Source organism: Euprymna scolopes, chromosome 19 (genome assembly GCF_053919585.1).
Source record: "Euprymna scolopes isolate OS-2025 chromosome 19, ASM5391958v1, whole genome shotgun sequence".
In the NCBI taxonomy this organism is placed as follows: domain Eukaryota; kingdom Metazoa; phylum Mollusca; class Cephalopoda; order Sepiida; family Sepiolidae; genus Euprymna; species Euprymna scolopes.
In genome coordinates, this window is record NC_136500.1 from 143,697,118 (window position 1) to 143,757,117 (window position 60,000).

A 60,000-nucleotide genomic window follows, 5' to 3' on the forward strand; every position below is an offset into this window, starting at 1 on the left:
GTCTGTAATTTAGGTCGCTACATGTACACTAAATATACTATAGTAGTTGCTGTAGCCACGTTCGTGGAAAATGTTGGTATGCCACATTTCCGTTTAAAATAAATGTTCAGATGACTCCATTTCTATACGCTGTTCTGTCAGTTGGTTGGTTCATCGGTCTGTCAATTTGAAATAACATCTTAGCGCTAAAAAAAGGTCAGTGAATAAACGAACGTGAAATTTATCGCGTATGTTGAAATAGTCATTTGCATGATTTACTATTCAAAATGAGTGTGGAAGCCGCTTTTTCATGAAATGCTTCCTCCTCGCATGTTAGAGAAGGAGGTGGAGGAGGAGGTGGTGTCAGCTCATTTTGTTCGTTCGTGTGTCTGTCACATATAATTTGGAAATGACGCTGTCATTTTTAATCATGCATATTGAAAATTTTGTTTAATCATTTACAAATATAATAAGGCTATGACGAGCATGCGCGGAAGCGCACAAGAATTGTGTACCAGTGTATGAGTCTACGTGTATGAGTGTACGAACCCTAGACCTTTCGATTGCAAATCAAAGGTCTACCAATAACCTACATCTATCCTACCCAGAGCTATTATTGGGTTTCACCGTGGCCTTCGTTATAAAGATGGCCGGCCAGCTGAAAAAATGACGTCATCGCCGAGGTCCCAACAAGCAAGATATGTGGAACTCTTAGACTGTCAATAATGAACAGTAATTTTTACAGACAGCGTTACAAAACTTCAAAATTAGATTAAAATAAAGAAAGAAAGAACACAATGATTTATACTGAAACTCATCTAATATTAATAATAAAAAAATAATAATAAACACAAGTTGTTTGTTTAAGTATTATAAGCAATTGAATATTTCGTTGTATTATAGATTTTAAAGATTAGAATGCGTTCTTTAATTACTTATAAATTACATTTTAAAAAAGTGAAGGAACACGATTTGATTTGAAATAAACTTGAAGTTTATTTAATATAATTAAATGAAAATTATTCATGTAAGATTATGAATATTTGAAGCAGAACACAAGCAAAACATTTGATATGAGTTAAGACAATAAACAAATATTAAAATTAAACTATTTTTTAAATCAAAATGAACAATATTTTTAAATCAAAATGAACAATATTTTTTTAAATCAAAATGAACAATATTTTTAAATCAAAATGGACAATATTTTTTAAATCAAAATGAACAATATTTTTTACATCAAAATGAATTTTTTTTAATCAAAATGATTTTTTTTTAAATCAAAATCAAAATGAACAATATTTTTTTTTAATCAAAATGAATATTTTTTAATCAAAATCAACCACAATATTTTTAAATGCAAATGAACCGCAATATTTTTTCAAAATCAAAAACAATATTTTTAATAAATTCATGAAATATTGCGCAGTAAAAAAATAATTAACCTGAAGAAAAAATCATGTTTCTTATTTAAGATTATTTAACCACATAACAAAAATAACATGCAAAATCATTTTTTTATATCCATATTTTCAGTTTGTTAAAATACGTGGGTTTGTATTACTGTACACATAGATTCGAAAAAGTTGTCAAAAAACAAATATATAACAAATAAATGTTATCAAAAGCAAGATAAGTTACTTTTCTACCAAACTGGATATATTTTTCGTGTTTTTATTCAATGTAACATGTTTATTCAGCTCGAAAGCCATACAGTGTTTACCGATGTATTCGAAAATTCTAGATGGCGTCTGATTCTCTCTTTAACACGGTAAGTTTGGGAAAAGGTGTTATAAATACAAAACCGGATAAAATACTGTTAAAAACTCGCTCAATATATGTTACCGTGACATAGGTTGACATATATTCGGCGGGTTTTTAATAGTATTTTGTATAGTTTTTTATTTATAACACCTTATCCCAAACTTACCGTGTTAAAGAGAGAATCAGACGCCATCTTGAATTTTCGAATACATCGGTAAACACTGTATGTTTTTCGAGCTGAATAAACATGTTACATTGAATAAAAACACGAAAAATATTTGGTAGAAAAGTAACTTATCTTGCCTTTGATAACATTTATTTATATATTTGTTTTTTGACAACTTTTTCGAATCTATGTGTACAGTAATACAAACCTAATTACGTTAATGAAATGAAATGTAAGACCACGAGTGAACGCGCGTTTTTTTTAGTTTAGTTTCATATATATATACATATATATATATATATATATATATATATATATATATATATATATATATATATATATATATATATATATATATAAGTATTTTTAAATTTTATCTTTCTAGCTTTAAAAAAAAGTTTAAAAATTTTATCAGCCGGCATAATTTATTTTTAAATATTAAAAAATTTTAGGAGAATTAATTTTTGCTAGATTTTTAAAACATGTGTGTCAACAGCTTTAAAAAATCGTCTCTTCAAAAGAACGTGTTTTGAAGAGTCGATGTTGTCTAGCATTTTCATTAGTTTTGTATGCTGTAAAAAAATTTTTTTTAATATTAGAAATTTATTTAAAGCTTCTTCCTTTGAATGGTAAAAAACTTAGGATGATAATATCGAATTAAATTATAGTTATATCGTGTTAAATACAGGGGGGCACGTTAAAACTTACTTTGCTGAAGGAGATGGAGTAAAATCTTTTTTTTTACTGCATTATAATTCTTTATCTTTCGGAAATGAAAATACTGTCACTTTTTGGTCCTTTACGATAATTTCCTCGGCAATTTGGAACGATGCACCGTGAAGGCATTTTAATAAAAAAAGAAATATTACACTGACTTCAAGACGTTACGAGTTACGAGTGACTACCGGTGACTACCGGTGTCAAGCAACTAAGGGACTATTCGTGATGACGTCAGCAGATTAAATTATTTTTGCCCACCGGCCATCTTGTCTTTTAAGACGGTCTTGGTTTCACCCAACGGCTGTAAAAAAAGAAACCGATAAGTCATTCGGGAGCAGATTACAAAGTTTGCTCTCATAATGTATGCCATGTTTCTGTGATCGTGTTGTGTCGATGCGACGGTGTTGTTCGGGATCGTGCCGTGTCAATTCAGTGATGTTGTTTGGGATCGTGTCGTATCGAGTCAACAGTATTGTTCGGGATCGTGTCGTGCCGAATTGTCGGAGGTGTTCAGAATTGCCTGGACGAATTTGTTCAGGACCGTGCAGCCACTTATGATATATATATATATATATATATATATATATATATATATATATATATATATATATATATATATATATATATGCATGTTTATATTTCTTTCTTGCGTCCTCTTTTCCCTCATGAAGCAACAGAGACAAGCTTGCATTCTTCACTAATTATTGTTATCAGTTGTTCAATTAGATTATATTTTAACAACATTTAATCTAAATGAATAAATGTAAAAGTTTTGCCGATTTCCTGCGATCAACGGGCAAATCAAAACGCCTTCTTTTAAATATTTTCAATTTTATTTAATACATGCTCCATTTTTTTTAATATACTGATTTCGTATATGAGATGTTAGTTGCAAAGTTAAGTAATTTGGATATAATTTTGTGTAATTTGTGTAATTTGTAATTTGTGTAATTTGTAATTTGTGTACTTCATAATTTGTGTAATTTGTAATTTGTGTAATTTGTAATTTGTGTACTTTATAATTTGTGTAATTTGTAATTTGTGTAATTTGTAATTTGTGTACTTTATAATTTGTGTAATTTGTAATTTGTGTAATTTGTAATTTGTGTACTTTATAATTTGTGTAATTTGTAATTTGTGTAATTTGTAATTTGTGTAATTTGTAATTTGTGTAATTTGTAATTTGTGTACTTGATAATTTGTGTAATTTGTAATTTGTGTAATTTGTAATTTGTGTACTTTATAATTTGTGTACTTTATAATTTGTGTAATTTGTAATTAGTGTACTTTATAATTTGTGTAATTTGTAATTTGTGTAATTTGTAATTTGTGTACTTTATAATTTGTGTAATTTATAATTTGTGCAATTTGTAATTTGTGTACTTTATAATTTTTGTAATTTGTAATATTTGTAATTTGTAATTTGTGTACTTTATAATTTGTGTAATTTGTAATTTGTGTAATTTGTAATTTGTGTACTTTATAATTTGTGTAATTTGTAATTTGTGTAATTTGTCATTTGTGTACTTTATAATTTGTGTAATTTGTAATTTGTGTAATTTGTAATTTGTGTACTTTATAATTTGTGTAATTTGTAATTTGTGTAATTTGTAATTTGTGTAATTTGGATATCATTTTGAAAAAAGATATTTTATTATTTGTAATTTGTAATTTGTGTAATTTGTAATTTGTGTACTTTATAATTTGTGTAATTTGTAATTTGTGTAATTTGTAATTTGTGTAATTTGTAATTTGTGTAATTTGTAATTTGTGTACTTTATAATTTGTGTAATTTGTAATTTGTGTAATTTGTAATTTGTGTACTTTATAATTTGTGTAATTTGTAATTTGTGTAATTTGTAATTTGTGTACTTTATAATTTGTGTACTTTATAATTTGTGTAATTTGTAATTTGTGTACTTTATAATTTGTGTAATTTGTGTAATTTGTAATTTGTGTACTTTATAATTTGTGTAATTTGTAATTTGTGTAATTTGTAATTTGTGTACTTTATAATTTGTGTAATTTGTAATTTGTGTAATTTGTAATTTGTGTAATTTGGATATCATTTTGAAAAAAGATATTTTATTATTTGTTATTGTTTTTTTTTTATTCTGCTTTGTTTTGATTTTTGTATAACAAATAGTTGTTTCGCAAAATTGTTTTATGCCTTCAGAAATCGTTTACGGAAACTTAAGCCATTTTTGCAAGGTTAGGAAAATTAGAAATAATGGAATAAATATTGCTTAAAAATATTTTAGAACTATTATTATGAGAGATATTCTCTTCCCTGAAAAAAAAAATTATATTAATTTTTTTAACATTTATTGTTTTTTAAAACCAAATAAAATTGATTTTTCTAAATATTCTTACACGTTCTTCTCTTATTTTTATCGATAATTATATTAATCAAAAGTAGAAAAATAACATTTTATTATGAAATTAAATCCATCAGAATGCATTTTCATTTAGTCGCAAGGAATAAGATAAATAGTAACATAGTTACTTATTTGAAAGAAAGAAAGCCGTTTTTGTACAATTCGTCATTGGTCGGAGGGAGATTGTTTGGTAAAATCGAGTTATCTCCCTTAAACCTTGTGCAAAAGGGTCATATAAAAATGACAATTTCAATTTTTCTGCAATTATTGTTTCAATATCTTCTATTTTTTAATGTTAAAGATTACGTTTTTAAAAACCTTAACATAATGTATACATAAAGTAGTCGAAAAAAGTCGATAATGTTTTAAAAAATATGTAGTCGCATCTTTGTTTTCGTACAATTTCTCGAAGTTGCGTTTTCTTAAGACAATATTTTAAAAAATCAAAAAAAGTAGCCAAAAATGTAAATCATTAAAGTTGCATTGATTTCAGCGTACAAAATTTTTGTGTGAAAAAAATGTACGAATCTCCGCATAAAATGGAGGAATTTCCCTTAGATAAACGTGATACGGGAAGAAGACTAATCGCATTTAGATCTTCTGTATTTGGGGAGCTGGATTTCCCAACATTAAAAACTGACCTTGGGTCTTATCTTTTCCTTATAGCAAGTAAATAAGTACTAAAATGCAGATCTGCTAGAAAGTCAATGGAACGAACGCACAGACACAAAATGCAAATGTTTTGGAAAGGTAACAGAACGAACACGCAGACACAAAATGCAAGTGTTTTGAAAAATTAGTGGAGCGAACACACAGACACAATTTTTTGAGAATGTATATCAAATGCCACTTGTCTCTCACTCCTAGACAAGGTTCAAAAGAGAGTCGCCAACCTAATAGGTCGTGAACTGTCATCCAAGCTTCAGCCTCTGTCCCATTGACACAATGTAGCATCTCTCTGCCTGTTCTACAAGTACTTTAACGGTGAATGTTCCGACGAACTGCAAGCACTTGCACACCCTCTACGTAAACACCCTCGACAAACCGACAAGCAGTACAATCCCACCCCTTCACAGTAGAGATCCCTAGATGTAAGAGAGCCTTCTCCTCCAGTAGTTTCCTCCCCAGAACCGCTAGACTTTGGAACTCCCTGCCAGGTTCCTGCTTCCCTAATTGTACTGACATGCAGAAGGTCAAGTGTAACGTGAACCGACATCTTGCTGCCCAACTCCCCAGCTAGTACCCCTGTAGCCTGTGTCCCTAATAGTAGCCCCCTACATCAAAGTGGCAATGTGCCTTGTTTGGGGTGAAAATGTAATAATAAAAAAGAAAAAAAAGAAACTAAACAAGGTGCTTAAACCGCATTTGTAGAAAATGTCGATCCGTCACGTATATTTTTGAACAACATTGAACGTGTTTAATGTTCAAATAACTGTACGCATGTCTGTATGTTATTTTGTCAGTTAGTTCATTGTTCCATTGATCTATCGGTTTAAAGTTTGAAATAAAATTGTTAGCCCTAAACGCGCAGATCTTGTCACGGTGCGCTTCATAATGGTTCATATTCTGTGCATGCCGGTCATTATTTCCATTGTAAACAATCACACATACACCGGCTAGCAGCCTATGACGTCATTTCCGCTGAATGCTAAAATAGTAACAACTCGTTTTCTCGTTTTGATCAGATGAGAAAAAACTTAAATTAAACCTTTTCTACACTAAACAAAATTGAAGATACTTATGAAACGAATCAAAATTAAACAATAAATTCACTTTTGAGGCTCGATTTGTTGTGATTAATTTACTGAGGAATTAATGCTACTAATTTGTTTCCTTATTGAGAGCGGCGACTGTTGTAACAACCTCATCGCATGAATACAGCATATCCGTCGCCACTCAATTCTGAGGAAGCAGTAGAGATCGGTCCAAGGCGTTCAATAGGGTCGGCCATTGTTTCGTGGCATCTGTCTTAGAGGTCGCCGAAAACCGGACTTCTGCAAGTGGATTGTCTTGATATATCGACAGCCCACGGCTGTTGTGCAAGTCAACGGAAAGCGCTCGAACCCCGTTGTTATCTCTCAGTCGGTTCGGCAGGGTTGTCCGCTGTCAAATATCCGGTCCCCCTGCCAGAACCACCGACATCCACCTTAGCAGCCCCCTGAAGCACTCCCTGCCAAATATCACCGACGTTCAGCTCCTGATCCTGACAATCTACCTTTCTCTTTTCCCTTCTTTTTTTTTGTCAATCGTTCCTTTTGGGTTATCAATAAACAAGGGCAATTCCTACTGTCCTTTTAAACTAAACACTTTGCGTTGTGTCATTCTTTTTTTCTTTGCCGTTCCCTTCCTTCGTTTATCTCTAATTTTGTTTTACGGTCAAGCTGGTTTTTAAACTCTCTAGAACAATGGAATGAGGTCAGTGAAGTAAACGGGTGTGAAACTATTTGTTCATGAAATGCCTCCTCCTCGGAGGAGGAGGAAAAGGGGGAGGAGGAGGAGGATGGTGATGATGATGATGAGGAGGAGGACGAGAAGAAGAAGAAGAAGAATTTTTCTTACAATTACTCGAATATTTTTGTTTAATAAAAAATGTAATTAATTATTAATTTAATAAAAACTAGTTCTTCAATATTTAAAATTTTTGTTATCAATGCTATAAAATGTGTTCCGTTAAATAAAGTATTTGAATGTTTTGTTTAATGAAAAAAAAGTATGATATTGTCGTATTTTCAATTTTTTTATTATTAATTTTATAAAACTTTTTTTGCATATAATAAAAAAATCATTTTTCGTACAATTACTCGAATATTTTTGTTTAATAAACAATTAGTTCTTCATAGTTTACATTTGGCTTATTAATGCTATAAAATTTATTCCATTAAATAAAGTATTTGAATGTTTTGTTTAATAAAAAAAGTACAATATCGTCGCATTTTTTATTTTTGTTAATTATGTTATAAAACTATGTTGCATAAAATAAAAAGGTAAAAAATCATTTTTTTCTTACAATTATTCTAATGTTTTTGTTTAATAGACAACAAATTCTTCATATTTTACATTTTTGTTGGCTGGTATCGATACTCGCCTTGCCGAGCCGCCTGGTGTTCGTGTTGTGTTATATCATAAAGGAGACGAATCATAAAGGATTAGAAGAAATGACGTATATTATATATTTGTTGTATCATAAAGGGGATCGTGTGTGATATATCTAAGCAGGGTTAACGTCATGTAATCGTCTAGTGGTCCAGTCTATTAAATGATATGTTCATATGCCGTTGTGTGTGTGTGTATGGTACATGTATTTTTAACATACCTTCTGCGTCTTGGATATTGGTCCATCTGGAATCATCTCGTCTTGGAGGGGAGACTAGTACTTGTTTAAGACGAATATTCATTCACACCAATACGATGAATTTGTTTTATAGTTTTTATTTCATTTTCCAGATGTCTCGCAGAATGATGGAAAGTGAATCTGGCTTGTGTGGTTTCTCTTGGTCTCGTTTCTATACACGTCAGCGTCCCCCCCCAGTGAAGGGGAGGAGAAAATGGTGAAGCCGTCCGTCCTCTTCTTAGTCTAAACCAAATCTCCACGATTCAGCTAACCTGATCACATGACTCACACACAATCCGATCAGCTGATCCTGACTTCCGGTGAACGTGTCTCAATATTATTTACACAACTCCCTCTCTCTCGATCCATTCTCTAACATTCCGTCTATCCTTATTTTCCAAAAATGTACGCACTTTAAAATTCTAGTACATTTTTTACTATATCTACACAACCGCTTGGCTAAGAAAGATCAGACACCATAAAACAAAAAACGAAACATTTTTTTCAAGTCAGCTCTTTTCCAACTGACTTCATAATTTTATTTTTAGACCAGAATCTCTATCTGATCTCCCTTGGCATATTCCTTTTGGGTGTAGGGTAATACCTCCTATAACTCACGTCAGCTGCTTCATCCAGCCACCCTTACGCCGTAAACTGAGGTCTCATTTTACCTCTTTACAAAATTGACGACTCTTCATCCAAATGTGTCCTTTATCCTTTCTTCCGCATGGTTGTTCTATTAATTAGAACTTTGTTTTCGTTTTGTAACTAACTTATCTTTTTCCTGGACATCTTAAAGCTCATAATTAATCTTCGTGGTTGGCTTTCAAATATACCTTTCATCCACTGATTCGCTCGGATTTCCTTGCTTGGACCCTTAGAATTGATGAAGACTTAGAAAATATCATCCTTAACTAACTGACTCCTTTGCACCAAAATACCTATTTGCGCACTAAATTCTATCTAATGGTCCGATTTTTTGTGATGTTTCTTTTCTCTCATCAGAGCTTCCAAGATCCAGCAGAGATATCCCACATTCATGCGTATTTAAAAAAAATACAAGGTTATATCTTCTTACGAACCTATGGCATATTTTACTTTTCTCTCACCTCATTAAGCTATATGTGATTTGCCTACGGTACTACCTCATATAGGTACCTGGTACCCTTAAGGATTCCCGTATCCTCTCCACGCCTGTCTCTAATTAATTGAGCCAAGTCTTACCTCCTGCTTGGAATCGTCACATGCGACCCGCTTTTTTTCAAGCCCTCAATTTCCACAGGATCGATCTTATTCTTCGAATGGGGCATCTCTAATGCTTTCCCGGCAAGTTACTCTTCTTGCGAAAAAAATATTTTTGGACTTTAAAAAAAAGCACAAAAATTACAGGGATGTTCCTCCTGGCGTTTCTCGCTCCCCTGGACGCTTACCGGCACCCCTTGGTTTTGGTCGTCCTGAAGACTTGCCTTCCATATAATGAAGATAGAGATTTCAACTATTCGAACCCCAGAAATGGTGGGTGTAGGCGTCCAAAACGCATTTCTGCGCCGAAACAAAGACCACAAAAAAAAAACTGCGATTATATGACACAACATTTCTGGTCGCTAATTTTCGTACTTTATGCCTACCAACACGTATAGGTGTTGACAGGCGTTAGAAAGTGGCTCGTCGACGCTTGGCACACTGGTTCTATATGGGAGTCTGCCTACTGGCGTTTTCACGCATTCTGAACGCGCACACCCTTCTCTTAATCTCTCTGTGACACGCACACCCTTCGCTTCATATCTCTGTGAAACCACAGTTGATAGGGGGAAGTGCTCCGTCGACGTCTAGGCACACCAGGACTTAGTTGGTGGCACTAGGCGTCCACGAAACGTCTCTCAGTCCCGATAAAACAGATAAATAGATAACACAAAAACTAGAGTTGTAGTTTTAAAAGGTTTATTGAAAGAAAAAATATTTTAATAGCTTATGTTTGTTTTGCTTTTTTTCAGTCAGTTTTTATTTAACCCATAGTTGGGACTCTAGCAGGTACTACTACTCCGGGTTAGAGTGGACCTGGAAGCAATGGCAATGAAAGGGTGGCTGCACACTTCCCAAAGCCCGCAAACTGGGGCCTCACCATCGGATATAGTTTAAGGTCATATCCAGGACCGTTACCAGAAGTTCTTGTATAAGTGTCGGCTGGGAGCTGAAAAAAAAGAAAGAAAAAGAGATTAGTTGTAATCAAACGGAAATGGAATCATGTCGTTTTATTGAGGGGGCGACGACTATAAGGACTAATTTGCACACGTGTAAATTTCTTTTTCGTTTTTTATTGCTTTTTCGATGTATTAATGTAGAAAATATATCTAAGACCACTGCTAGACATATAAATCTCGTCTTTCGACATTTCTAACATGTATAAAATAGTGGTGACAGAATTGCAAAAGACAGTCATTATGCTAGGTTTGAACTTTGCCGTCTCTAGCAAACCATTCAGTCAATTTTGGGTATAAACATTTGAAAATTTACGTAAAGGGTATTTATACATGCAGCAATATTTTTTATTGATTCTGGGCGTGAATTTTGCTGCCATGAGGTTAAAGGTCAAGCTCTAAATACTTGTAATTTTACAAGGTGAGCGCAACTAATAGTAATTTATGGTAAACAACATCATTAATCTAATAATTGCTATTTTTTAATATGCCATTATTAGTATCATTTTCTATGTTGGATCAGCAATATAACTTTACTAATAATAAGGTTATTTTTGTAACGATTTATCACTTATTCTCTAGTAGAGTTATATTTATTAAGAACATAAAAGTCATACTGCTTAGTACCCATATTATTTTAGTATTATCACTGTTTTTATAGTGTTTATTCTCTCATTATTTATACAATGTAACATATTTAATTTTTTTATTTTTAGTGTTTATTATTGGATTATTTATAATTTAGTTATTACTAATTTTTAACTTTACATTTATTTTTTAGTATTTATTCATTAGATTAATTTTTAAGAGCTATTTTTTTTATTATGATTTAATCATTATATTTACTATTTTTTACAATTACAACAAAATTATAATACTCATCCAAAATGAAAATGATGATGATAGTATGCTAAATATTTTTATATAATTACGATGCATATTCTTTGTATCGAATTCAACTTCAATCGTCACCAACGCTCGCAATAGTAACACAATAACCTCGTGACTGTAACGACACTGTCCCTTCCTCTCACTCAAGCTTGCTTTTTGTGCAGTTTTTCACCCTGTCTCATTTGCATGTGTGCCCTCTGTTTTCGCGTGATCTCGCGAGACCACAGTTTATAAAACACCAGGCGCCATCTTTTTTCTCTTTTCCCACCCAACACTTTCCTGCGGCAAGTCCACCCCTCCTCCGTCAAACCACCGCTCGCACGCACATCCACAAATACACGGACGCTTGCTATTCTGGTGAGTATTACACTCCCCCCCCCCTGATCTGATGATCACACAGAGTGCACTCCACTGCAGGGTTACTCTCTTAGTCCGCTTACTTCTGCGCAGGGGCACATTCATAGGTTCTGGTTCTGGCTCTGGCTCTGGCTCTGGTTCAGATTCAGGTTCAGGTTCTGATTCAGATTCTGGTTCTGGTTTCGGGTCTGGTTCTGATTCTGTTTCCGCCGCGTCAGATGAACTATAATCATCACTCTGTAATCTGTTGATTTCGTTCATCAGTAGTTCATCACTTGAGGATTCATTGCTCTCCTCTGTAATTGTATGATGCACCTCAGAAGCCAGGCGAAGATCGCGCACATGGCGCGGGGTTCCGTCAACTAGGACCGACTGCTGGCTGATCACTCCAGAGATTCGTCCTCGCTTGAATTTGGTGGTACACCGGTTTCCAGGTGGTCTCACCCAAAATGGACCCCCTACTTCATATTTGGTATGTCTTTTCTGGTTGACTGGCTGTGCAGCATCAACCTCCCCCCCCAAAAAAAAAACGAAAAACAAAAGTATATTTGGGGATATATTTTCAGATTAGGTCTGCCTCCACAATTTCTTTTAAATGACAACTCAAATAGGTTTTCGCCTATGCTGAATACGGAAATCGCATTAAAATTTTGCAGAAATAAGTAGTTATCGAGATATAAAAAAATTATTTTATGCATTGTATTCTTTGGCGGCCATCTTTGTTATACGCGTAGATTTGTTTATGGCGTGCGCACCTGCGTAAAAAAGATGGCTGCCAAAGAATACAATGCATAATACAACTTTTTATATCTCGATAACTACTTATTTCTGCAAAATTTCAATGCCATTTCCGTATTCAGCATAGTCAAAAGCCTCTAAAAGTCGTCATTTAAAAGAAAATTGTGGAGGTGGACCTAATGTAAAAAATTATCTATTTTTGTAAACCGCTCGTGTAAGGGTACTTGTGCATTTAACGAACCAGACGTAACTCAGCATTTGCTCGGCTTTGTCCGGCGCATCATGACGTCAACAGCTGGATAAAACCGAGCGTTGGCGATAAAATAAAAACAACGCTACAACAAAATAACTGTGCAATGAAATTGTAAAATGTAGAAACAAAAAAATTAAATAAATAAAAAGCAAAAACCTACCGTTCATTTGTCTTTTTTATTATTGTTTTTTTTTTTAAATTATTGTTTGGAATTGTTTTCTGTTTTCAAAATAAATACATATAAGACAAGTTTTTTTTGTTAACTTTTTTTTGTCTGAACTGTTTTTTTTTTTTTGGTTTTTTTTTTCAATTTTTAACGTAAAAAGGGGGGGGGGGCAGGAACAAGGATTATTTGTACATTTTTTTCGCCAGAAACAAGGATTTGTAGAAAAGTTTGATAGAAAAGTAACTTATCTTGCCTTTGATAATATTTGTTATATATTTGTTTTTTGACAACTTTTTCGAATCTGTGTGCAGTAATACAAACCCCTTTTTATTTATTAGTGGAAGGTGGGTTTCGGCCTTCCTATTTGGTACAGTGACCAAGAAACCCTCCTTTTCGGCGGGGTCGTATCCACCGAAGACCCAGACCGGTGTCACAAGTCTGCCGGCGGTTAAAACGAGCTCGTCGATTTCTACCGTATGGCCTGGGCCTCCAATCTGCCGGGGATTCCTAAGAAAATAGTCCCTGCATCACGCAGCAAATTTTCCAATCCACGATTGTGTGGCGAGAACGTAACCCACATTCGCGATGGAGATTTTTTGTAGATGCCATCTCGAACGCCCATAAGTATATTATTTTTATGATACACGCGATGATTAGTCGGGATTTTGAGAAGAAGGTCCCAATCCTAATGGAGGTCCATCGACGACATGTTACACTTCTACACCTCCAACCGTAACCGTCGGAAAGGCTTGTTCTCTTTGCAAGTACACAATCCTGGCCAAAATGTAAATTAACACCTTTTCTCTTCTGCCAACAATTTCCGTTGCTGGCAAAAGTTTAGTGCAGCCTCTGGGGTCTGGAGCTGGTCCGCAAGGTTTGTAATATTCATTATTATTTCGTCAGTTATCTTTTTAAAACAATTTTTTTTAAACTCTCTTCAAATAAGCGTTTCTTGAGTTGTGACACTCTTCCAATTGATAGCGAGATTCTCGTCTGCTTAATCGGCAACGCTCGGTTATATCCGGCTGTTGACGTCATGCGCCGGACAAAGCCGAGCAAATGCTGAGTTACGTCTGGTTCGTTAAATGCACAAGTACCCATGTAAGCTTGCTGACAGCATAATTAGCGTCCTAAATTATGAAAAAAAAAAATGAACGAATCTCTTGCGTCAGTTTTCGGGGGTGCTGAAAACGAATATCACAGTTAAGTTTGTTGGTGCTAATGCACTTACTGATCCGCACTATTTTTTAAATATTTATTTAAGAAGAAAAATCACAAATTTTACAGAATTTTAGGGTTAAAATTATATAAAACAGGCAACTAATTCTTTTTAAATGTGGCATGAGGCCAGAAAGGGTGTGGGGGGGGGGAGATGGGTGTCGGGGGTCGTCCACTTGTCTATTCCCTATCACTAGTTGCAATCACCACAATACCGCATTCACTCTAGGAGTTGGATCTACTTAAAGCCCCAGATGACAATATGTACATTTTTTTTTTAAACAATAAAATTATATACAATGGCTTTTCCTTTTTTTTTTTTTAAAATTAAAATATATAATGCCTTTATATTTACAATGAAATAATGACAAAATGCAAGCGCACGTAACACTTTTTTTTATTTACTGACGTTGTCGTAGTAACTAAACGATTATTTGTCACATTATTTATTTTGAAAAAAAAGTTTTACTCTTTATGAATATTAAAAGAAAATTACTAAATATTTGTTAATAATGCCTCACTTTTACAGACATTTGTTTTTAAATTTCTTTTTAAATGACGACTTTTATCGACTTTTTTTTAATAACATTTTGCGGATGGGTAAAAAACGAAAAAAAATAACGAAGCTATTTACTGACAATTTCTCGGTATCTTGACTTTGATAAAATTTATTTGTTAAAAATATTTGTAAAAGTGAGAAATTATCAGTAAATGGTTTAGTTATTTTTTTTTTTTTTACCCATCCGCAAATGCTATTAAAAAAAAAAAAAGAAAGCCGATAAAACGTCATTTAAAAAGAAATTAAAACAAATGTCAGCATACCCATCCGCAAATGCTATTAAAAAAAAAGAAAAAGTCGATAAAAGTCGTCATTAAAGAAATTTAAAAACAAATGTCTGTAAAAGTGAGGCATTATTAATAAATGTTTAGTAATTTTTCTTTTAATATTCATAAAGAGTAAAACCTTTTTTTTTCAAAATAATGTGACAGATAATCGTTTAGTTACTACGACAACGTCAGTAAATAAAAAAAGGTGTTACGTGCGCTTGCGTCAGGAAGGGAGCGACGCGTGTTTTTTTTATGCTGGTCGCCATGGAACTCAACGCTCCAGGAGTACCGAGTTTTGTACGGTATCCTTTGTTTACTAAATTGTTAGATGAAAGTACAGAATTGGTTGAACCCCCCCCCCAATTATTTGTTTGTGTGTCTAACATTTTTTATTTGATGTTTGTTTTGTTTTAGTTTATTATTAATGTATGCGTATATACATGGGTTAGTTTATTATTTATCGTGTGTGTGTGTGTGTGTGTGTGTGTGTGTGTGTGTGTGTGTGTGTGTGTGTGTCTGTTAGATTTCAAACATTTTTGGAGAAAAGAAATCAAAAAAGTCAATAATTATGAATTTTATCGCTAAACACGTAAATAAACACATTTTATTATTGTGCGTATGAAATAACAAAAGGTTTTAAGAGTGGGGGGGGTGGGGGGATCACTTTTCTATATTAATTTAACGTAAAATTGGTACTCACTTTATGGCCAACCTTTATGTGGGGTTCAACGTAAAATGAACACAATTCAATATAAAATTATTTAACTTTTCCGCAAATAAGTTTTCCGCATATGAAGCAATGTAATTCTTTATGTTATAAGTGGCGGCCATTGTTGTATGCACAAGCGTGCACATATATGCGGAAAAGTATCTTTTCAGTCTCGTGAAAACTAATGCCGGTCCTAATTTTAAATGTGATATTCGTTTTCAGCACACCCGAAAACTCACAGAAAACAAGTTTTTAAAGGTAATTTTTGTGTTTGCCTACCAGGCCACAATATGTTGATCCCCATAAAAGGTGGTCATAAAGTAGGTGCTTATTTTATGTTAAATTAATATAGAAAAGTGATCCCCCACTTTTTATAACTATTTGTATCATATCTTAGAAATCAGTTGTTTCCTGAAACTAGTTGTTTCGTTAAACATTATAATAATTGTATTTTTAAAACGACAATATTAGACATAACGCTGCCACCTTTGGAGTCTCGATAATCGTTCAAAACTCGAAAATGAATAAAAAATTATGGTAAAAATCCACCAAATAAATATCACCGTAATTGGATGGCTTTTTTTATCATTTTTGTTTTTGTTTTTTGTTTCTCTATTTTTGAGCGATTACTGAGACTTCAAAGACCTGACCCGTAAATGTTGGCTAAAATTTACTTGTTTTTTCAAGCTGAATAAACACTTCGAAATGAGTTGAAATTATGTAATAAATCTTTAAAACTATAGATTCATTAAGAAAAATCAATAATCTTAATGCAGAATTATGTAATAAATCTTTAAAACTATAGAATCCTTCAGAAAAATTAAGAACCTTTATACAGAATTATGTAATAAATCTTTAAAATTATGGATTCATTAAGAAAAATCAAGAATCTTTATGCATAATTATGCAATAAATCTTTAAAATAATAGAATCATTAAGAAAATTTAAGAATCTTTATGCAGAACTATGTAAAAAATCTTTAAAACTATAGAATCCTTCAGAAAAATTAAGAATCTTTATGCAGAATTATGTAATAAATCTTTAAAACTATAGAATCATTAAGAAAAATTAAACATAATTATGCAGAATTATGTAATTAATGGAATTTTTATGCCCAACTATGTAATACATCTTTAAAATCAATCAAGCAAAATTCCAAATCTTTCAGGCAAAAATCTTTCTGCTTACTATCAGAATCTTTCTGTTGAAATCAATAATCTCTCTGTTCGAAATGAAAATCTTTCTGGTGAAATTGCGTTACTGGTACCACTTAATAGTCGGAGAAATACTCGTCCCTGTCCAATTTAAATTAAATATTCAGTTTCAGCATACCCGAAAACCTACAAAGACCCTCATTGTAAAGTGTTGAGGGGGAAAAAAGTAAACACTTACCAAAAGTTTTCTCTGATCGATGACGCAACAGAAGGAAAGAGAGAGTGTATGTGTGTTCGTGTATATATATATATATATATATATATATATATATATATATATATATATATAAAGCTGAACGTCTCTCTCTCTGTGTGTGTGTGTGTGTGTGTGTGTGTGTGTGTGTGTGTGTGTGTGTGTGTGTGTGGTCATGAATTGGCTCCTATATGGTTGACTATTATAGAAAACTGATCACATATAATGATAGAAGATGTATCGAGACATAGGAATGGGTAAGTTTGATCTGGCATAATGATGATTCATTAAAATTGTGGGGTCTGCGTACGCACCTAGTCCACAAAGTATGGAAATAAAAAATTTAAGAATTAAAAAAAAAGTTTACAAGTGTTTTTGATATAGATGTACATAATAATACTTTGATAAATATGTTTTAACTTAAATAGGGATAATATAATAAAATTGTGGGGTCTGTGTTCGCGCCTGGCCTCCATAGAATAGAAATAGGCACAAACTTTAATAAAGACTTTTCATATCTATCTGCGTAAGTATACTTTGATAATTATGTTTCAGTTTGAAGAAATATGGTATAATAAAATTATGGGGTATTCGTTCGCGGCTGACCTCCATAGAATGGAAATATGTCACAAAGTTTAACAAGGTTTTTAATATAGATCTACAGAATATTGTGATAAGTGTTTCAGTGTGAACAGGTATGGTATAATAACTTATGGGGTTTATCTATTTTATTTTTACGTTAATCATATTTTGCTTTGGTTTTGATACCCCAAAAGTCAAAGCTATCTCTTTACAACCCTTCTTTTCATAGCCTATCATACGTTCATAAATCAGAGTCCATTTTCTGTAGGCTTTTTTGAAACAAGTCAACGACGGGTACTTTTGCTAGTATATATATATATATATATATATATATATATATATATATATATATATATATATATATATATATATATATATATATATATATATACACACACATATATATATATAATATATGTAGGTGTATGTATATTGTTAGATGGTTTCATAAAGGTAGATAACTAACTTTTTGAATTATCTTCCCTGAAGAATATATAGTAAGTTATCTCCCTTGTCTTTTATCAGCGAAGAAGTATATATATATATATATATATATATATATATATATATATATATATATATATATATATATATAGATAGATAGATAGATAGATAGATAGATATACATATATATATACACGCACACACAGTTATATATGTATATATTTATAAATATATTTCTTCCCTGATAAAAGACGGGAGATAACTTTCTTTTGGGAATTATCTCCCTTGTCTATCATCAGTGAAGAACGTATATAAAATATATATGGCTATTAAGCTACACTGAATATTCCGCGTTTCATCCACTCTAGGACTCTTCAGGCTGAAGAGTCCTAGAGTGGATGAAACGCAGAATATTCTCTCTACCTACGTATTGAGCACTTTTGAAGTAAATACTTAAAGTTTACACATAAATCTATACTTTCGTATATTAATTTTATGTGAGTAAATTAAGTAGTTATATATATATATATATATATATATATATATATATATATATATATATATATATATGTGTGTGTGTGTGTATGTGTGTGTGTGTGTGTGTGTGTGTGTGTGGTCATCGACATACAGTCTTGTTTTGTTGTATCACAACTCATCAGTGCCGCTAGACTAGGTGTATCAGAATTTTTGTAGGAATTTTTGACACTCCTAACACGAAACTGCGAATACAATATAAAAAGCTTGTAATTTCTCTTTTAAAAGTGGGTTGTTTATTTTTTTATGGGTTATACTTCCAAAATAAACTATTAAAGTTGTTTTAAAAGTAATAGAAATATTTTTTTATTTAAAAAAAACAGTAGTGAAATTAATTGAATTTTACGAGTTCATTATTTTTCAATTTTTAAACTTTAAAAATCTATCAACATTTTTCTATTGATTCTATTTTTACGATATTATCAGAGTCAATGTGAAATGTTATGCTCTTTCCAATAAACCGAATATAATATTTTAGACAAAGGTTTTTTTTATTCACGCCCCCCCCCCCGAATTTTGAAAGGTCTATTAAAAAGTAAATAATTAATTTACTCACCAAAGTTTTATATATCACAAATTGAAGATAAAAGATAAATAAATAATATATTCAAATTTAAAACAACCAAATAAGAAAAGAACAGTTTTTTGGAAATTTACCTGTGAAGTCCGAAGTTTAAACCCCTATTTTTTTTAAACAAACACGTTGTTTGTTTTTTGTTTTTTTGTTTGTTTGTTTGTTTTATTTTAAACGAAACCTTGATCCTTGCTCCTTTAATTGAAAAAAAATTTAAGGTTTGAATTACATTTTTCGATGAGTTATAAGCTTGGAATAATTAATTTACTCACCAAAGTTTTATATATAACAGATTGAAGATAAAAGATCAATAAATAATATATTAAAATTTAAAACAAAAAAAGAAGTCTTTTTTAGAAATTTACCTGTAAATCCAAAGTTAAAAACTTTTCTTTTTTTTTAAAACACGTTGTTTTTTTTTGTTTTTGTTTTTTGTTTTTTATTTTTACGAAACCTTTGTCCTTGCTCCTTTAATTGAAAAAAAAATAGGGTTTGACTTACATTTTTCGAGTAGTTATAAGCTTGGAAGACAGGGTGTGGAATCATTCAATATTTTTCACGAAGTTTCTGACACACCTACCGCTTGACTAGCACCTCTCCCAAGCCGAGAATTGAACCTAGAACCATCGCGTTGACAGTCAGCAGTTCTACCGATTGACCCATGGGAGCGGCGCCTGTAAATTATCTCGCTAAATGTCTATTTAAACAAACATTTGTCCACCACGTTTACAGTGCTCTAACTGCTTGTTTATAAACAAAGAGCGAGCGTCGCATTTTTTTTTTTTTTTTTGCCAATTAAGTAGCGGGGGGGGGGCTTAAAATATTTGTAGTCATCGACATACAGTCCTGTTTCGTTGTATCACAACTCATCAGTGCCGCTAGACTGATACCTCTCCCAAGCCGAGGATTGAACCTAGAACCATCGCGTTGACATATGTGTGTGTGTGTGTGTGTGTGTGTGTGTGTGTGTGTGTGTGTGTGTGTGTGTGTGTGTGTGTGTGTAAGTTGTTCACTGGTCATAGACAAGGGAGATAATTCGAAAAGTCAGAGTTGTCCACCTTTAAGAAACTAGGAAGTTCTTTATGTTTTAACTTATTTTAAAGTGTTTATATACTTCGAAATAAAACTAGTGTTGAGACTTAAGTTAGAACAAGACCGAAATGATGGACATGAGACCGTCGTCTCGGTGTATATCGGAAGAAAACACCATCAACCTCCATATGTACTTAATTGATATCTCGAAAAGAGTAATATATCCAAAAATGGCGAAAATTCATCACGTACACAATTATTTATAGTTCAAAGTAATTTGGTGTTTGTTAAAAAGTACTCTAAAAATCATGTTTTATTTTAAGTGTCGTTTAAAGCTAAAAGAATATTAAGTATTTAATTGTCATATCGAAAAGAGTAATCTATCCAACAATGACGAAAATTCATCAAGTAGAACATTCTTTATAGTCCAAAGTTATTTGATGTTTGTTAAATACTGATATAAAAATCGTTGCTACTCAACGTTAACATTCGAAATGTTGATTTTGAAGTCTTTTCTAGTATGCTGAAAACGAATATCACAATTAAATTGGGGTTGATAAGTCGTTTACCAGATATTAAATACAATGATATATAAGGAAAGAAACATAACAGGTATTTACAGAATTGTGTGTGTGTTTGTGTGTCTGTGTGTGTTTGCATGTATGCATGTGTTTGTGTGCATGTGTGTGTTTGCGTGCACGTGTGTGTTTGCATACGTGTGTGTATGTTTGCATGTGTGTGTGTGTGTTCGTGTGTGTGTGTATGTGTGTGTGTCTGTGTTTCGTAAACATTCGAAATGTCGTTTCTGAAATCTTTTCTGGTATGCTGAAAACGAATATCACAATTAACTTTGGGGCTCATAAGTCGTTTGCCAGATATCAAATTCAATGATATAAGGAATGTAAATTAAAAGGTAAAAACAGAATTTGTGTGTGTGTGTGTGTGTGTGTGTGTGTGTGTGTGTGTGAGTTTGCGTGCGTGCATGTGTGTGTGCGTGTGTGTATGTGTGTGTTTGCGCGAGTGCGTGTGTGTGTAAGTTTGGGTGTGTGTGTGTCTGTCTGTATTTCGTTAACATTCGAAATGTTGATTTTTAAATCTTTTCGGTATGCTGAAAAGGAATATCACAATTCAATTTGGGGCTGATAAGTTGTTTACCACATATCAAATCATCATGTACAGGACGAAACATAGCAGGTATGTACAGAATTTTGTGTGTGTGTGTATGTGTGTGTGGTTCCGTTTGTGCGTGTTTGTGTGTGTGTGTGTGTGTGTGTGTGTGTGTGTGTGTGTGTGTGTGTGTGTGTGTGTGTGCGTGTGTATGTGTGCTTATGTGTTTGCCAGCGTCTGTGTTTGTGTGTGTGCGTTTGTGCGTGCGTGTGTGTGTGTGTGTGTTTCGTTAACATTCGAAATGTCGATTTTGAAGTCTTTTTGGATATGCTGAAAACGAATATCACAAATAAATTTGGGGCTGATTAGTCATTTGCCAGATATTAAATAAAAATGCTATACGGAACGAAACAGAACAGGTATGTACAGAATTGTGTGTGTGTATGTGCGTGTGTGTGTGTGTGCCTGTGTTTGTGTGTGTGTATGTTTCGTTAATATTCGAAATGTTGATTCTTAAGTCTTTTCAGTATGCTGAAAACGAATATCACAACTGAATTTGTGGCTGATAAGTCGTTTATCAGATATCAAATAAAATGATATACGGAACGAAACATAATAGGTATGTACAGAACTGTGTGTGTGTGTGTGTGTGCGTGTGTGTGTGTGTGTGTGTGTGTGTGTGTGTGTGTGTGTGTGTGTGTGTGTGTGTGTGTGTGTGTGTGTGTGTGCGTGCGTTTTTGCGTGTGTGTGTGCAGTAATTCTTTTTGTCACGCCAGGACGCCAGCTCACCAAAAAGTACGCAACGCGCCAAATTTCATTCCGTTATAAACACAAATGTCTATAGAAAAAACAACTTATTTTATAGTTTTATCTCGTGAATAAAAATAAAATAATATGTTAAAAACAGCGTTTTCGATTGTAAAACAAAACTATTTTTTTGATAAATTTCTGTGTGGCGTACTCATTATTTTTTATAAAGAATAAAATTGAATAAAGTTTATTTTTACAAGAATATTTAGAAATTTACCTAGCGAATAAGCATAAAATATATATGAAAAAACGCGTTTATTATTTGTAAAAAAATCAAAATTATACACCGGCTATGAATTTGGCTTTTGTTTTTTTCTTTAACGAAACTGACTTTGTTTGGTAAAATTGTTCTTTGTCGTACTTATGAATTATTTTTTATAAAGAATAAAATTGAATAAAGTTTATTTTTACAAGAATGTTTAGACATTTACCTAGGAAATAAGCATAAAAATATATAAGAAACCCCGCGTTTATTATTTGTAAAAAATCAAAATTATACACCGGGTATGAAGTTTGCTTCTTTTTTCGTCTTAAACGAAAGTGACTTTGTTTGATAAAATTGTGTTTGGCATACTCATGAATTATCTTTTCTAAAGAATAAAATTGAATAAAATTTATGTTTACAATGATCTTCATATATTTATGCCACAAATAAACATAAAAATATTGATAAAAATGAATAAAAGTTATTTTTACACATTTTCACCTCAGATACCACATCTTGAGAGTGATTTACTTACAACGTTTAATTTCGCTAACATTTACTTGGAAAACCGAGACTATTATTTGTAAAAAATAATCTATAATATTTTGTATTAATATTTGATAAAAAAAAGTATTAAGTTTTATTTTAATGGAATTAAATCAAAGAATTTTTGGATTCTATCTGGATTTGTACAAATCATTTGATTATCATTCTTAAATGTAAATATTAAAAGTAAAATTTGTGAGGGTTGAGCAAAGTCAACTCAAGTAATAAATTACACTTAGTATTTTTCACTAAAAACTATATAATTTGTTATTTCTTTAAAATATTTTCATCTCACTAAAAAAATATACATTTTAACACGATTTTACATTACTTTGAATCCTTGTACTCTTTGATTTTTTAATATTGCATTGTCATAAATAACCCTAAAGATTCTTTCATTAAAGTAAAATACTCTGGAAACGTTTTGAATTAACACACAAAGAATATGTGAAATTTTAAATTAATTGATAAATCTATACAATGTGAATGTTGCGAAAACTGGATTCACTTGACTGCTTTAAACTAAATGAGCACGAAAAAGCAACTCTTACTAAATTTTTTTTTTTACACAGTGATCACCACTTATCAAGGTCCGGAAGCCACTCAGGGATAAGGGTTATTGCAAGTATGTATGGAGTATTGCTGCCACATCTGGGCTGGTGCATCTGCTACTAGTCTCTCGCTCCTTGACAAGGTTCAAAAGAGAGTCGCAGACCTGATAGGCCCTGAACTGGCATCTAAGCTTCAGCCTCTGTCCCATCGACGAAATGTTGCATCCCTCTGCCTTTTCTACAAGTATTTTAGTGGTGAATGCTCTGACGAACTGCAATCACTTGTGCCCCCACGACGTGAGCACCCTCGATAAACCCGACAGGCTGCTAAATCCCACCCCCACACTGTAGAGATCCCTAGATGTAAAAGATCTTTTTACTCCAATAGTTTCTTCCCCAGAACCGCTAGACTCTGGAATTCCATTCCAGGTCCCTGCTTCCCCAACAGTACTGACGTGCAGAAGTTCAAGTGTAACGTGAACCGACATCTTGCTGCCCAAATCCCTACATAGTACCCCAGTAGTTGTTGCCCCTGATAGTAGCCCCCTACACCAAAGTGGCAATTTGCCTTGTTTGAGGTGAAAATGTAATAAAAAAAAAAATTTTTTAAGTACATTACGTTAGTGTGGAAGTACATTACGTTAGTAATCCACCGAGGGAAATTTTTGTGTGCAGTCCGTATAGATAATCCAAAGATTTTTCTTGATTCCCTGACAAGACTAAAAGAATCATTGAAAGATAATGAAAAACGTACCAATATTGCTAAAATAGAAAGTATTAATTTAAAATTTATAAATATCTTTAAAATTCAAAATGGCTTAATTGAAGAAGATAAAATAGCATCAGATTTCTTATACAAATTTAACACTCGGAATTTTATTGCAGTCAAAACTAGGACAGATGGAAACTGCCTATATAATGCGATTTCCAGATCTTTATTTGGTACCGAAAAATATCACTTACTGATACGACTCTAAATATCGCTCTATATAATACTAAACAAAAATCATATAAAAAATAAAATCCCTCATAATATTGTTTTTTTATGCTGCTCTAGAGTCGTGTTTGTCAATTTATGATTGGGCAAACCAATTAATATTGTTCATAGCACTTTAGCACATGATATAAGAGTACATTCTATATATATCCACCATTAAATAGATTAACTGATATACCTAAGCTTAATGCAATATACAATGTAAGAGCAAAGAAAAAGTATATATATATAATGTGGGGATATATATATATTGTGGGAATATATATTGGAGACCAAACCATTTTGTTTCATTGGAAGAGTCTTCACAAGGAAATGTCCCTATTAGCATTGATTCAAGCAGTAGTGATTCAGGAAGCGTTACCAATGAAGCTGAAATTCTAAATGATACTCCAGTTTCATGTGAAATTTCGAATCAAATTGAGATGAAACATTTTGATCAGTCAATCAATCAATAAATGTGCATATGATATGGAAGAGGTTTCTAAATGTATGACTTATATAAGTTCAGGTAAAAAGCTATATCAGTATTTTTTAAAGTATAAAGATATTTTAAATAATTTTCCAAGTCACCTTAAAAAAATTGCCAATTTATGCTGAGATTTGATAGAAAAAAATATAAATATAGGCATAAAAAGATCATTTTATGAGGATTGTGGTGAATGGGATCTTCATAAAAAGGTATAAGATGTTGACTATTATATTCAGAAAAGTTTCCAAGTAATATATAAAAGAAACAACGAATTCTTTTTAAGAAAAACAATACTAAACGAAAGTTCATCTTGATAGAAGCACAGCCTGACAATGCAGAAATAATAATAATTAGACATGAAGTTCTTCACAAACTTGATAAAACCTTTAAAAGACGGATTACAGTTATTTCTGATACACAAAATCCACATGTAGATGAGCTTATGTTCTATTAATATAATGGTATTCAACCTTTGAGCAGCAAAAAATAAGAACCAATCCTGGAACTCTAGACAGCATCAAAGAAAACATAACTAAAAAGATATACCTCAACATGCCAACTGAGACTGCTGACTACAAAGTCATTACAAATCTGAAAGAAAAAGATAAAAAAACTCTCAACTAACAATTACAAACTTATCTGGTCAGCTATAAAAATGTTTAATCTTAATTGGTGATGGATTCATTACGATTGTTGTTAAAATAGACGCTGATATTCCAGCTCTAATACTTTACACAAACGACCAAATTAAGGATCTTTGCTCTTGTATGGATGACAAATCTATAGTTGTGATTGATAGAACATTCAACTTAGATCCTTATTTTCTGACATTGATGAACTTTAAAAATACAAAAATATCTAAAAGAACCAAGAATAATCCAGTATTCATTGGCCTAATACTCTTACATAGGACGTCAACTTATGAAGTCTACCACGCATTTTTAGCCATATAACATCTAAGTTAGCAAAAATTAAAAAAATATTTGTTTAAATCTTTCTGATCAAATTCAGATTGGATCAGATCACGGGAAAGCCATCGTAAAAGCATTGGATGCAGTATTTGGGAATGCAACACGATATTCATGTGCTAGACATTAAAAGGAAAATATGGTTAGATTTGTAAACGATGCCAATATGCCAAATGCATACAGACAATCAATAAAAAATATATTTTGTGGAAAATATGTCCTATTAGAAGCAAAAAATTAATCAGAGTTTAATTCTGCATGAAATGCAATTAATGAAATTGATTTTGATCCACAAAATGATTCATACATGCAAGCTATGATTGAATAAATTTAAAACTATGTATGCAGACTAAGATGAAAGAATAAAAATTCTAAAACATGGACAAATAATAAGGCTGAATCCATGAATCATGCCATCAAAATATTTTCAGGCTGGAAACTTATTTACCCTGAACAACTTATTGAAAATCTGAGAGACCTGGTTAGAATTCAGTACATTGATATGGAAAAGACCATATACAATACAGGAAATTTTTACATAGAAAAATTTAATTTATTTTTATTTCGGACTATTATTCTCATCTTTATTAGTTGTTGTTTTTCATCTTTTATTGGTTTGTTTATTCACAACGTTTCGGCCAACTAATTCCTCTGGCCTTCGTCAGGTGGTAACCGCGACGGATAGGAACTTCGAATCTCCTAACTGCATTCTCAGCCATCACTGCCATCCGTAGTTGTTGTCGTCTCACCACATTTTGGCCAAGTAAACCTCTGGCACGCTTTGGGTGGGATTGAAACCGCTATCTTCAGACAATGTTCAGAGGTTTACTTGGCCAAAATATGGTGAGACGACAACAACTACGGATGGCAGTGATTGCTGAGAATGCAGTTAGGAGATTCAAAGTTCCTATCCGTCGCGGTTACCACCTGACGAAGGCCTGAGGAATAGTTGGCCGAAACGTTGTGAATAAAACAAACCAATAAAAGATGAAAAACAACAACTAATAAAGATGAGAATAGTAGTCCGAAATAAAAATAAATTAATATATATAATGCTGATCTCAAAAATGAATTCCAATTAAGGAGTAATATATATAGAAAAATTTATTCCAATAAATGAATGGAATACTTTTTAAGAAAAACGAAAAAAAAGTATATATGAAAAGCTTCTAAATAGAAAACTTGGAAAATTGATATCGTGATGAGAACTTTGAAATTGATGAAGCATTAAAACATTTAGCACGTAAACCTGGTTCAAAGAAACGTGTAAAGTCGACCAAGACTGTGGAAATAAAGAATTTGTCTTTGTGTTTTGCATATAATAAAAAATCAGGTGAATTTTAAATGAAATAAAATACAAGTCCAACTTATTTCTGTACAACATTTTAATATGAAATTTATTTCATCAAAAACTAATTTCAATAATAAAAATGCTTTATAAACAAAAACTGTAAAGCCAGAAGGAGAATCAGTGAAAAAAATCAACTGCAAAAACTGATAAAAGATAATTTAAATATTTTATCCATTAATAATTTTAAGTTCTGAAAATGTCAAATTCAAAGTAACACTTATGACAATTGATTACTTATTAGCATTTAAAGCTATTTTTTTCATGAGAAATACTGATTTTTCTAATACTATCATGAGGAAAGCATTTGGTAAATATGGAAATATATGTCTTCTGTATTACATTAAATATATTTTACAATGACTAATGTGCCAAGACCATCAGCATATAAAAGCCAAGTACGTCCAAGGATGGAATACTGTTGCCACACCTGGGCAGGAGCTGCTAAAAACAGCCTATCCTGCCTTGACAGAGTACAAAATAGACTTCGTGGCTTAGTAGGGGATGCCCTTTTCTCTACCCTGCAACCTCTCTCCCACAGAAGAGACGTTGCGAGCCTATCCTTGTTTTATCGTTATTTTCATGGCAGGTGCTCGTCTGAACTCCAATCTCTGGTCCCCCCTCGCCAATCTTTCACGAAAAACACCCGTCTAGCTGAATCCACTGTGAAAGATTTCCCCCACTCTATGTCTGTGCCTAAATCAAAACGCGGATTCCATAAACAAAGCTTCTTTCTTAGAACTGCACGCCTGTGGAACTCTGTTCCGTCTGCCTGCTTTCCACCGGACTACAAGTTGGATGTCTTCAAGTCCAATGTTAACAAATTCCTAATGAACCGCCCCCTTAAGTAAACACTTCATCAAATCTCCACACTAACGTAATGTACTTGCAATAACCCTTATCCCTGAGTGGCTTCCGGGCCTTGATAAGTGGTGATCACTGTGTAAAAAAAAATGTTCTGACTTCGAACTTGAATGAGAAAAACTACTATATAAAAACCATGATGTACATGGAAAACAAGTATTATGAAAGTAGTATGCATACCAAAAAAGAATTACACACTTCATGGTGGACTTCTGCTACTTTGCTAATGCTCTTTCAATAAAAAAGTAAAATAATCAAAGTAGATTTCCATGTGTAATTTTATATTTATTCACTAAAAAATGTGTAGTGACACGCTACATACTACCACAACAAACTGTTTCTATAAAAAAAAAAAACAATTAAAATAACTTCGATCTTTCCTGCAGCGCCTCTATTTAAAAAGTCATGAGTTTTCAACCTTGTGTCGAACACAAAATTCATATAATATTCATTCTTTCAGAACATTCTAACACTAGAAAATACTTTAGTTGGACACTTTGATTTAACATGTTGGACATCGTTTGAATCTATACGACTTTCACCTAACATGTTAGACAACATTTTTACATTTAATAAATGTTTCCATTATAATACCTCAGCAATTCAATGTCTTCTGTTAACTACTGTCGTTTCCTGAATTTATTTTTATGTCAGGTGGTTTCGTTAGCCCTTTCTGTGAATTTCACAACCATGTAACTTACTATTACGGGTCCCGAAAAGACACTTCTAAAAAAATTTTGAAAATAATAAATGTGTTTTTTTCATATATATTATGCTTATTCAATTTTATTCTTTAGAAAAAATAATTCATGAGTATGCCAAACACAATTTTATCAAACAAAGCCACTTTCGTTTAAGAAGAAAAAAGAAGCCAACTTCATACCCGGTGTATAATTTTGATTTTTTACAAATAATAAACGCGGGGTTTCTTATATATTTGTATGCTTATTTCTTAGGTAAATGTGTAAACATTCTTGTAAAAATAAACTTTATTCAATTTTATTCTTTATAAAAAATAATTCATGAGTACGCCAAACACAATTTTATCAAACAAAATCAATTTCGTTTAGGAAAAAGAAGTCAACTTTATACCCGATGTATAATTTTTTTTTTTTTTTAAATACAGTGTGACAAAAAAAAAAAAAAAACGGGCGCCAACTCTAATTACGCCCCGTTTCTTAGTGTTTTATCCGAATGAAATGAAACTCCAACGGTCTGCCTACCATACATACGAGGCATCTCCGAAAAGATTCAGAGAATATGTGCCCCCTACAACATCAGGACGGAATTCAAGAGCGAGTCAACACTCAGACGATACCTGGTACGAGTGAAGCCCCGCATGGAGGAGAACATGACCAAAAACTGCATATACTCCATCCCATGCAGTTGCAGAACGGTTTACAAGGGTGAAACATGCCGCCCCCTTAAAGTAAGGGTGGAAGAACACCGAAAAGCGGTAACTAAAGGGGAGACGGAAAAATCGGGTATAGCCAACCATGTCTTTTTTTTTTTTTTTTTTTTTTTTTACAAAGGCATCACCACATTATCAAGGCCCAGAGGCCACTCAAGGATAAGGGTTAAAGAGTGTACAGTAGAAATTGGTCAATATAGTAATCATTAGTAATGAAAATTTGGTAAATTTAATAACTTATATGGAACGGCTCATCAAGAACTTATTTACTTTAGACTTGAACACATCCATATTGTAGTCAGCCGGAAAGCAGGAAAACGGAAGACAATTCCACAGGCGTGTAGTTCTAAGAAAGAAGCTTTGTTCATGGAATCTACGTTTAGGTTTAGGCACAGATAAAGAGTGGGGGAAATTATTGATAGTGTTTACAGCTAGACGAGTGTTTCTTGTGAAAGTTTGGCGAGGGGGGACCATAGATTGAAGCTCAGTTGAACACTTTCCATGAAAATAACGATACATCAGAGACAAACTCGCAACATCTCTTCTGTGAGATAGAGGTTGCAAGGAGGAGAAAAGGACATCTCCTACGAGGCTACGAAGTCTATTTTGAACTCTATCAAGGCAGGACAAGTCCTTTCTAGCAGCTCCTGCCCAGATGTGGCAACAGTATTCCATCCTTGGACGTACCTGGCTCTTATATAGGTACAGAATAGCATCAGCAGTGAGATATCTACTGGATCGATAGAAAGATCCCACCATTTTTCCAGCGGCCTTGGCAACAGATTTGATATATGTGTTCCATTTAAGATCAGGAGTAATGGTCAAGCCCAGAAGCTTGTCAAAACTTGAGGCCTCCTGAAGACGAGAGCCATTCATTTCAATTGATGACAAATGTGGATTAGAATGTTGATGATGTAAAGAGAGAAGCTTGGTTTTAGATGCATTAAAAGTAACCAGCCACTCCTTTCCCCATTGTACTACGTGCTCAAGATCAGAGGAGAGAGAATTGGAGAGAACTTGGTTGTTTACTGTCTTAGATGTGGTACCATAAATGGTAGTGTCGTCAGCATAAATGTCTACAAATGATGTAAGGATATGATTTGGAAGATCATTAATGTAGATCAGGAAAAGAGTTGGGCCCAGGATGGATCCCTGAGGGACACCGGCATTAATACTGTGAGCTTCTGATTTTTGCCCCTCAACTACTACTCTTATGAACCTATCAGAAAGAAATGATTTAATAATTGAGAAGACTTTTCCAGCTATACCATAGCTAGCGATCTTATGAAGTAAACCTTTATGCCATACCCTATCAAAGGCTTTAGATATGTCAAGAGCAATTGCCCTAGAAAGATTGCCACCGTCGAGAGATTTGCTAATCCTATGCGATATAACTGTAAGGACATCTGCTGTAGATCTAGCAGAACGGAAACCATATTGAGTGTCACTAAGAAGGTTATTTTTGTTGAGATGTTTGATTACTTCTGTATTTAACACAGATTCCAGCAACTTACTCATGACGCACAGGAGACTTATTGGCCTGTACTGAGAGGGGGATGAGCGATCACCTGAATTCTTAAATACAGGGCATACTGATGAAATTTTCCAGGGAGATGGGAAACTATTCTCCTTAAGACAACGTTTAAACAGTTTTGTAAGTATGGGCGCTAATTCAGGTTGAAGTTTTTTGAGTACTATAATTGGAATACCATCAGGGCCAGTTGCTTTACTCGAATCAAGGTTTTTGATTAGCTTCGCAACATCACGTACAGATATACGTATATCACATAGCGTGTTTTCTGATACAGGAGGAAATATTGGGGGTTGGCGGTCTTGGTCGCAAAGGGTAGAATTAGCTGCAAAGTTCTTGACAAAGAGTTTGGCTTTCTCTGATGCTGACGAGATTACCTCAGGTCCATTGATAATAGTTGGGATGGAGCACACGCTTCTGTTCAGGATTCTGTTTGCTATTTGCCAAAACTGGTGGGAACCAAGCCGCTGCTCAGCTACTTTGGACTTAACAGATTGAGCATACAACACTCTTGCGTTCCTTATTACTTTCTTACAATGGTTGCTGGCAGTCCTGAAAACGGCTTTAGTTTCCATACATCTATTACGTTTGAAGCAGTGGAAAAAGTGATTTCTGTGCGCAATGGCAGCAGCACATTCTGGAGAGAACCATGGCTGGCTGTTAGGTTTTTGCTGAAACTTTTTAGAGGGTATGAAATGGTCAATACCTACAATTAACCATTCAGTTAGGTCTAATACTATAGAGGACACATCCTTTTTAAACATGGAATGCAGAGGTAGATCAGATATAAATGTACGGAAGCTATCCCAGTCAGCCTTAGTGTATCGATATACTGTACGATGAAGAGGTACGTCTGGGGACTTATTGCATTTCATTTTTATCTTAATTGATACAACAGAGTGGTCGGAAGATCCAAGAGGCGACAGAACAGAAACTGAACATAGTTCAGGGCAAGTTGTGAGAAAAAGGACTAGTAGGCTCGCATATTGGCCGTCATTATCGGGCACACGGGTAGGTTCATGAACAATCTAAGTGAGGTCATAGGCAATGGAGAAATCATGACAGAACCTCCCCTCATCATCGGTCTTGTTTGAGTGGGTCAACCATTCGACGTTGTGAACATTGAAGTCTCCACATACGTGAATGTTAGCTGAAGGATAAGTAGAAAGGACTTGGTCAATTTTCTCAGATATGCTTTGAAAGATAGTAATTCCGCTGTTGTGGGGGCGATAGAGAGTAAATATAAATGCAGTAGTGTGAGCTAAAGCAACCCGGAAGCACATATAGGGTAAGTTAGGATCTTCCCTGGAGATGTCCCTCCCACATGGAAAGCTATCTTTAATATATGCACATATTCCATGCCCATGGCGATCTTGGGGGTCAGATTTAGAAGTTGGGTTAGAGTATCCTGAAATTGCAAACTCATCTAGGGAAATAGCCTGTCCAATGCCAGTTTCACTTAAAAATAAAAGGCCTGGTTTAGTCTCCTGTAATTGGGTTTCAACCTCTGGAAGGTTAGAACGAAGACCCCTGATGTTGGAGAAGGAGACATGGTAGTAGGGGTCTACGTTGGAAGTTGGAGAACCGGGTTTAATCGTGTATTTTTTCTTGAAACTTGTCATGATGAAATTTTGGAATTTGTGGACTAGGTCGACAGATTTACTTAGAGCAGGACAGAGAGGGGAAATTAAGAGAGAAAAATAAACGAAGAATTTTTTTTTATTTGTAGCTAATGATAAGGTAAAGCCGTAACAATTACCCACTAGTATGGCATCGAGAGGCCCCACCAGAAGCTACTGCATGGTCCAGAATCCATTCACCAAATGGCAATACAGCAGCCCCAGTACTTTGCACCTGCTGATAGGACAGCCTCCTTAGTGGTTAATCCAAGGTTCGGGTCCCTGACTATCAGGCGGATAACGTCAGCCCAGACAAAACGTTTACCTCCAGCACCCTTACTAGTGACATGGCTACAAGGATAGACATAGAAACAGAAAATTTCCGCCATCTCAGCCAACTGTTCGCAAAAATACTGCCAACCTAGAAACAGCTTTTTCTTCTCCCTTTGTCCGAAAAATCACTCATTTAAAAAATGAGGACTGAGGGACAAATAAGAAGAAGCGAGAGTAACAGGAGCTGCCGATAACGCATCCACAATGCGTTTTCTACTCTCCATTAAAAAAAAACAAAAAAAAAAAAACTATTAAGTATTGTACTTAAAGTCCAACAGACGTGTTTAAGGGAAAGTATGGTGATAGATTCCCCTCACACGAACTAAAAATGAGTATAATTCGTAATTTTTGCTATCAACTCGGTAGATAAATAAACATATGTACGAGGTAAAAAAAAAAAAAAAAAAGCTAGCATTTAATAAAACAGAAATACACAAATTACATACTGAAATAAAATGGAGTTGTTAATATTTTAAATCTAAAATAAAAAGCATGATTGAAATCACTTATCTCAACAAAAACAATTCCGTCTCCAAATTGCAAGCTGTATTGAAAGAAATTCAGTTAGTAGCGTTCAAAACATTTTTTTTTTTAAATTAGCCGTTAAAAGAAAATCGTGATTTTATTCTGAACTTAAGCTAGTAACGTTTTAAGAAGCTTACGATATAAAAGAAAAGGCTGAGGGGGGGGGTCTTCCGAAAGTAAGTTGGTGCCGTTATAAGTAATTTCGAGATAATATGGAAGCCGTTATTGGACTAGAAAAAAGCTAGCATTTAAATGTCTGGATGGAGAGGGGGGACCATCGCCCCCTATGGGATGAAGTAAAAATAATAAACAGAGAGACCCACTGGAAAGTGAGAAAACTTTAAGAAACAGCTCACATGCTCGGACATAACAACCTACTGAGCAAACCAAGCATAGAGCTGAATGCAATTTGGACACCTTTGATAGAGAGAGAAAACCTTGACTAACAACATAGGTTTAACATTAACAAAAACCAACTAAGAATTGTCCTAGTGACATATGGCCGAGTGGTCCTAGACGTTGTATCAAAGTTTACAGTTACCCAAAGGTGCTGAGTTCAGTGAAAAAAGTAACATTCAAAACAGAGAATCAGCAACTATGTCCCAAAGCCTAGCTGGAGTCCGAACACGGTACCCCCGTAATAATAATAAATGGTTGGGTTCGAGACTCCTAAGGCACTTGACGAAGGCCGAATGGCAAAACGGCCGAAACGTTGTGACAATGACAACCAAGATGATCAGTTCGATCTGAAATTTGCCTAAAGGGCCCAACTTATCAAATTCTACCTAATTCGCTGACCTTGTAATCTTCACATCATAGTCTGTTTTTGTTTTATTTGGTTTTCCGGTAATCGCCTAAATTTTTTTTTAATTATACTTTAACTTTTATACTAATTATTTACTAACAAAATTTAATATTTACTCGCAACAACCAGGGATCCGACACCCCGCTAGTACATTACAGACAATCTTAATACAAACGTGTGTAAAAAATATACAATTTTTTTTCCATACAAAAAAAAAAAAACATTCAATCACAATGCCGCCCGGTCAGAAAAAAAAATGCATGGTTCACAGACAATGATTATCAATACATCATTCAAAATATTATTTTTTTCAACACGACCGCCGAATGGCAAGTAAACCCTTTTTTGCTCTCTCGGGGCCTCTCTTATCCCCGCATGTAAAAAAAAAACTACAAATGACCTCGACACGTGCAACCTTTTTTCTTTTCAAAAACACCATTAAAAAAAAACTATCTTTAACCATTGATGACCGAAACAAATTCTCGCAGCCACACCCATTAACATACCACGTGCTCAACAATTGACTATCTCCGAATAAAAAAAAATTCTGTCCATCTCGCAAACAACAAGGTTCGTACATGCTCCCAATTTATACACAACAAAAAAAAAAAACAATTCTCTTCAATCACAACAATTCTTTTCTTTCCGTGCAAGGGATCTAGTGAACCCCACTCTAAAATTCCACAACAGTGTAACATTTACAATGATAATTATTCCGGGATTTTTCAACAAAATAATAATTGGAAAACAATTAAATCCAATACAATCGGTCATACTCAACATTTCTTACATAAAATTAATCCTCACGTTCACGTGGACCTTCATCTGAAGGTTAAATCAAGGAGAAATCCTTTTAGACTGAGGCAATCTTCACTTCGACATTCACGCAGCTACAATTTTTCAAAAACAATATTTTGAACTAATCATTCAATTTTTTTTTACTTTCATGACAATCATTATCTTTCAAAAGAATATACCTCCCGCGGGAGCACGCAGCAAAACCACAAAAGTAAAATTTTTAAAAAACAACACAGAAGAAATCACTCGAAAACCATGAAAAGAGAGGTGGGGACAATTCTCCCTGTCTTTCTCTCTTTTCAAAAAACAAAAAACATAATTACGAAAAATCTGTTTAAAATAAACGATAAATACTTTCCAAACAAAGAAAAAAAAACTGTCCGTGGCCATGCATTACCGCCTTCAGTGTTCAACAAGCCATCAGTTCTCCGACAAAAATCAATTATATTCACAACAGTCACTTACACATTTAAAGCCAATGTGTTAACATATGAAATCAACAATAATAGCACAAAAAAAACATGAATTATTTTTCCTCCACGAAAACTCCCGACGTACGCACGTGGATATTTTTCTTTTTTCTTTTCCTTTCCCTCCTTTTTTAAAGTCAATAAGTCTTAAGCACGTGAAAACAACAATAGCACAAAACAAAAACATTCGTTTTTCCACCATGAAAACTCTCGATGTACGTACGTGGAGTTTTTCTCTTTTTTTCTCTTTTTTTCATTTTAAACGATTGCGTTTCTTACTTTTTTTTTCTTTTTCAAATGCGCCATGCGTGTCACACAAAAACAACAACGAAAAAAAAAACACGATTGTATTAGAGTATGTCTGTCTTTCTCAGTGATTACTTAATAAGGCCTGCATCTGTCTTTTCTTTCTTTTTTCTTTTTTTTCTTTAAAGCGGCATATCAGCCGATCTAAAACTTTTGTCGCTATTTGTTTTGTTTTCCTTTTTTGTTTTAAAGACGCCATTATGTAAAAGCCGATCGATCGTTATGTCTTTTCTAATCCATTGGCATCCTCAATAGGATAATGGCACATAGCGGTAGCAGTGAGATGGAAAGAGTCCAAGTAGGATGTAGAAAAGAATATGAAGCAGAAAGTTATTTGCAGAAACAGAAAAGTAACTTTATTATTCTTGTTTCAAATTGTAATTTATACGTAACCCGACGAAAAAAAAATGTCGGAAGCGGACAAGGAAGAAACAAACAGACCAGTGGTTGGCATAAGGCCCCCGACCCCCCTATGTATGAAGGACAATTTAGCGGCGAATTGAAAGTTGTTTAAACTGAAATATTATAACTACGCCATTATTACATGTTTGACGAAACGGTCATTACAATATCTGAGGGCACATTTGCGTCATACGTTGGGAGATGACGCATTGAAAGTTTATTACGGGTTTCAATTCTCAACACGCAAGGACGAAAGAACACCAACTGAAATTATTCAGGCATTTGGTAAATATGCTATAGGGGAAACGAATGAAACCTACAAGCGTTACGTATTTCATTCTAGAAAGCAAGGCGAATCAGAGACTGTGGAATCCTTCATTACAGCACTTTGGACGTTAATAAAAACGTGCAATTTTTGCGACAATTGCGTTTCATCAGTACTCAGAGATAAGTAGTATTACTGGGCATACACAAGCCCCAGACACAAGCTGAGTTATTGAAAATAAGACAGACTTACAAAAATGTATTGACATCTGTAAGCTGAATGTTAAAAAATTGAACCTATGACAAACGTCTATATCTTTCAAGGGGCACATGATTACCACTGATGGTTTACGTCCTGATCCTGGGAAGGTAAGAGCCATAAGAGAGATGCCGTGCCCAACAGATGTAAAGGGAGTGCAACGATTGGTTGGATTCGTAAATTACCTGGCAAAATTTCTACCACACATATCTGACGTGATGGCCCCAATTAGAAATTTAATGAAGGCAGATGTACCATGGACATGGTCCCAAATTCATGAAGAGGCTTTTGGAAAAATTAAAGAGATAGTGAGTGAGGCGCCAGTATTAAGGTATTATAACCCCAACAAATCTTTGATCATTCAATGCGATGCAAGTGAGAAGGGCATGGAAGCTGCACTGCTGCAAGAGGGTCAAATGACACAGAAACTCGGTATGCACAGATTGAGAAGGAACTACTAGCAGTAGTCTATGCATGTGAACGGTTTCACCAATATACGTTTGGTTGACAGATAACAGTACTAACTGATCATAGGCCACAGGAAGCGATCATGAAAAAAGAATCGGTGAAATGCCCAAAACGACTGCAAAACATGCTGGTGCGACTACAGGCTTACGATGCTACAGTTCTGTACCATCCAGGTAAGAAAATGTTTCTTGCCGAGATGCTATCAAGAGCATACATCTATAGATTGAGCGATGAATACATGGACGATGAAGATGATGTCAAGGAAGCAGAATATATTCCTGTAACAGAAAGAAGGCTGCTTGAACTGCGCTCAGCCATGAAGGAAGACAGAAGTATGCAGCAATTGCAGCAAGTAATTCTGGAAGGATGGCCAGAAGACAAAATACATCTTGACCCAGAGATGAGACCATATTTTAATATGGGGAGTGAAATGATGGTGCAAGATGGGTTGATTTTCAGAGGAAACTTGGTAGTGGTCCCACTGATACAGCGGGGAGTGTTGAAAAAAAAAGCTGCATTCCACACAGCTTTGAGTAGAGGGATGTTGCAGAAGAGCAAGAGAATGATTATATTGGCCAAATATTAACAGTGACACAAGGGACTATGTTTCAAAATGACCCACGTGTAGAAAATATGAAGTAGCCAATCCGGAGGAACCATTAAGGGTCCATAAAGTTCCTGACAGACACTGGGCGAAAGTGGGAATAGATCTCTTTAAGTTTGCAGATAGAGGCTATCTCTGCACAGTTGATTACATGAGCAACTTTTAGGAAATCGATCATCTTCTCAATACACAAGCAAAAACAGTGATAACTAAACTTAAACACCATTTTGCACGACATGGAATACCAGATTAGTTGGTAACTGATAATGGGCCTCAGTTTAGTACACTGTTCAGTCCATACAATAGCAAGGCAAATGGTAAGGTGGAATCTGCAGTAAAGATGGCAAAAATCTTTTCCAGAAAGCGATGAAAGATAAGGCTGAGCCATACCTAGCAATGTTGGATCACAGGAATACGCCAGGCAGGGGTCTCTTATCACCAGCTCAAAAGCTGATGTCAGGGAGAACAAAAACACTTTTCCCGACCAGAGAGGATTTACTCAAGCCAGAATTGCAAAAAATCTAAGAAAAATGGTGAAGCAAGACCGCAAGAGGCAAGAACATTCTTTCAACTACAAAGTAAAACCACTGAAACCATTGTATCCTGGAGATGTAGTATGGATGAAATCACACATAAATGGTCAAAAAGAGTGGAGGAAAGCAGTGGTAGGGCGGAGACTGGATGAGCGATCATACCATATAAAAGTGGATGGGGAATTATATCGACGGAATAGAGTAGATTTGAAGAAAACTGCAGAGACACCCCCACACATCAGTAATACACCAGCCATATGAAGTGCAGAGCGAGTTACCCAAGAATGCAGGGCAGAGTACAGAAGAGATATGTACCACAGAACCACCTCAATATAAAGGTGAAATAAGAGAAAGCCCAAACCCGACCCCCATGCCCAACAAAACCAAGCCCGGAAAGGTTTCAGACAACACGGTCGGGAAGATTAGTAAGAGATCCTGTGAGATTCAGGGATTTCACAACATAAGTGAAAGGGCAGAATCGTCGCTGTTAGGTATGAGGGTAGTCAGCCCAATGAATACCTAGATCACTATATATTATGGACTCTGTACTTCAATAACAAAAAATAAGGGGGGCTGACGTACACGAGTGAGGGCCCCATTGCGAAATATGCACTGACTACAATGTTGATTTTATACTGTAGGGTTATCGTCTACAGTAAATGCGTGTGTGCACAGTCCCATTTAACTTACATTGTTACCGCTGTTTTTCTCATATCGAAAAAAAGTGAAATTTTATTTTCTTGAATAAAAAAAATAGTCCACGAAAACACAACTATTTTTGTTTTAATAATTATTTTTTATTCGAAAATAAAAACATTAAAAACAGGTAGGTGACAGGTAGGCTGGAACCCGGAGCCTTGAGGCCCATAGTCTGAGTCTGAACACCTGCGTTATGACAATATTAGCAATGTAAAACCAATCAAAAAGTGAATGTCAAACATCCGCAGATTTTAATAAGGTCAAATGGTTTACCTGTGGGATAATTGACTGTGACGTTTACATCCGATTCAACTTATACTGAAAAGTGAAAGGAAAACGCGACGATCAAAAAATGTTGAATATTTAACTTCTGAAAGTCGGGCAAATTAAATAGATGGGCGACCCCCGTTGTTAACTCGTACATATTATATATGTGATATAAAAAGTTATAAAAAGGAGTGAAAAAAACTTTTCACGGACATACAGAAAAAGCGAACACACATACATACATACATACATACTTTTTCGCTTTTATATTTATAGATTAAACTATTTTGTATTTTAACTGACATAAAGTTTGAACTAATGAAATAAAGTGACTGACCATTTCTGTTCAGATTTTTTAAGATATGACTCAAACGATAATTATTCCTAGACACTGCATGCAACCAGGCCAGTAAAGAGCTCCTATATTGTAAGGTGATAGTAGATTAAGGTGTAATATTTCATTGTTTTGTACGGTCTTTTATTAGAGATGTGTTTATGGCTTCCTAACAGACTAATAGATTGATGACAAAAACACTGCAACCAGAAATTTGGCAGTTTGTCTAAGCAGAGTTTTTTTTACAAAAAAGTCACCACTTATAAAGGCGTGGGGCCACTCAGGGATAAGGGTTATTGCGTGTACAGTACTCAATGGGATAATATCGTAGTAATCGCTAGTAAGAGATCTGATAAAGTGTCCTTCTTATGGGGAGGTTTAACAGGAACCTGTTTATGTTGGACTTGAATAAATCCAAGTTGTAGTCAGGTGGGAAACAGGCAAACGGAAGAGAGTTCCACAGGCGTGCACTTCTAAGAAAGAAGCTTTGTTCATGCAATCTACGTTTTGATTTAGACTGTCTCTTGTTTTTTTTGTTTAAAATTGTCCAATGATTTGTTCTGACGATTGTAAATGCTACTGGATGAGTGAAATTCACCTGCTATCATATACAGTCCAACCGAATTACTTTCTTGAAATACTGTCTGTTCCTTTAAGTGGAATCTTTCTTTTCTTTTTTTATTTTACCTCAGTTTTAACAGATCGAAAGACCCTTTTGAGCTAACGCTTGATTCCATTACGATTAAAAATTCATATCCAAGGGCTCTTTTAAGAAGAAACGCTGTTCCATGTATTTCTTTACAGCTTGGTCTTCTGATGGCTTTTAAGTATTTGAGAAGATCAGTTTTTATTAGCCTATTACTCCTATCACAACCGGTATAATGTTTATGTTTTCAAAAAACATGTCGTTTGAGAATCATTTTTTAAGTCTTAATATTTTGTTTGTTATCTTTTTGTGTCCAGTTCTATTAAAGCAAACATCATTTGGGACTTTAACATCGATAACGAGTGCAGTTTTTTGGGCGTTGCATATTACAATGTCTGGTTTGATGGCCTTATCTTTTATGTATCTTCCTGCTTGTGTGTTTTGTCAGTGAAAATGTAGTTTGTTAGAACAAGACATGATTTGCAAGAATAAAGATTTGTAATTTTATAACTGCTGTTTTGCGCAACAGCTTCGTCTTCCAGGCACTGCGACTATTTATTTCTCAAGTTTATTAGCTCCTACAACAAGCAGCATGTAAACGTTTTTTAACTTCGACTGTAGTTTACAATAGTTTTATACTGAGTTTTATCTTGTTTTTTCATGTACAACTGTCTACTAAAATTTCTCATATGAACGCTATACAAAATTATGGTTTTACAGTTTGACTAAATTTGATTTTTCAGTAAATGAATATCGACATACATCACAATAATATGGTTTTTCCCCAGTGTGAGTTCTAAGTTTGTTTTTTCAGACAAAGAATATCCACAAACTTTACAAGAATGTGGCTTTAAACCAGCGTGAGTTCTCATATGGCTCACTAAAATTGATTTTTGAGAAAAGGAATATCCACATATTTACTCTTTTATTATTTATTTTGCTTCAGTAAGTTTTAAGAGATCAAGGGGCTCCCTGCTGGAGCTTACACTTGATCCTGTTATGATTTAAATTTATATCCGAGGGCTCTTTCAAGAATACATGCTGTTCCCTTTATGGTTGCTATTTGTATTTCATTACAGCTTGGTCTTCAAGGGATTGCTTCTAAGTATTTCTGAAGATTCGCATCACAAGTTTAATGTTTTTTTTTCTTTCAGAGACCATGTCCTTTTTAGATCATTTTTATGTCCTGCTATTTTTTTAATCTTTTCCCGTTCAGCTCTATTAAGGCCAAAGTAAAAAGTAAATAAGTTATAACGCAGAAAATGTTCCTTATATTCATTTGCTAGTTGAAAGTATAAATTAATAAGGACCTTCTTTCTCGTGGTAATAATAGCTTTCTAAATAATAACATTATTACTAATGAGGGAGATGTTTTTTTAAAAACAGCAAAAAATAGGATTTAATTGAAATTTTATTATTGATGAGGGGAGGTTTCTTATTTAAAACAATAAAATTTAAATTGAAATTTTATTATGTATGAGAGGAGGTGTTTTTTATTTAAAACCACAAAAAATAGAATGTATGATTAATGTTTATTTCTTTCAGAGATCATGTCGTTTTTAGATCATTTTTAGGTCCTGATATTTTGTTATCGTTTCCCGTTCAGTGCTATTAAGACCAAAATCATTTGGAACTGTGACATCGATAATGAGCGCAGTTCTTTCGGGCTTGTTCCATATTACAATATCTCGCTTGATGACTTTGTCTTTTGTGTATCTGCTGCCTGTACGTCGTTGTCATAAAAGGTCACTTTTCCGTTTGATGCTATTGGTGGTGGTTCATGTTCCCAGATGTTCGTTGCTCTGTCAAGTTGCATCTCTCCCCAGATCATCCAATGGAAGTATTTACATACTTTTTTGTGATGGGCAGTGTAAAGGCCAGGCATGCAGACATTAGGTGGCTTGGGCTCATAATTGCTGAATGGCAAATCCATTTGTCAGTAACCCCTGATCTTGACTGGCTACAATGCATCTTTGCTCGTCAAACGGAAGTCTTCAACTTTTGAGCCATTGAAGTGTGAGTTCTCTTATGTTTCACTAAATCTGATTTTCGAGAACAAGAATATACACACATATCACAAGAATGTGGCTTTTCTCCAGTGTGAGTTCTCATATGTGTGAGTAAATAATATTTTCGAGAACAAGAATATCCACATACTTCACAAGAATGTGGCTTTTCTCCCGTATGAGTTCTAACATGTGTCACTAAATCTGATTTTTGAGAAAAAGAATACTCACACACTTCACAAGAGTATGGCTTTTCTCCAGTGTGAATTCTCTTATGTATCATTAATTCTGATTTTCGAGAACAAGAATATGCACACACACCACAAGAATGTGGCTTTTCTCCAGTGTGAGTTCTCATATGTATGACCAAATTATATTTTCGAGCACAAGAATATCCACATACTTCACAAGAATGTGGCTTTTCCTTTGTGTGAGTTTTCATATGTGTCATTAGACATGATCTCTGAGAAAAGGAATACCCACACACTTCACAAGAATGTGGCTTTTCTCCGGTGTGAGTTCTCTTATGTATCACTAAATATGATTTTCGAGAACATGAATATGCACACAAATCACAAGAATGTGGCTTTTCTCTGGTGTGAGTTTTCATATGTGTCACTAAATTTGATTTTTCAGAAAAGGAATATCCACATACTTCACAAGAATGTGGCTTTTCTCCAGTGTGAGTTCTCATATGTTTCACTAACGATGACTTTTGGTAACAAGAGTATCCACACACTTCACAAGAATGTGACTTTTCTTCAGTGTGTCTTTTCATGTGTGTCACTAACGATGATTTTTCAGAAACAGAATATCCACACACTTTACAAGAATGTGGCTTTTCTCCAGGTTGAGTTCTCAAATGTCTCACTAACTTTGATTTTTCATGACAAGAATACCAACACATTTTACAAGAATGTGGTTTTTCCTTGGTGTAAGTTCTTATATGTCTCAACAAACTTGATTAATGACAACAGGAAAATCAACATATTTTACAAGAATACGGCTTTTGCTCACCATATACCTGCATGTTTCAATAAACTCTATTTTAAAATAAGATTATCAATATATTTATAGATAATATTCTATTTCATCCTTGTTTTTTAGTCTTTATTCAGAAGCACTTTGATTTAAAGCTGAGGGAAACGCCAGCGATTCAACTAGATTATAGTTACTATAGTTGTACCTATTTACTATGCCTCCCCACGGGACAGAGTTAGACACCAGGGTCGTTTTTTAACGTGGAGAAAAGGTAAAAAAATAAAAATTGTCTCAGTCGTGAAGGATTTCTCCTCCACCGAAAGAGAACAAGAAATAGAAGTGCAGCATCTGAAGAACAGATACTACACTTTGATCTTGTCCCGAAGATAATATTCTATTTCATCCTTGCTTTTCAGTTTTCATTCAGAGTTGTGAAAACCATTTGATTTCATGCTGAGGCAAATGCCAGCGACTTAAGTAGACTATAGCAGTCATTCAATTTTACTGTTGTAAGTGATATTTTTAGTGTTATAGTTTTTAATACTTTATGAAACACTGCCTTTGTAAAGGCCACATACTCTTCTGCAATTTGTGATCCAATCTCTTCAAACGTTTTGATGCATTTAAGCTTCAAGCACATATTTCTTAATAATTAATATTACCTTCGATTTTCTTCACCATTTATGAGGATTGTGTTAAATAGTAATATCCAGCAAAATAAAGATTTTCACTGATGTCGGTGTTGTCTTTCACATAAAGCAAAACTTTTCTATATAATTTTTTTTAACTTGACCCATTTAAATTAAATAATAGCATTGAATCAGGAACATCTGTAAATAAAAACAAATGAAAGTGAATATTTTAGTATTTGTATTGACATATTCATAATCTAGTAGTTTATTGTTGTCAATTTTATGTGATTGATCTCACAAACTCTGAATTAATTTAATCTAAAGACATACGAGATCCATTACTAATATAACTGGATATTTTCTACCTTGGCAAAGATGCAGTCGATACAGATGCTACTCATATTATAATATATTCTAGAGAAAATTATATCTAGTAATTTTTCATGATTCTTTTTGTGGAAGGAAAAAAAGAAACATTGATATATATGTTGTGACGTCACTTTGAACACAGAACTTAAACAAGTATCAATTGTAAACTGTAAAAATTGCAAAAAGATTTTTTCCTATTCTATATAAAATTATTCTATTTAACTGCATCAAAATATTTTACTACTTTTTAAAACATTTTATATTTTCCAGAAAATATTTAAAATGTTTTATTAATTCCAAGAATTGCTTAAGTTTCAGATGAGAAAAAAACAGTCCATTTTGCAATGCCTGGCCTTATGCGACTTGCCTTTCTTAGTTGATTATAAAAATATTTTTTCCTTCTAAGTCTTGTACCCAATATGGAATGCGTGGTATATATAAATGTTTCCAGCATCAGACAAACTTAATCTAGTTGTGTTAAACTGAAACACATTTTCAATTTACTTATTATCAAGCAGTAACTTTGTGGAGAATTGACTCATAAAGAATTCTACTAACCATTTAGTAGAAAACTAAGAAAAACTTTTCATTGTACTTCATTTTTTTGTACAATATTTTACAGAATAATAAGACATTATATATTGTGTGGTTTTATTTCCCTGTTAAATGTGCATTGGATTAGTAGATTAACTCACAGATCTGAGCTAGCACTATCAATTGCGTGTGGGTATATATAGTGCACATGTCAGAGGAATGGTTAAGGAGATGTGTGGCAAGGTGTTCCACATTGCAAGACAGGCTCATTATTCAACAAATCGTGACGACACATACTATCATGAATCACCTTATTTGCTATTTTAACAGCAAACTGTACTGACATTATTAAACAAGCTGTGTTGACCCATAGTCTCATGAATTATCTTTTTGCTATTTTCACAGCAAAGCTTACTGACATTATTAAACAAGCCATGTGGACCCATACTATCATGAATTATCATCTTGTCTATTTTTGGAGCAAACTTTACTGACATTATTAAATAAGCCATGTGGACATCTAGTATAAGGACTTATAGCATTTGCTATTTTCACAGCAAATGTTACTGACATTAATAAACAAGCCGTGGAGAGCTACAGTATCATAAATTATCTCCTTGCTATTTTCTTAGCAAACTTTACAGACATTATTAAACAAGCCGTGTTGACCAACACTATCATAAATTATCTTCTTTGCTATTTTCACAGCAAACTTTACTGACATTGTTAAACAAGCCGTGTTGATCTATATGAAGAAACAAGCCGTGTGGACCCACAGTATTATTACTTATCTTCTTTGCTATTTTCACAGCAAACTTTACTGACATTATTAAACAGAATGGGTTAACCTATGCTATCATGAATTATCTTCTTTGCCATTTTCACAGCAAACTTTACTGACATTATTAAACAAGCCGTGTTGACCCATAGTATCATGAATTATCTTGTTTGCTAATTTCACAGCAAACTTTACTGACATTATTAAACAAGCCATGTGAACCCATTGTATCATGAGTTTTTTTTTGCTGTTTTTGTAATATTATGACCTTTTTAGGCTGTGATCATAGTGTAGTATCTGTGTTCACTTAGGCAAGCAGAGCCAAGGGTCAAAACATTATTATTATTGTTATTGTAATTATTATTATTATTATTATTTTTATTATTATCATTATCATTATTTATTGATTGGAGCGACGGATGGTCACTGGATCAGTTATTATGATTAGAAGAATAAACAATCAAATTGGAGATGATATGATTGACGTGGAATCGCAAAAGTAATGCGAAAATAGAAAATAGATGTAAACATTATTTTGGGGTTTAGATAAACAAGTAACTAGATTGGGACATTAGGTTGGTCTGAGACACGTAATGTGATGATATAAGAGAACATGCGATGTAGTTAGTTTTGGAGAGATTGAGAGAGTTGAGGTTTGACCACTAAAGTAAACGGACGATCTAGAAAGGGGTGGACAGGAAGCTAGGAGCGAGTGATCCTGTGAAAACCATTTGAGACAACTGTAATAAATTTATATTATAAAAATACAAAGAGTTGTTTTGTGGTTCCACAAGTAAGAACAGATGTCTCAATTGGATATTGCTGATCATTTCATGGTTCGTCACGGAGCAGCAGGAAGATAGAAGAACTCTTCAAGAAAAAAGGTATGAAGCATATTATTCTTCTTATATATGAACTGTAAAATATTCCCGTGCTATAAGTCTGATACAAAACGACTCAGTTGACACGTCAATATCATATACTCCTGGCTAAACAACATACATACGATTAATATCTTTATTATCTGTCAATTAAAAGAACAATATCTCACATAAACTAGAAAACACAGGACATGTTTTAATATATCATCTCTGTCAATATAATCTCCTACAATATACAGCATTTTCACAGCAAACTTTACTGACATTATTAAACAAGCTATGTTGACCCATACTCTCATGAATTATCTTGCTTGCTATTTTCATAGCAAACTTTACTGGCATTATTAAACAAGCCGTGTTGACCCATACTTTTATGAATTATATTCTTTGCTATTTTCATAGCAAACTTTACTGACATTATTAAACAAGCTGTTTGACCCATATTATCATGAATTATCTTCATTGCTATTTTCACAGCGAACTTTACTGACATTATTAAACAAGCCGTGTAAACCATACTATCATGAATTATATTCTTTGCTATTTTCACAGCCAACTTAACTGGCATTTTTAAACAATCCGTGAGGATCCATAGTATCATTAATTATTGTCTCAGAAATATGTTAAAAATAAATGTTTAATTTTTCAGCAAACTCTATTCAACTATTAAAGTTATTATTTTCACATTCTGTACTATAAAAAGTGCAGACATATGTTAGAATTAAATTAAATATTTTTACCAGTTGTTTATTACAGAATAATGAAAACTCTTTTGCAAATTAAAGAAAAATTTATAATTAAAATATTTTCAAAGGGTAAAAATTTGCTGTAAAATTGATATAATAAGTTGTTTTCAATTTTACACATTTATGTTTGACCTGTGTTATTTCCTATCATCTATTACTACATATCTGCTATTGTTTCAAATTTATTTACTTTTGTGACGTCAGATAATCATTGATCTTTGAACACAGAACTTAAACAAGTAGTAATTGAAAACTTTTGTCAAAATTACGCACAGGTGTTTCCTATTCTATAAAAAATTATTCTATTTTATGCTTCGAAAAATTTTCAACCTTTCTTAATACTGTTTAAAAACATTTTATATTTTCCAGAAATATTTGAAGTAACCTTCTAGTTAATCAAGGGTTACCTTAACTTTCTGGTGAGATAAAGAGTAAAGTTCACAACACTCCAGCTTATACAACATACATTTCTTTGTTGAACAGAAAAAAAAAACTTTCCTTTTAATTCTTCCACCTACAGCAGATGTGGTATATGTAATTCTTTTATATATAAATATTTTGAGCGTAGAAAAGAATGGCATAAGACATAACTCAATCCTTACACAAAGTAATACCATTAGATTTTGTTAGATATAGGTTTGGTTTGGTTGTATTGTTTTACGGCATATCTACCTATGTCAGGTTATTTAATGTCGGATCCAGTTATTTTGAAAACAGTTTTTATGCTTCAAGTTCTTTATATCTTCAAATATTTATTTGTAGAGTTTGGTTTGGTTATTTTACGGTATATCAACCTTTTTTGAGGTTATTTAATGTCGGGTCAAGTTATTTTGTAGAAGATCTTTATTCTTCAAGCTCTTTGTATCTTCAAACACTAGTTTATAGTGTTTGGTTTTGTTGTTTAGATTTTATCGTATTTTCCCCTGTCCTGCAGAATATGAATGAGTTTTGCAATGAGAGAGGGAAAAGGATTACAGTAATAAGGTTTGCAACATTTAAATTAGGACACCAGTCAGGAAGTGGGGGAGGTAAAAATAAAAGAGGAAATGGGAAGAATGAAGAGGAGAAAATGTTTTTGCTTTTTTGTCTAACAATTATTTACGTATTGATCACATACATAAAAACTCAACCAGGGCTCTATGGACAAATTTATCTTTAGTTGACCTTTGACAACTAAATATGTTCGTTTACTAGCCAAATAGAAAAGTTACGGGCCAAACCCACATGATTTTTAGAATATGACATCTTTGTTCTGTGACGAGTCTGTACGTCATAAACATTTTTCTGTGTTTTTTTTTTAGTAAGTGCAATTCTAACTATACAACAAATAAACATAAAGGTATAAACATTCTAATTTCTTCAGACGTTTTTCTAAACTTTTTTAAACTTTTATTGTTTAAATAATTTAACTTTGTTCGTTTTATTTTAAAAAAAAGTTGAAAAAATATTTTTCACTCAGTAGTGAGCTTTGGAAGATTGGCAGTGAAACAAACACAATCACAACAAAGATAAGCGTTCCATTATTTCTAGTTGCCACTTCGAAAAATCACTCACAAATGCGACTGTTTCACACGCAATGTAAAGTCCTGTCAGCCAATAGTGGGATACAATTTTTGTGGCAGGGGAAGCGGGTTCATATCTGTTTTAACTTTTTAACGTTTTTTTTAATGGAAATCGAGTCTATGTGCTGTTAACTATGTTGTACTTTCACCTAACAATTTAACAAACAAGAGAGACATTAAAAATATCATTGTCAGCTTTTTTAAAATTTTAATATTAAAATTTATATTTGATGTTAAAAAAATTTTATTTATTTTTTGTTTCATGGAAAGAAATGGTCAAGAGGAGAATTTCTTTTATTCCTTCATTTGTTCTGTTTCAATAAAAACCTTCACCTTATTAATATTAACGTAAAAAAATTTAAAAAGTAATAATTAATATGAGGAAAAGGGTCCTTTCTGACTTATATGTAACAATTTAATAAACAATAAAAAGATATTTTGTAGTATGGAAAAAACCCAGAGTGGTAAAAAATGAATGTCACCAAAGGCAAGATAAGTTACTTGATAAGTGTGTTTGTTTTTAACGTATTTTGAAGTGTTTATTTACTTTGAAGAAATAGTGCCGAATCTTACGTTAGAACAAGAATAAATGCCTGACAGTAGATTATCATTTGGTGAATCCTGATAATCGCTCATAAATCGAAAATTAAAGAAAATCACTGGTAGAAATCCATCTAATATATTACCATGACACGATTTGCAAATTTTTTTTTATTCGCAACTATATGTTTTATGTTATCTTTGGTTTATAAAATTGTTAGAACAGAATATTTATGCTTACATAGGCATCACCACTTATCAAGGCCAAGAGGTCGCTCAAGGATAAGGGTTAAAGAGTATACAGTAGAAATTGGACAATACAGTAATCGTTAGTAATGGAAATTCAGTAAGTTTGTTAACTCATATGAAACGGTTATCAAAAACTTGCCCACGTTAGGCTTGAAGACAACGACACTGTAGTCAGCTGGAAAGCAGGAAAACGGAAGACAATTCCACAGGCGTGCAGTTCTAAGAAAGAAGCTTTGCTCATGGAATCTATGTTTAGGTTTAGGCACAGATAAAGAGTGGGGGAAATTATTTATAGTGTTTTCTGCTAGACGGGTGTTTCTTGTGAAAGTTTAATGAGGGGAAACCATAGATTGGAGCTCAGCCAAGCACTTGCCATGAAAATAATAATAAAGCAAAAATAAACTCACAACATCTTTTCTGTGAGAAAGAGGTTGCAGGGAAGATAAAATCGCATCCCCTATGAGGCTACGAAGTCTATTTTGAACTCTATCAAGGAAGGATGTCCTTTCTAGCAGCTCCTGCCCAAATGTGGCAACAGTACTCCATCCTTGGACGTACCTGGCTCTCATATAGATAGAAAATTACATCAGCAGTAAGATATCTACTGGATCGATAGAAGGATCCCACCATTTTTCCAGCGGCCTTGGCAATAGATTTAATGTATGGGTTCCATTTAAGATCAGGAGTAAAAGTGAAGCCCAGAAGCGTGTCAAAACATGAAGCCTCTCCAAGACGAGCGCCATTCATTTCAATTGATGCCAGATATGGATCAGAGCGTTGATGATGTAAAGATAGGAGCTTGGTGTTAGATTCATTAAAGGTAACCAGCCACCTTTTCCCGCACTGTACCACATGCTCAAGATCAGAGGTGAGAGAACTTTGTCATTTACGGCCTTAGATGTGCTACCATAGATAGTAGTGTCATCAGCATAAATGTCTATGAATGATGTAAGGATGTGATTTGGAAGATCATTAATATAGATCAGAAAGAGAGTTGGCCAAGGATGGACCCCTGAGGGACTGCAGCATTAATACTGTGAGCTTCTGATTTCTGCCCATCAACCACTATTCTTATGAACCTATCAGAGAGAAATGATTTAATAATTGAGAAGACATTTCCAGCTATACCGTAGCTGGAGATCTTGTGAAGTAAACCTTTATGCCATACTCTATCAAAGGCGGCCCTGTCGGTGGGGCATTAGAACACACCGACTGCCCCCCTGCAGAGGGTACAAGTCCCTCAATGGGGGTCCTGGATATGACCTTAAACTATATCCAGTGGTGAGGCCCCAGCTTGTGGACTTTACGAAGTGTGGAGCCACCCTTTAATTACCATTGCTCCACGTCCACTCTGACCCAGAATGGTAGTACCTGTTAGGGTTCCAACTATGGGTTAAATAGAAACCGACTTGAAAACAACAAATATATTCTATTAAAAATTTTTTCTTCAAAATCTTTGGATTCGGCATTAAATAACCCGAAAAAGGGTTGATATGCCGTAAAACAAAAACAACCAACCAATCTATCAAAGGCCTTGATATGTCAAGAGCAATTGCCCAAGAAAGGTAGCTTCTGTCAAGAGATTTGCTAATCCTATGAGATATATCTGTAAGCACATCTGCTGTAGATCTAGTAGAATGGAAACCATATTGCGTGTCACTAAGAAGGTTATTTTTGCTGAAATGGTTGATTACTTGTCTATTTAACACAGGTTCCAGCTTACTTACACATGACGCACAGGAGACTTATTGGCCTGTACTGAGAGGGAGATGAGCGATCACCTGAATTCCTTACAGAGCATACTGATGAGATTTTCCAGGGTGATGGGAAGCAATTCTCCTTAAGACAGTGTTTAAACAGTTTTATAAGGATGCACGCTAGTTCTGGTTGAAGTCTTTTGAGTACTATAATTGGAATACCGTCAGGGCCGGTTGCTTTACTGGAATCAAGGTTTTCGATTAGCTTCGCAACATTACGTACAGATATTTGTATATCACATAGCGTGTTTTCTGATACAGGAGGAAATATTGGAGATTGGCGGCCTTGGTCGCAAAGGGTAGAATTAGCTGCAATGTTCTTGGCAAAGAGTTTGGCTTTGTCTGATGCTGACGAGATTACCTCAGGTCCATTGATAATAGTTGGGATGGAGCACACGCTTCTGTTCAAGATTCTGTTTGCTATTTACAAAAACTGGTGGGAACCAAGCTGCAGCTCAGCTACTTTGGACTTGACGGACGGAGCATACAACTCTCTTGCATTACTTCTTTACAGTGGTTGCTGGCAGTTTTGAAAGCAGCTTTAGTCTCAGTACATCTATTACATTGGAAGCAATGGACAAAGTGATTTCTGTGCGCAATGGCAGCAGCACATTGTGGAGAGAACCACGGCTGGCTGTTAGGTTTTCGCTGGAATTTTTTTGAGGGTATGAAACAGTCTATACCAACTATTAACCATTCCATCAGGTCTGATATTATAGAGGACACATCCTTTTTAAACATGGAACACAGAGGTAGATCTGATATAAATGTACGGAAGCTATCCCAGTCAGCATAGAGTATCGATATACTGTATGATGGAGAGGTACATATGAGGACTTATTATATTTCATTTTTATCTTAACTGATACAACAGAGTGGTCGGAAGATTCAAATGGAGACAGAACGGAAGCTGAACACAGTTCAAGGCAAGTTGTGGGAAAAAGGTCTAGGAGTTTACTCTAAAATCCTAGTATTTATGTATTTATTTATTAACGCTGGGTTACATTGTAAAAACTTACTTTTTCCACATTAACTTTCTGCTAATTGGTGAAGAAAAAAATATATTAAGACAATTAAATACAGAGTAGTTTTTTGTCTAACAATTCGAGCAATTTTTAATTAAATTATTGTTTGTAGTAAATAATACCTTACTTACTTGGGTGTAGCTGCCGGAGGTGAGGATGCTCTTCCAACAGCCAAGAATAACAATAGCCTTGTGGTTATTTATACTAATAGAGTAAGGTAATTGTTATAAAAACCTTCCTCCTTTGTGAAGAGTGACTTCATTCTTTTTTTTTTTTTATGTTACTGTGGTTACAAGACCTGAGAAGAAGGTCACGAAGAAGATTGTATTTTTTTCGGGTACTCACGCAGAGAGTGATCCGTGCTGAAATAATAATGTTATTATTTAAAAAGCCATTCTTAACATGGGGAGGGGAGTGTTTTGTACCTATTATGTACTTTAACCTTACACTTGAATAAAAAAAAAAAACATATCATAAAACGTCAATTAAACCTGGAAATACGATTTAAAAAATAGCGCGGATCACTCTCTGCATTAGCACAAAAAAAAAAAAAAAAAAAAAAAACTTACCTTTCGTTCCAGGAATTCAGTACCAAAAAGTGGGATAAGTTCGTGTTTTGCTTTTGTGTTCAAAACAGAAAATTCGTTTTGTTTGTTAGGATTTCTTTAGTAAATTGATACAACTTTTGTTTTGTGTGTCCAATTCATTAAGAAACAGACTATATGAAAACATTTAAAAAATCCAAATCAAAATATGAAAAACACGATTTAAACGTGAAATTATTTAAAGAGAAATTCAACTGCTAAAGAAAACTTAAGGTCATCGTAAGACGGTGTAATCATTATTTCGCTCCTCGTGTAAAAATGTCCGTTCATTAGTTAAGTATGCCGAATTAGTTGAAATTATATTTGTCAATCTGTTGAGATTTTCTTTTGTAAATTTCTCTTTGTATTTTATTTTATTTTTTTTATTAACAAACTTTAAAAAAAAACAGTATTAATGAGAACAGTAACCCGTATTATCCAAATAATCCTCATAAAAAAATATTAACAAAACTGAATATTTCACCTAAACAACTCAAATAAAAGAAACGAATTACACAAACAGCAAAGTCGGTTAAATGACAAAAAATAAATTTTCACAAAGAAAATAAACTATGATCACATGATTATAAAAGTTGTTACTTATTGTTATCAAACCTGATTTGATTAAATTTGCCATAACTGTCCTGTTTTTGTTCACGTCAGGCATGTTTCGAATTATCATCAGTCTGGCAGAGGGTTTCCCTTGTCATGAATTGCACATTCCCAAGCATTACCTCCTCTTTGAAAGGAAAGCAGTTGACTTCCAATAGCTGAGACACCACTGATCAGTAAGGCCAACGCTGCTTCTCGGTGTATATATATATATATATATATATATATATATATATATATATATATATATATATATATATATATATATATATATATATATATATATTTCATATATATATATATATATATATATATATTTCATATATATATATTTCATATATATATATATATTTCATATATATATATTTCATATATATATATATATTTCATATATATATATATATATATTTCATACATATACATATATTTCATATATATATATATATTTCATATACATATATATATTTCATATATATATATATATATATTTCATATATATATATATTTAATATATATATATATTTCATATATATATATATTTCATATATATATATATTTCATATATATATATATTTCATATATATATATATTTCATATATATATATATTTCATATATATATATATATATTTCATATATATATTTCATATATATATATATATATATATTTCATATATATATTTCATATATATATATATATATATTTCATATATATATATATATATATATATTTCATATATATATTTCATATATATATATATATATATATTTCATATATATATATTTCATATATATATATATTTCATATATATATATATTTCATATATATATATATATATATTTCATATATATATATATTTCATATATATATATATTTCATATATATATTTCATATATATATATATATTTCATATATATATATATATTTCATATATATATATATATATTTCACATATATATATATATATATATATATATATATATATATATATATGAAATATATATATGAACGATAAAAACGAAGCAGTAAATTGTCTATGGGAACATAGCGCAGTGGATTAGGGCGCTGGACTGAAATACATAAGAGCAAAGGTTCGAATCCTACCAACAGTCAAGCTACGCTGATGAGGAGTAGGGCTCCGAAACACGCGTGTCAGTAGATTACTGTTTTTAAAAATAATAAATAAATAATACGTCCAAATAAAATTGGGCGACTTTCTAGGCGGAGACGTAAACATTACTATCGTTTAAAAAATCAAAACAAAAACCACTTATATATATATATATATATAAATATATATATATATATATATATATATATATATATATATATATATATATGTTTAAAGAAAAAATAGAAAAAAACGAATGAAATTATTAAAAAATCAACGTTTCGTCCTTGTTTCAGAGGACATCTTCAGGATAATTGAAATAAAAATGTGATAAAAGAAAAAGTCATAGATCGTGCGAAAAAAGACAGTTTTTTAAAATCCAACCCATGTCGGGAAAGGACGAATATGTGTGCGTATGGGAAGGTTGTTTGATATCTATATATACACTTTTAAAATGCATTAAAATAAATATGTACATTTTTTTTTTTTTCTTCTGCGAAACTACTCATTTTCCTGAAACATTCAAAGAAAAACGGCTAGCCAGGATCCACCCTGATACCTTGCTCTTTGATTATTATTTTCCCTATGCTAGGGGTTAAATGGTAGAAGCCTTTTCTTTGCGTAATAGTATTAGCAAGGACGAAACGTTGATTTTTTAATAATTTCATTCGGTTTTTTCTATTTTTCTTTAAACATAACGTCAACCACCGCTGGTATATTTTTTCATTCCTTATATATATATATATATATATATATATATATATATATATATATATATATATATATATATATATCATTTTTCAGGTGGGGATGTCTCCTCAATTAAGTAGCTTGTTCGGCAGATTTGCTGTTTTTATTTATACAAATCCCCTCGAACCCTGTAAGCATTAAAAGGGACTCTTTACGTTCGACATCTGTCACTACCTGTAAACAGAAATTTGTTAATGGGTATTGTAGTAATATCATAGAACTACTTTCATACGCGCACAACAGCTGTGGTCCCCTGGTGTATGAATATATACAAGGACCTCACTTCCCGCTCGGACTAGGACTAGTTAACATGTGTATATCTTTTCCTTATGTATTTATGTATATTAATAAATCATTTGTTCATCTAAACGTCTCTGCAATAATTCAAGCATCAACACACCCACACGCACACAACAATTCAACAGGGTGGCAACGATAAGGATTTTAAAAAGATAAATCGCTTAAAAAAAAATAAATAAATAAAAATAAAACAAGACGTTGACGAAAAAAAAAACGAAACAACGGAAAGAAAACATTCTTTTGAAGCTGGGAGAAAAAAGGGGGAAAAAAAGAAAAATGAAAGATTTTTCATAGAATACAAGTATTTATCAGGTATTTGGATTCACTTTTTTTTTTGTAACTTAACTTCTCGTATTTTTCGGCGCCAATTTTTAAAAACTTGTTGCTACTATCTCTTTTTGTTATTACTGTCTATATTACGATGTCTCGAAACGATATTCCCCCAATGAATTCGCTAACAGAAAACCCTGCAGAAACTTTCAAACTTTTCAAACAACGTTTGCAACTGTATTTTATTCTTAACTAGCGAGGGGTACCCGGCGTTGCCCGGGTGTTTTTCGGGGTATGTGAAAAAAAACCCGAAAATGTGGAAAAAAAAAAAAACGAAGCCTTCACGACGCGCAGTTGGAAAATAGTAAAGTGTTAAAAAAAAACAAGTGCGCGTTTTTGATTGACGTGACGGCGATAGGTATTCAGCAGTTACGATTTTGTGCGGGACAGTTTTGAATGAGGTGAATAAATCGGTTTGTTTGTTTTTAAAAACCTGCTCACTGTTTATTAGGAGGAGCGAAATGAAAGCTCCAGTCTGATATAACAAAGTCGACATTGAACAAACGTTACTTAGCTTCTCTTGAGACAACTGGCTTTCGGCCTGTTTATTTATTTGCTTCCCCTACTAAGCAAATTAGGCACAAGGCCGTTTTTTAATGTGGAGAGCGAGGGAGGGGGAGGGAAAGGGGGATCCTGCTCCCGAGAGGTGGGAAATGGGAGCTGGATAGTAACTGTGGTCTGTAGGGTGATCCCTACATTGACCAAGTTCAGATATGTGGGGTTACCTCCACATATGGTCTTTGCTAGTCATAGCTAGTCTTTGCTTGCAGCATCTGCCGGAACAGATGGTATTTATTTGCTCCCCCACCGAGCAAATTAGGCACAAGGCCAATTTTTAATGTGAGGAGTGAAGGGAGGGGGAAGGGAAAAAGGGGACCAGCTCCCGAGAGGTGGGAAATGGGAGCTGGTTAAAGGTCAGGCATGTGGGGTTGCCCCCACATCTGGTCTTTGCTAGTCATAGCTAGTCATAGCCTGCAGCATCTGCCGGAACAGATATTACACTTTGATCTTGTCGCCCGGGACTGGTATTTATTTGCTTCCCCACTGAGCAAATTAGGCGTAAGGCCGTTTTTTAATGTGGAGATAGGAGGAGGGGGGAGGGAAAGGTGGAGTTGAGGTTCGCTTTTTTCATACAGAAAAGCGAATGTAACGCGTGCCGATGCGGGAAATGTGGAATAATTAACGTTTGAAAGTCAATAAAATTAAATAGGCGAGCTCCGTGGATAATTTGTAGATATTACAATTTATAGATGATATAAAAAGTTTTAAAAAGTTGTGAAGCGAGCAAGCGCTTGTTTGAAAGAAGCCTTTCGTGGACATCGAGGAAAAGCGAACGTACATACATACATACATACATACATACATACATACATAAATTTTCGCTTTTATATTTATAGATAAAATAAAAACAGAACAATAAATAAGTTATATTTTACTGCAAATCGAATTTATATTTAATCGATTCATAGAACAGCTCGGGCCAAAAGAAAATATTAGAGTGAATCGATTAAAATTAATGTCTTACAGACAAAAACAAGATGAATCGTTGGATGATTTCGTAAATAGATGCAGACGACTCACACAAAAATGTTCTTTATGAGAGTCTGATCAACAACAATGTATAATTGTATTTATTATCGCCAACACTTCAATTGTAGATTTCCAAAAGCAGTTGTTGGGAAAAGACAATACCCTAACATTAGAAGAAGATATTCGCATCGGAAAAATGTATGAAGCTTCTAACATACATCTAAAACAACTCAGGGTTATGTTAAATAGCAACGAAAATAGTAGCACCATTATCCAGACGATGAGAACATCAAAAAGTTCTAAGAAATTTAATAACTGTTTTAATTGTGGTAGAAGCCATGAACTTCGTCGTGAAGCTTGCCCAGCATATGGATCAAAATGCAAAACATGTGGTAAAGATAACCACTGGGCAGCAGTTTGTTTATCAAGCAAAACAAAACCACAGCAAAGATTGAAGTCACAAAGCAGAGACTACAAAAGGTCAAAGCCGGAGTATCAACCACAATGTCAGAGAGACCAGTCCACGAAATGACAGCCCATACAAGCTGATGCAATGTGCAATACTCAAGGAATAGATGAAGCCTTACTTTTAACAGCATCAAAATGTTGTCTATCATCCAGAGAGACGAAGCTTTTGTTTATGTAAACATTAAATTGCCTAACAGAAATGGAGTCCACAGGTTGCAGGTGAAAATTGATACAGGAGCCCAAGGTAACACATTACCAGTCTCTACATATCGTAGAATGTTCCCGGAGAGATTAGATGCCTATGGTTTCCCAAACATAGAAAACAAAACAAGGAAAAACAAACTAATATCATATAATGGTACTCCGATAAAATGCTTTGGTAGCATCAATATTCCATGCAAATACAATGGAACAGACTGGCACAACAGTGTTTTTTCATTGTAGACTTACAAGGCCCAGCAGTTCTAGGATTACCCTCACTAGAACAGTTCAAATAGTCACCCTTCACTGCACAATCAGGAAAGAGGATAGGCATCAGCCTCCTGCTGCAACACCAGTCAATACAATAAAAGACCTGATGCAGATGCACCCAGATCAGTTTGATAACATTGGTTGCATGCCAGGGTCTGTGCGACTATCATTCAACAAAAGCATATCACCGCACATTGATGCACCTAGAAAAACACCAATTGCTCTAAAAGACAAGATAAAGCAGGAACTTGATAACATGGTTGAAAACAATATTATCAGAAAAGTGACAGAGCCAACAGACTGGGTTTTGAGTTTAGCATACTCACATAAAAAAGATGGGAGCCTGAGAATATGTTTAGATCCAAGACACCTGAATACAGCACTCAAAAGACTACATCATGGTATTCCTACAGTGGAAGAGCTAACAATCCATTTTGCAGGTGCCAAGCTATTTTCTAAACTGGACGCTAAAGCTGGTTATTGGTCAATACACCGGGACAGTGAGTCTCAACCACTAACAGCATTCACATCTCCTTATGGCAGGTACTGTTTTCAGAGACTACCATTTGGATTGAGTGTATTGCAAAATATTTTCCAAATGAAGATGGACCAGATACTTGAACAAGTTGATGGTGCAGTGGGAATCGCTGACAATGTTGTTGTCGATAGTAAAACGGATGACCGAGCGTGGACTTTTGATTCCAGTCACGTGACCCATCCTGGACTTGCTCGTACATTTATTGCGAGAGTTACTAACCCAAACAACGTCTTCCGCTTGATACTATCCCTGGGCATCTAAGGGGTCAGAGCCGGTCATTGAGTTTGCACCATTTATGCTGATTTCGTAGGTGTATACAGTGTTATTCTTGTGAAATGTGTGGATATTCTTTCTCTCGAAAATCACATTTAATGGCACATATAAGAACTCAAGTGAACACAAAGAAAAGTGACCGTGTTCTATGACAAAGACATACAGGCAAGCAGATACATAAAAGACAAGGCCATCAAACCAGATATGGTTATATATAAGCCTGAAAGAACTGCGCTCATTGTTGATGTCACAGTTCCAAATGATTTCGGCCTTAACAGAGCTGAACGGGGAAAGATAACAAAATATCAGGACCTAAAAAATGATCTAAAAACGACATGGTCTCTGAAAGAAATAAACATTATACCGATTGTGATAGGAGCGACTGGATTAATAAAAAAGAATCTTCATAAATACTTAGAAGCCATCCCTGGAAGACCAAGCTGTAAGGAAATACATATAGCAGTCATAAAGGGAACAGTATCTATTCTTAAAAGAGCCATCGGATATAAATTTAAATCATAACAGAATCAAGTGTTAGCTCCAGGAGGGATTACACCCTTGATCTC

General features: G+C 33.7%; 1 long non-coding RNA gene across 1 annotated transcript; it reads right to left on the reverse strand.

The window, feature by feature from the left end:
* Nucleotides 1–10,262: 10,262 nt before the first annotated feature.
* Nucleotides 10,263–53,297, reverse strand: LOC145240013 (uncharacterized). Its single transcript, XR_013862460.1, has 3 exons — nt 53,038–53,297; nt 44,058–44,225; nt 10,263–10,529 (listed from the first exon to the last, which is right to left on the reverse strand). It is a non-coding gene; the product is annotated as an uncharacterized LOC145240013 (long non-coding RNA).
* Nucleotides 53,298–60,000: the final 6,703 nt, after the last annotated feature.